This window comes from Mytilus galloprovincialis, chromosome 11 (genome assembly GCF_965363235.1).
Source record: "Mytilus galloprovincialis chromosome 11, xbMytGall1.hap1.1, whole genome shotgun sequence".
Taxonomy (NCBI): Eukaryota; Metazoa; Mollusca; class Bivalvia; order Mytilida; family Mytilidae; genus Mytilus; species Mytilus galloprovincialis.
Genome location: NC_134848.1, coordinates 56501401 through 56573489, shown reverse-complemented (window position 1 = coordinate 56573489; position 72089 = coordinate 56501401). Strand labels below are relative to the sequence as shown.

General features: G+C 31.2%; 4 protein-coding genes and 1 long non-coding RNA gene across 8 annotated transcripts; 3 read left to right on the top strand and 2 right to left on the bottom strand.

The window, feature by feature from the left end:
• Nucleotides 1-5832: 5832 nt before the first annotated feature.
• On the bottom strand, nt 5833-16262 carry LOC143052424 (S-adenosylmethionine-dependent methyltransferase Rv2258c-like). 4 transcript variants are annotated; one of them, XM_076225453.1, is made up of 6 exons: nt 15676-15719; nt 13443-13514; nt 12457-12633; nt 10879-11066; nt 7563-7676; nt 5833-6479 (listed from the first exon to the last, which is right to left on the bottom strand). In XM_076225453.1, the coding sequence occupies exons 3-6, from the start codon at nt 12621-12623 to the stop codon at nt 5932-5934; spliced, it is 1017 nt and encodes a 338-aa protein (XP_076081568.1). In that variant the 5' UTR covers nt 12624-12633; nt 13443-13514; nt 15676-15719; the 3' UTR covers nt 5833-5931. The 4 variants fall into 4 exon arrangements, with proteins under 4 accessions (XP_076081568.1, XP_076081569.1, XP_076081571.1 ...); XM_076225454.1 differs by lacking the exon at nt 15676-15719 and adding an exon at nt 15239-15448; XM_076225456.1 differs by lacking the exons at nt 13443-13514; nt 15676-15719 and adding an exon at nt 16160-16262.
• A 28018-nt stretch (nt 16263-44280) lies between these two features.
• Nucleotides 44281-49126, top strand: LOC143052417 (uncharacterized). The gene is made up of 6 exons (XM_076225447.1): nt 44281-44830; nt 45516-45593; nt 46036-46095; nt 46944-47009; nt 47824-47892; nt 48595-49126. Exons 1-6 carry the CDS (start codon nt 44637-44639, stop codon nt 48869-48871), a joined length of 744 nt encoding a protein of 247 aa, XP_076081562.1. The 5' UTR covers nt 44281-44636; the 3' UTR covers nt 48872-49126.
• A 6125-nt stretch (nt 49127-55251) lies between these two features.
• Nucleotides 55252-62167, top strand: LOC143052416 (uncharacterized). The gene is made up of 7 exons (XM_076225446.1): nt 55252-55516; nt 56340-56497; nt 57196-57335; nt 57675-57850; nt 58227-58467; nt 59226-59579; nt 60190-62167. The coding sequence occupies exons 1-7, from the start codon at nt 55268-55270 to the stop codon at nt 60498-60500; spliced, it is 1629 nt and encodes a 542-aa protein (XP_076081561.1). The 5' UTR covers nt 55252-55267; the 3' UTR covers nt 60501-62167.
• A 317-nt stretch (nt 62168-62484) lies between these two features.
• On the bottom strand, nt 62485-68554 carry LOC143050829 (uncharacterized). Its single transcript, XM_076223939.1, has 3 exons — nt 68133-68554; nt 66043-66198; nt 62485-64496 (listed from the first exon to the last, which is right to left on the bottom strand). The coding sequence occupies exons 1-3, from the start codon at nt 68412-68414 to the stop codon at nt 63552-63554; spliced, it is 1383 nt and encodes a 460-aa protein (XP_076080054.1). The 5' UTR covers nt 68415-68554; the 3' UTR covers nt 62485-63551.
• A 23-nt stretch (nt 68555-68577) lies between these two features.
• LOC143052415 (uncharacterized) lies at nt 68578-71883 on the top strand. Its single transcript, XR_012971115.1, has 3 exons — nt 68578-68913; nt 70725-70834; nt 71333-71883. It is a non-coding gene; the product is annotated as an uncharacterized LOC143052415 (long non-coding RNA).
• The last annotated feature ends 206 nt before the right edge of the window (nt 71884-72089 follow it).

The following is a 72089-nucleotide window of genomic DNA, read 5'->3' as shown; positions in this document are numbered from 1 at the left end:
AAGCTTAACGAATCCGCAATACGGACTTGACCACAAAATGAATCATTCAGCAATGAAATGAAGCAAATTCGGGGTCAGGTGAATCCTGTCTGACGGACATGTAGTTTATAGCATGCAATATGCAAAATGTGGGTATCCTATAACTCGTGATAAGTGAGTACTTCCCATGACAATAAAAAGCTTCATCTTACAATCATCCAACTATATTTTACATTTCATTTTCTGAAATTATTCATACTTTGAAATGCTTTAACCTATTGAGGATGTTGACCTATCTAGCTTTTCTCAATACCAATAACAAATATTAATTATGATATAATTGAAGAATAATTTGAACATCTTAGTAGCATCAGATCTTTCACGATCCTTTTCACGATCTTCAAAAATGCGGTACGTGATCTTTCACGATCCGAAAAATCAATTTCTGTGTAAATAATTCTTTATTTACCAAGTTTCAGATATGTTTATGCAAAATAACTATGTGAACAATTTGATTCATTCAAATAGAGTGTCCTTATTCGGATAAAAGTAGTTTTTCTAGTCAAATTTGTGAAAAAATCATGTTTGTTTACATTTTTATGTCATTGAAATGTCGAGAAGCAATCTGACTTTTGTTGTTTTGTAATACCTATGTACTTTTAAAACTGGATATTCTCACATACTGATTATAATGTTAAACCATTTTGACAGACAGTTTTATTTTGTCGTTAATTTGTCTGTGTAATTAATTAAATTCGAATATTTATTGACCTTTCATATGTCTTCTCGATTAAATGTCTTTCACGATCCGTTACTAGAACTTTCACGATCGTCTCTCAATACTTGACCGCCGTTAGATATTCTTTCACGATCATTTCTCTCTTTAAACCGAATGACACCCGTGTTACTACTTATTAACTACTTATTTGAAACTTAAAAATAGTGATTACTTTGTAGAGAAACAGCTACTCTGAATGTTAAAAGTATTTCAATGTCAAGAATTTAAGCTCTTTCCGTTACCATCTGCAAGATCTGATTTATGAACAAAACCAAAAATACGATAAACAAATATGATGAATTTAACATACATCAAGAACTGATTTACAATATTCTGTATTTGGCACGTGGAGACTGTGGCGGGGTAGAATACGTATATCAATTTTTACAGGGTTTTCTAGTAATAATTGATACAATTGATAACGTTTCGCGAATGTAATTTGAAAACATATTTATATAGGATTAATAATAGTATATTTTTATTTGTATTAAATAATCGTTTTTCAAGACAAAATTTAAGTTAAAAAAGAAATAGATTAAATTAAACACGATACATTTTTCTTTGCCACATTTTAATGGGAATGATTATTTGGGGAACTAATAAATTTTATACAGTTATCACCATGGTATGGTAGTCTGATGTCGCTAAGATCAATTAAGAAGATTTGAACGATTGGAAGGCTCCTCCCATAAAACATATTTAAGATTTATAGAAAAGATATGGGTATTTACAATTCAGTGAAACCATGACGCAATTACAATATATAATAAGTTATCAGACGTATTGAATACGATGCATATTTAAAAGATGCTTCTACATTTTACTTATTTATTTTCTATAATATTCTCTGAAAAACAACAACAACAAGCAACAGTAGTAATTCGCTGTTTGAAAGTCATATATCGATAGAGAGAACACAAATCCGGGTTATAAACTAAAACCGAGGGAAGCACATCAACTATAAAAGGAAAACTACGAATCAACAGAAACACTAAAGTGCAACAAAACAAACGACAATGCAACACATACAGAAACGAACTATTAGAAAACAACTGCCATTTTCCTGATTTGGTACTAAACTCTGTTTATATCATTGTTCCCGACAAAATTTCATACAGTAATATATCTTTATAAACACATTGATGAGCTTTAAGTTTATTAGTGAATTCTACTAAAACTTTGATTGCAACAACGATGATTTTTTTTCATTTGAAAGGCCGAAAAACTCTTTAATCTTCAACCCTACCTATGATAGTTCTGAAATGATATATGTTTCATAAATCAGATATGTTTAATTTGATTTCCTTACTTCAAGTTGAACAATATATAGAATTTGGACTAACAAACCTAGGATAAGATTTTATAAACAAAATGCATACTTACTAGAAAGGATTTCCTACCATTTGACTTCATGACATCCTATAGCTGACGACAATTAAGAAGATGCATCATGGTACAAAAGAACAACTACGATAACACACAAAAAGATAGAAATAGTTCAAAATACATGACTTACAATCTTATCATGGACCCTGAAACACAAAAACAAACGTATTTATATCTTTTTTCAATCAAATGACTCCAAATATTTAATTTCATTGTGCTTCTATATATTCTCTTATTTTCTTGTCCCCTTTTATTTCTATTTTGAGGGAGATAGGAGGTCTTATTACAATGCCTGTTCAGGGATAACTTACAGTATTTTAATTATTTAAACTTAAAATACTGCATACATATTAGATGGGACTCGAGCTTGTCTTTAGGCGACAGTAGCAATTAAAGCAGCCTGAGAACTAAAGGTGTGTTATTTGATTTAAGAATTATGGATGTTTAAGAAATAATTCATAGGAGAGGGGGCTTGGATTTATCGTGATTTTAACATTTGTTGGCCCTTATGCAAAATGTCTCACCACGACCGATAGATAGTTGAACTAAATATAACTGAATATATATTTCTGACACATACCAATTCATTTAATCCTAATCTAAAAGGGTCACTAGCTGTCACGTCATTTTGTTTACCGATTTGACCTAAATTCTCAAATCTGATTGATCAATTATTAAAACATTTTTCAAATTGCCATATCACGGAAACAATACATTGACCATGAACTATGAAAGAGGGGCGAAAGATACCAGAAAGACAGTCAAACTCATAGCTTGAAAAAAAACTGACAACGCCATGGCTAAAAAAAAAAGACAAACAGACAAATAATAGTACAGAAGACGCAGCATAGAACACTAAAGACTTAGGAACACGAAACCTACAACAATTTTGGGCTGATATCAGGTGCTCCGGAAGGGTAAGCAGATCCTACTACAGAGAAGGCTAGTTGAGTATTTACTTGTTTCTGTTCAATCACGTGTTGTTGTAACTGGGATACGTTTGTTTCAATGTCTGGATATCCTTGTGCATCTGCAGATTGTCGGAGTTGTCGGGATCAGTCAAAAGTATCCTCCTCTTCTCATGTTTAAGGGATTATACATCTTTTCAACTTAAAATATGAACAACTACCAGAACACATATAAATAATTCCCAAGGCATTGTATATGTTTAAAACATAGGACTTATTATCTTATCATTATTCTTCTTATAGCAAAACAAAGTCTTAAAACCTATCTGCCATGGCAAAATTGTTGCAAATTAATTTATATTATTCAAATTATAAAGTTGTGTGCTAGGTTTGTTTTCAATTTGCTTTAAAAAAAAATATTTTGCGTTTTTGTAAGATCATTCAACAATATCCAAAACACAAACACATTTTGAGAAGAAATAGGAAGATGTGGTATGAGTGTCAATGAGACAACTTTCCATTCAAGTCACAATTGATGTATTTATATTACAGGTCAAATTACGGTCCTCAACACGGAGCATTGGCTCACACCGAAACAGCAAGCTATAGGTTGCATTTCTGTAAATATTGGCAATGCAATTTCCCATAGGAACTCCTTTTACGGCTAAAACGGTACCACTTTTACTATGAAGTTTTGAAAAATAAATCTTATCCTAGAATTGACAGTTCATATGCACCCCAATTTGTTTCATTGGTCAAAATATAGGGCTGTGCGGCATATTTTCTACGTTTATATGCCCTGAACTTCTCATAGTTTAAACTAACACTAATTCTCTTAACTACCTCTACCTCGAATTAAAGGTTACATCAAATTTCAATGTAAACAATATGCACATGTATATTTATTGGTAACATTCCCAAGTTATGTGAGATGGAACACAGAGAGCATAACTGGGAACCAGTATGTAATCAAAGTTAATTTTCTATGAATATTCAAGATCTCTCAAAAGAGGCGTGTTTTGAGAAACAGCTGTATTTACTAAGTGCAACCTATAAAGGGCCCCAAAACAAATACTAGTGTAAAATATTTCAAGCGAAAAAACCAATGGCCTTATACATATGAAATACGAGAAACGAGAAACACTTATGAACCATAATTTTAAACCACAACTACTTAACATCAAATTGCTGACTTAAGACTGGTGTAATGCATTAGCATTGAGTTGAAACGTTTAAATTGTCTAAAATCTGAAACAATAGTGTAACATCACAACATGGAAAGACACACTATAAAGCAAAGTATTAATTTGAATGTTTAACCCCGCAACATTCTGTATATATGTGCCTGTCACAGGTCAGGCTCTATATAAAACTGAAATTTTGAATACCGTACATACAAAACTTGTTCTGCTAAGAATAGAAATTTATGTAGCCTTTTTCTCCCTCGGAAGGTTCGTAAATATAGAAGCTTCCTTTTTTTAAAGGTATAAAGGACATGTCGCTGTTGTTAGAAGTGCATAGCTAGGCCCATTGTTCATACGTATTTATTCCCATGTAAAATATATCATTTAGTTTGTTTCTTGTTATCTTCGCCTTTTTACAGGCATATAATCTAAATATGGAATGTTTGTTTTTTTACAAAGAGAATTGATCAATTACATTGCATTTACAGAGATGACCGATATCGTGATAGATAGCATTTTATTTGTATTATATCCACCAAGTAATGTGTATTGTCCTATAAAGAATTTTTGAGATTTTCAAATGTGCGTTACTAAATGTTTGGAGTATTATTTTCATTTTGGTACAATGTTCTTATGTAACTTTATATTTTAAATTGTAATTCATACCTACATTCATATTTATCAAGTTGAAAAAGCGAAGGAGAAGGTGCCAAAGAAACAACAACACCACAAAAGAGCAGAAATCAGTCTAAGGATACCAATAAGTCTTCAACTCAGCAATAAAACCCCGTTTGAGGAGGCTCACAAACAATATTGTAATGCTATTTTCATAGGTGAACACGTATGCCCCAGGGAAAATGAACGTCGCACCATATCAAATGAACCGTAAAAATAAAGAAAAATTACTAACAAGGAACAGATTACATCTAACTTGTGACAGGCGCCAAATGTGATAGGATAAACCTATTTTTAAAACCGCTATGGCTGCCTATAAAAATTTAAAAACAGAATACTAGTATGATAAAAAGGAAATTATAGTACTGTTATCTCAAAGGCACTACCATAGGGTGACTTTATAAGATCCAATAATCTTACGAACAACAGTTACTTCAAAACACCAAAATGATGAAATAACGGCCACAAACATTAAGATATGACATAAAGTAAGCACTGATGAGTTATCTGACTTGAGCAATGCACGACACCTTCAAAAGGGGGTATGGCACTTACACATGTTCATCCTATACATTCGATATAAAATGACAGTACTGACACCTCCTTCTACATTTTGTAAAACACAATGACTACATAATTCCATCTATGATAAGACGTTTCTTTGATTGCCTTACAGGTGATAAAACAGTCAATGCGCTGTACATTTTGCCGCGAAATTAGGAGGAAACTACATTAATGATTTCCTTAGATCTTGTCGTGTATAGAAATTAATAAGATTATGTTTTCCGCCAAATTACATCAACAGTAAGCTTGATTTTACCTCTATTATAGCCCTTACTCGGCCGAGTTCTAGAATGTCCTACGCAAGTCAAGAGTAGGTAATCTGTCGAAAACAATATTCTCCTGAATCAAAAGTCGGTAATACGCAGAACTCTATTTTATTTGTAAGTACTAACATATGGCAACCATACATACAATCTATTCAATTACGGATTGTGTAAATGTTTGTTTTAATATTTGTTCATGCCTTTCGAAAATGAATCAGCCCGTTATGTTCGTCACCTAAAATCTTTAAACCGTGCGATTTAATAAATTCCGTTCTATTCTGCATTCCCCATCCGATGCCATTTGCAGCAGCAGGTTCACGTGACATGCTACTAGGGAGACACATAAATGTACTTAAAACATACAGCGTTGCAGCGCTTTGGTTGCCTTGATTCTTTTTATGGTCCGAATGTACGCATGGATCTACCGCAGATACAATACCGTCATCCTTCAGAACCCTTTTGATGTCTGAAATACTGAAATTCGGATTTGGAAGGTCATGTAGTGTATCAACCAAAGTTATCCAATCGAATTTCTTCGTCCACGTTTCGTCTAAATGGTCGTTTTCAACTAAAACGAATTCGACATTTTGTACATTTTCCTTCGCTTTTTTCTCCTTAGCCTTTTCAATTGAATTTCGATCAATATCTACGCCGTAGATTTTGGCATTTGGTAAATGTTCAGCTAATTTAATGGTTAAACTGCCAGGTCCACATCCGAAATCCAAAACATTGGTTATTGTATCTTTGTGAAAAAAATAAAATAAAACAACATTAATTTAATAATTATTATACATCGGAACTAAATTCAGTACTTTTCAGCTTATAACTTTGAAAATTGTACTATTATACATGTAACTACGATTGCAAAACCGAACAGATTTTAAATTCTAGCGATTGGTAGTGTTGTGTTTCGGAGTACTTTTGTGTGTAACAGTAGTATTTTCATCCTTCAAACGATTTTTTTTTTAACGTATATCTGTTAAACGTTATTTTCGGTTTGAATTAAAAATTAAGTTTTATAAATTTCGTAATTAAAATTGAGAATGGGTATGAATGTGTCGAAGAGACAACAACCCAACCAAAGAGCAGAAAACAGCCGAAGCAAGCAACGGGTCTTCAATGCAGCGAGAAAATTCCGCACCAGGAGTTGGTCCTCAGCTGGCCGGCCTCTAAATAAAAGTGTGTACTAGTTTAGTGAAAATGGACTCTAAAACATATAAACGAACAAAATTTGTACATGCACACAATTCAATTTAATTTCACTGTTTACATTGCAATTAAGTATGACATGTTATAGTCACTTAAATGATAGCCAATGGCATAGCTTATTTAAGGAGATACTAATTAAGTCATAACATCCACCTGATCAAAGATAGAAAACAAACATGGCACCTAATCACGATGTAAGTTTTGACAATACCCAAATATAATAAATAATATTAATACCATTGTAGATTAGTGTTCTCGATGAAATTCATTACAATATTATTTTATATTTATAAAAGAAGACCTCGAATGATTACTAAATAACCGAGGTGAAATAAATATATTGTTTAATTTTCTTCATTCATCGGGTAACCAGTAAATTTTACATAATCCTAATTAAACCAGTAACATGCAGAGTTATCGAAGGTAATTATGACTGGAATAGTTGCATATGGTGAGATCCCCTTATACCTCTAGTCAATTTAGGATAAGAAACGCATATCAATATGTACAGTAAAATTCAGTTTGAAAGAATTTAAGAAATATATGTTGTGTAGTTGATTCAGCCTCATTCCATAAAAAGGAAGAAAAGCATGACTTTGGTCTTATCATTTCATACCTATTTCCTTGAATCCAACCGGAAATAAGTTTTCATTGATCCATTTACTGTCACATGACTTTTTGTTATGGTCCAACCACAGCAACGTATCCAACTGGTTACTGTAATCGTATCCTGAAATCATATTTTATGAGTTATGTGATAGCGTATTACACAAGCTGGGACATTATCAATTTGTTATACAGTGTGACGTTTACGGAGAGTTGTCTCATTGACACTCATACAACATCTTCTTATTTATATACATTTTGTACATTATATGCAGCTAAGTATACTACAATCGATTCGTTAAATCAAAGATTAGATAGATAGAGACTAATTACAAAATGTAGAATTAATGGTCTTACAATCAGAAGATTGGCGACAAAACGTAGTCAGAAAGCTACCAATCAAGAAGATACCAACCATTGATTGAAGATCAGTTATTTTACAGCACTGAAAGCCTCGTGTTTTCCAAATTAACAACAACCAATCTGCTGAATTGGAAGATTATTCCTACCAAATATTTTAACAATCTTGGTAAAAACTTTATTGTCTTCAACATGAATTTAGGTAATATTAAACTAATAGATGGACTTTGAAAAATACCCGATTTTTTATTTACAAGTAATTTCAAGTTGGGTTTAAACAGGAGGAGGTTTATCAACATTTTCTAATCACTTTTCTAATATTAAAAAACATATTATTTGGGGAAATAAATATATTAAATACCGCAACAAATGTTTGTTTTCCCGAATTGGGTTAAAAGTTGATTGGTGTATATTAACGACATATTGTGAATTGGATCGTGAAGGAAATTTATCCGAAAGTTTTATTTTAAAAAAGTTAATTAATAAAACAAACTGGATTGCAGAGTTTAAGATGTTAAAATCCTGCATCCCAAAAGAATGGATGCAAGTTTAAAAAAAAAAGAAAACTCCGTTAAGAGTATAATCAATATATGTAAGGTTAAATCAAGATGGCAAAATAAACAAATTGAAACAAAAGATAGCAACAATAAAATACTCTATAAAACTTTAGTAGATAAAAAATATGCAAAGCCAATCGGTATCAACATTTAGACAACATGTTCAAAATTAGAATGCATACCACCTATGTCATTTGTATACGATTTTATATTTAAATTTTTATGGAAAATAAGTAAAACATTTTTAGATGAAAACTGCTTCAGTGTATTATTCCTACAAAGCATCTTCTATTAAAGTGGAAAATATTATCTGAGAACGATAAATGCAAATTGTAAAACAAAAGAAGATTATTTGCATTTCTTTATTACACTTTTGAAAGATTTATGGGAGAAAGTAAATTATCTTATAGCAAAAACGAATTTTCAAAACAAGATATTAGCAAAACATATAGTAATTGGATACAAAATATCAGATCAAGGGTATAACGGTTTTAATTAATTCTTGACAATTAGGTTTTTTGTATTTACAAGTCGTACTATGTATCCGAGCAAAAAATGAAATTTTTCAATGTGTATGCTATGTTTACAAAGGAGCTACAAAGGTTTATGAATGAGAACGAAACAGTATCTCAAAATGTATTTTTCATAAAGTTAAAAAGATTGATATAATTGATGGAAAAAAAATATGTTTATATTTCATTATTTTCTGTGTATTTTCCTGGATACTCAAAAATATTTCACAGGGATACTTTATTGAAGCTTGGACAATGAAGTAAAGTTGTAACAAGCAAATTGAAAAATAAAGAATATGTATTTGTTGTAAAAAATTAAAAAAAAAAATCCGTTAGCTAGCGAGCAAAAAGGATCAATAAACTATCTATAAGAGAATCAGTTAGTTAACTATCAAGAAGTTAGCAACCAATTAGGATCAGTTAGCTTATTATCATCATCAGGTAGTTAGTGATCATAAGGGACCAATAAGCTAACGACCATAAAGTAAGCGACCAATGAGAACCAGTAAGCTAACGACCATAAAGTAAGCGACCAATTAGAATCAGATAGCTTATGATCATCATCAGGTAGTTAGCGATCATAAGGGACCAATGAGCTAACGACCATAAAGTAAGCGACCAATGAGAACCAGTAAGCTAACGATCAAGAAGTAAGCGACCAATTAGAATCAGATAGCTTATGATCATCATCAGGTAGTTAGCGATCATAAGGGACCAATGAGCTAACGACCATAAAGTAAGCGACCAATTAGAACCAGTAAGCTAACGATCAAGAAGTAAGCAACCAATTAGAATCAGATAGCTTATGATCAGCATCAGGTAGTTAGCGATCATAAGGGACCAATGAGCTAACGACCATAAAGTAAGCGACCAATGAGAACCAGTAAGCTAACGATCAAGAAGTAAGCAACCAATTAGAATCAGATAGCTTATGATCAGCATCCGGTAGTTAGCGATCATAAGGGACCAATGAGCTAACGACCATAAAACAAGCGACCAATGAGAACCAGTAAGCTAACGATCAAGAAGTAAGCAACCAATTAGAATCAGATAGCTTATGATCAGCATCAGGTAGTTAGCGATCATAAGGGACCAATGAGCTAACGATCATAAAGTAAGCGACCAATGAGAACCAGTTAGCTAACGATCAGGAAGTCAGCAACCAATTAGGATCAGTTAGCTTATGATCAGGTAGTTAGCTATCAATTAGAAACAGTTAGCTTATGATCAGGTAGTTATCGATCATAAGGGACCAGTAAGCTAACGATCATTAGCGATCATTAGGGACCAGTAAGCCAACGATCATTAAGTAAGTGACCAATGAGAATCAGCTGGCTAACGATTTGGAAGTTAGCAACCAATTAGGATCAGTTAGCTTATGATCAGGTAGTAAGCGATCATAAGGGACCAGTAAGCTAACGATCATAAAATAAGGGACCAGTAAGCTAACGATCATAAAATAAGGGACCAATAAGGACCAGTTAGCTTATGATCCGGTACTTTGCAATCATAAAGGATCAGTAAGCTAACGAGCATTATATAAGGGCAAATAAGGACCAGTTAGCTAACGATCTGGAAGTTAGCAACGAGTAAGGATCAGTAACCCATCGCCTGTTTTTGGATTTAATGGGCGTACGATTGTTACATAAGCAGTAAATGAAACTTGTTAATGTAAGCATCTGTAAACGCTATCTGTTAATAAAAATCAATTATTTTTCCTTGTCTATATTTCATTAAAGATATTGTTCATTAGAATTTTAGATTGAGAGATATAAGTAAAGATTAGGAACATTTACAAGTATAAAGTTCAGAGAGAGAGAGAGAAAAAAAAGGATATTAGCATACCTTAGTGAGATAGTATCGAATATTTTAATTAAAAATGGGAGATATAATTTACCTTTTGGTCCGTCCTCTTTAAAACATTCCAATAATGAGGCGGTATTCGCAGCTATAAGAGGTAACACACTGGCGAATCCACTCGATTGAGTATGGGGTTTGCATGCTTCCGGTATAAAGTATGTATCATCGGGTGTGATACTAACAAACCCAGCAGCTGACATACATCCTAACCATTCTCTGACATATCTAAGGGAAAAAAGAGAGAAAAATAACACATTTATGTAAACTATAACAAACCCAGCAGCTGACATACATCCTAACCATTCTCTGACATATCTAAGGGAAAAAGAGAAAGAACAAATCGGTTTATACTTTTAACCTTTTCCGGGGCCTTTATTCTACAAGTGCAATTAACTGTGTAAATATATCATTAAAATATTTATGTAAAGTATATCATACTTGTATTACGTGGTTGTCTAAGTGATTTATCTACTGTATTCATGTATACTATTAGTTTGTTCACAATGATGTTTCGAGTTCAAACTGCACATGTTACTGGGACGTTTGACTCCAATATCAATATATAAGATTGTCAGTTTCCCTACCGAAGGTATGAGTATCTCCCCACCAACTTCAAATAAATTCACCAATATAACTGACATCCACAAAAAAAACCACAACAGTGCTAATAAAGGCTTAACAAAAATATAAAATATCTGATAATCAACCAATCGTGATGTCATATTAAGTAGTGTAGATGCATAACATATAAAGCTAGTGTTTATATTGTCCTTTATATACATCCATGAAATATTTGCCACTGAGAATTAAGAAAACACGAATTTATGAAACACTATAAATCGGTAGAATGTTATGGTCTGAAACGGATGTGGCCGCATTTGTGTTCATTCCTTATATTTAAATGCAAGCTGTATTTGATGATAATACATAACATATATAAAGGTTGAGAATGAACACGGATGCGGCCACTTTCATTTTTGACAAAAACCATCTGAAAAGTGACATATTATGGCATATTTGATAGAATTTTCATATTTAAGCTTGAATTTGAACGTCTTTAATGACTAAATCAGTTCCAATCTTTCTCATACAGTTATTGAAGTAAAAGTGTTTAAAAAGTGTCCAAAATCTTTCAACAGATGAACCTGAATTTTGAGGCCAAAAACGGCCCTTACCGGACCTACTCCTTTTTAAAAGGGATGTACATGGGTTGGGGCCTATTTAAATGTTCATTTATTTGTACCTGTCTTAAGTCAGAAACCTGTTGTTCAGTGGTTGTAGTTTGTTGTATGCGATCATAAGTGTTTAATTCTCATTTTTTTATATAGATTCGACCATCGGTTTTCCTGTTGAACTTGTTTCCACTTGTTATTTTGGGTTTCTTTATAACTTGCTGTTCGGTGTGACCAAAGCCTCTGTTTTGAAGGCCGTACCGTTTTATTGATTAAGTTTTTACATATTGTGACTTGGATGGAGAGTTGTCTCATTGACACTCATACCACATCTTCTTATTTTTATGATTTAGGTATAAGAGCAGATATCGCTATCTTACTTAACCCCCCTATGATAAATTTGAGAGTGTTATCAGCACAATATATCTAAGTTATAGTCATACCTTTCTTTCAGTTTGCATGACACAGCGAGCTCTGTTGATGTAACCGGGGAAGTGAATTTCTTCAGAGAATCAAATAGTCCAAGTTTATGACCTATGGCTATTTCTAAAGCAATAAAACCATTCGTCACCGTTGAAGAAAATTTTTCAGCATATTCATCAAGTTCCATTATGACACTTCTACTTAATAGACAAAGACATTTAATTTAAAAAAATATTCAAGATGAACTCATACTGGTAGTATAACGACTTCTGAACATTGATATTTAAGGACGCCATCAAGAGTTGGTTACCCGTTACGATATAACTTTCCGACAGATGATCACGGAAATGATCTACTATAGTAAATACAACGAACCATTCAACTTTTATTCGATCCGACATCACCGAACGAGACTTCTATCCCCAAATTTGTACTTACACGAGAAACACGACGAGCTCGGCATATGATGTGGGATATGCTTTCTCATCCGTAGTTCCTGACTATTATTGATTGTGTCCGTGTTGCTTAGACTTATTTTCTAGGTATATGATGTTTTGTATACGGGTGTTTTTGCTTTTGTCTAGTGCAAGTGTTGTCTCTGTCTGGTTTAACTATTATATGTGTGTTTTTTTATTATTCCTCCTGCTGTTCCTTTTTTCATTTATTCTTACGGAAAGTATTCATGCATCTTTTAAGTTTGATGTTCGTGTCGAAATTAAGACAAACATATGTGATCAGTTCATTTCCAATAGAGTTCACTTGGATTTGAACCGAACAGTTACTTTAACATTTTAAAGGGCGAACTAATCTGTGTTTATTTCGCAAATAATAAATTTTTAATATTTCATTTATTGGCGACTGTTTTCTTTTTCGCTACATATATAAATATTTAAAATAATGCAGTTACATTGTATATGTCGTGTATATTTTATTATTTTGTACAGGTTATTACATGTACCAATTCAATACAAAATGTGAAACAATTTAAACGAAAAAACAAACTTACTGATTTAGGACTTAGCCAACCAAGAAAACAAAATATGACATACAGCAGCCAACTACAACCACAGTCTCCTAACTTGGGAAAGACATAAAAAAAAAAGAAACTCCAAATTTAATGTGACACTTTAGAAAGGATTCAACGCTCATACCCTCATTCCCCATCCTAGATTTCATAAATATTCAATAATTGATACATTCTCTTTTTAACCCCACAGTCCGGTGGGTGCAGTTTTTCATCTTGAATAACAAACCCACTCGAGGTAGAGGGAATTTACAAAATACGCTGATAACTATTGTAATGTTTTGATGAAATGAAAGTATGTTTCAAAATTATGAAGTTCATATGATGGAAGGGAAAATAAATTGGAATAATATCTAATGGTTATTGGAAACGCCATGGCTAAAAAAGAAAAAGACAAACAAACAATACTAGGGAAGCGTATTAGTGCTATGACCGTTTTTTTTTAATTTATATTTCTGTATTAATACACAAGACACAACATAGGAAACTAAAGACTGAGCAACACAAACCCCACCAAAAACATCACAAAATACCAATGAGACAGCAATCCTGCAGTAAAAACAAACCATTATACATATTATCTTTAATAGTAGATATGTGTCAAGCTCTAAACTACTTAAAGTCTATAATAGTTTTTTTAATAAATCGAACAGAAAATTCTGCGAATAAAAAAAATCAAGATATGATGTTCTCTTAGAAAAAACACTGACGAGAGTTCTGGGCTTTGGACCGTCGAATGCTTATGTAACAGTTCAATGCTAGGTTTGAGATCTCCCCCTTTTTAATATCGGCTAATAGACGAAAGAAAAAACATATATAGCACATCTATTCTACCAAAAAAGAAATAAGTTACAAAGAGTGTTAAATAATAAAAGATATAATGGAAACTATAATTTAGTACATAGGGAAGCATTATATTCTAAATATCGTTCAAATGTTGTTGTCCCGGAAAGTCTACCAATATTTGTATAAATGATCATGGAAAAATGCCAATTTACCTTATGTTGAAAAATATTTTGATCACGACTGTTATTTACGCGTTTGCTGTTATCTTTACACAACTTTTTTAATTAAATATTCCGTTAGCAGAGGATTTTAACAAAATTAAAAACTATGATCATACACACATTTTATACAGTTGGAGTTTTGATGATCTTCTGTTAATACTCAATGGCTATTAATTCGGTAAAAGGGTCACATATAATATCAAGAATACATACATAGAACAATACCGCACATACCAACCTAGCGGCTGAGTATTTTTAAAACAACGAGTGTGCTTGGAGAAATAACAAAACGACGATTTAACCTGTTAAGCTCCGCCATATTGGGATCACCGTAACTGCAATAACGATGATCAGTTAAACACCAGTGTACAGGTCGCTGTCCGACCTATTTATAACTTTAACACAATAAACAAATTTCAACCGTATTTGACGATACATCTTTGGTTGATTATTTTTTTGTAAATAAACATTATTTTTTTATTAATATTTTGAAAACGGATACGCCTTAACAATAACACCTTAATCACAATAGGATTGATTATGTTTAGAATCGCTATAAAATATAATATTGTAATGTCGGTGATTTCAGTTGACTTACACTGTTACACATGTAGGCCTACATCGAACACTGATTTATCGGATAGTATATTCAATGTAAATTATACATTTTCATCGGTAGTGTATGTAAAAAATAAAAAAAAAACGTTTCTGTATAATGTTATCACCAATTAAGTAAACAAAATCATCTTAAATTTAGGACTATATGATTACCTTAACAAGAAGCGTTACTCTATGTTCTAGTTTATAACCTCTTCAGTTAACGAATAGTACGTCCACGACTGGCACGTTAAAAACAAACCTATTTGATTGTTCCGTGACTTTCCTTTTTTAATAAGGAAATAAAAGATTTGCCACTATAAATACTATATTCATCGTGTTTATAGGTCGAGTTATCTCGCCTGCCACAATCTTAATAGTTCTGACAAAATCAAAAACTATGATAATACACACATTTTATACAGTTGCAATTATCTTTCAAGTTATTTGTCAACAAGTTACGACTATCTTCTTTCTATTATTTCGGTTACAAGGTCACATATGATATCAAGAACACATACATAGAACAATACCGCACATACCAACCTAGAGGCTGTGTATTTTTTAAAACAACGCGTGTACTTGGAGAAATAACAAAAATACGTTTTTACCTGTTAGGCTCCGCCATGTTGAGATCACCGTAATTACGATGATCAGTTTATCACCAGTGTACAGGTCACTGCCCGACCTATTTATGACTTTCTAACACAATGAGCATATTTAAATCGTATTTGACTTGTAATACATCTTAATTTGCTTGGTCAATTGTTGGGAAATGAACATTTTCTTATTTTGAATTTATTGATTAATATTTTGAAAACGGATGAACCTTAACACTATAAACACCTTAATAACAATAAGAATATATTCGTTATATAAAATAATACTGTAACGGTGATTTCAGTTGAGGTTGACTTACACATGCATGTACATCGAACACTGCTTTACCTGATAGTACTATATTCAATGTAAATTATACATTTTCATTGGTAGTGTATGTAAAAACTAATAAAAATATTTCTGTATAATATTGTTAAGTACGTTAAACATCAAATAAGCAAACAAAGTTATCTTTAAATTTTGGACTTTAATTACCTTAGCTTTAGCGTTCTAGTTTATAACTTCTTTAGTTAGAAAATTGGAACAGTGATCAACACTCTGATCAGGACAGTGAATGAATAGTGCGTCCACGACTGGCACGTTGTACAAAACATTATTTGATTGGTCCGTGACTAACTCTTTTCGATAAAGAAATTAGCGATAATTTGCTACTATAAATAATCTTTATAGGTCGAGTTATCTCGCCTACCACAATCTTAATAGTTCTCAGGTGGCAGAAACCAGTTATTTTACAATAAATCTTTAGAATTTCATGGATTTGTGATTTTATTTTCTTGAAAATTCATTCAAGCTTATATACAAATAAAATGTATGGTTTCAAGGAACTAAGATGTGTGAGTGCTAATGTAAATATATAGAAAACCTTTAAATTTGGGTGTCTGTCCAGCATGGAGATTTTAAAATTATAAATGCATTGCAAATAAGGCAAAACATGTGATGCTCTGATACCAATCTAATCCTCACCTGCAGAATCCTGCTCAAAGCCGACAAAAATTTTAGCTAAAATTCAAGACAGAAAGGATATTCAGTGAATTAGAGCCTTGTCCGAACCTATCCTTACCATCAAAATCTCAAGATATTTTTGTTTACATAAAACTGAATTTTCCCCCACTTTGATTGGATGCCGTCAAGTGAGGAGACCACAATTTTGACATCTGATTGGACCTATATGTGAAGGAAATCCCCAACCTGTGTATGCAACTACTTACTTGTTTAGTACAATAGCCTAGAATTTACATTCATTTATTTTTTCAGTCCACATGATACAATTATATACCTCAATACTTAACTATAACAAAATTTCTGCGTGGGACACATGTTCTGGTACACCAAAACTGGTACCTGCCACCTCAATTGTAATACTTCTGTCACTATATTTCAATGAGAGAAACAGTTGAGATCAGTTAGGATTTCTTTCATACAGGAAACAAACCCAGTAAAAGTACGCATAAGAAAAAGTGAACTCAGTAGGGGTTTGTAAGTATATGTGTATATGTAATTAGGAAAATTTTCAAATTATAAAGGTTTCCAATTTCCAAAATGCATCCTTTCCATGAAGTAATAGTTAAACATCGAGGGATAGGTGTGTTTGTGTAAGACATAATGGTGTCCTGGAAAATAGTGTCCACATGGACAGTTTTCATAGAATTCAAGTATTGAATAATGTCCATTGACATGGAATGTTGTCCCCTAAATAGACAGATTGTTACAGCAATAACTATGAAATAGTGTCCACTTGACTACAAAATGTTATGAAATATTGGACATTTTTTCATGGGGAACATTATTCAATCCTACTATTATAAATAAAATGTGTCCTCCAAGGGAAGTAATACAAAGGTCATTATAATGTTTTATTATGTTTGAATTTTAATAAAATGAGACAGCTTAATTTGAAATTGATTAATATAAACAAACACAAAATGGATGGAAAGAAATACAGAGACATTTATAACTATTAAAGTTATAATCAATATCCAGATAGTGCAAATGGAAATGAAAGAAGGACTTTTAGAAGGAAATGTGAAAAGTTTAAAATAGCTGACTATGCGGTATGGGCTTTGCTCATTGTTGAAGGCCGTACGGTTACCTATAGTTGTTAATGTCTGTGTCAGTTTGGTCTTTTGTGGATAGTTGTCTCATTGGCAATCATACCACATCTTCTTTTTTTTTTTATAGATATCGTATTATTCATATGTCATGATGAAAGTGGATGCTATCTTGGTATTAACAAGACAGTTACAAAAATTACTTCTAAATATTACTTTCCAAACATTATTGAACATGTAATGAAATATATACAGTCAGGGGCATTACTTAAACATGTAATTTTTTAAAGTTACTTATATAAGTAATTTTTGTTTTTGAAAATAAGAAAAATACTTAATAGAGTTATTTTAAATTTCAATAAAACATAGACTAAATGTAGTTTTGATGAGGTTTTACATAATTTCATATCATAGAGTTAAGAATTTATTATATTTGAGAGCATTATAGAGATGCAGGGTTACTTTAAAAATTATGACAAAAATATTACTCGAATAAGTTATTTGAAACATTTTTAATAAAATTAATATTGAAACTTATTTAAGGAACATGTGTACTTGGTTTGGGTTACAAATTATAAATAACTTCAAGTCTTAATCAATTCACAAGTATCTATCTATTTATATCAGTCTACCTTCAAGATTTTGGAGGAAAATGAGAATTTAATTGTCTCAAGGTACCAATCTTTGACCAAGAAGCGTCGGTATGAAAGATACGTGCGTCAGAAAGTTAATTAGTGTTTCAGAAGGATTAGATTTAATATGTCAGGGGAAAAATATCCAGATGACTGTGAAAAATTGTTAAACCTAGTAAAATCTGTATTATTGGACACCTATAAAAATAATATTCAGAAAAGTTACTTATATAAGTAATATTTAAAATAGCCTCGTTTTCAACATTACTTGAATAGGTAATTTTAATTGTTACTTGTTTAAGTAATGCCCCTGACTGATATAAAGACATGTGAAGAATGTCAAAAACAGAAAAAAAAGCCAAGACAGTACTTCCAGTTCTATGTCCAGTGCCTTGCGGAAGGAGAATATGGGGGAAAATAGGGATTGATTTAAATGGGCCGTTCATAAACAAGGAAAGACTACCAATATCAACAAATGGCTATAGGTTAGATTATTTATTGTTAAAAGCAATTTAAGAAAAATAAAGTACAATGTGTTAAATGTCCTGGTATAATGCAATTTTTAACATCATAAAACAATGCAGGTTTATAGTAATGAAATAATGTTTTTAACTGATAGGCAAGTACACTATAACAATTATTATTCTATCTGTAAAGTATAAATATTGTTATTTTTCTATGTAAAAAAAAATGAAACATAAAGAAACCATAGATAATTTTTTTAAACAAATTGTTAATTGACTGGCTAAAATGTAATTCAGATGTGCCATTTCATAATCATGACCTTGAACATTATTGTCTGTCCGTAAACTTGTTTAAAAACTGTGGAAAGATGTACTTTTATTATTTACCAGCTTACGTAATTGTATATATTTTGTAGTAAAACATACATTTCTTTTTTGCAGATATGTTATATTATCTATCTAAATGGCCAGAGGTATTTCCCCTGGTACAGACTTTTCCAACACATTGTCGGCATTCCTATGTGAACAAACTGTGCGCCTGTACAGAAAAGAGGTAAAGGAAGTTACTGAGAAATTGTCCGAGACAATAAATTGTTTCTTATCGACAGCATATTTGTTGAGTTTGGGGTAGACTTTTCCAACAAATTGTCGGCATTCCTATGGGAACAAACTGTGCGCCTCTTCTTGCCGACCTCTTCTTATTTTCATATGAATCGGAGTTCCTTCAGACACTCGTCAAAAACAAAAGGATCAAAGAAGCTAGATTATTTAATTTCACTTTCAGATATATTGACGATGTTCTTTCCAAAAACAATCCGAACTTTTCTGATTGGGTTCCATCAATATATCCCCCAGAACTAAAAATTAAAGAAACAACAGACACGGCTTTCTCTGCCTCATTTTTTTGACTTATATCTCGAATTTAGACTTACACAGTCATCTCAGTACCAGAATCTATGACAAACGAGACGATTTTAATTTTGAAATTATAAATTTCCCCCACCTTATTTAGTAGCAATATACCAACTTCACCTGAATATGGGATATATATTTTCAAACTTATTCGATATTCAAGAGCTTGCAGCTCCTACTCAGACTTTGTAAAACGTCATCAGTGTCGGAGTAGAAAGTTGATGAACCAGGGGTATGTCAAAGAACGTCTCGTCCTTTTTCTAAAAAAGTTTATCGGAAGGTACCAAGACCTTGTTTATAAATATTCCGTATCAACTTCACAAATAATACATGATGGTTTTGATGTATATATTCTGCGTACTGATGTTGTTTATCATCTTAACAACGTGTTATGTTGTTCTTTCATTTGTTTTTAATATATTATTTATATTACTTTTACTGTTGAATTGTTTTATGTGATATCCCTTTAACATGGCTCGTTACTTAAACATTGCGTCAATGTGTTTGTATTATCTTTCATTTTTGTCTGGTGTGTATTGTATATGTGACTTTATGTGTTTCTTTAGTTCTTTTAACGTGTCTCTGTACTTAAAAAGATCCCGTCAGTATGATAAAGTTCTATTATATGTCATTATGATATATTTCTATTATGAATTACAAAATACGTTGAACCACAAACGTCAAAATTATTCAATCGCGTAGTGGAATGAACTATTTGTGGATTATAAATTCTATTTAACTTGTGGACTATTTAAATTCCGGTATATTTCTGAAATTAATTCTTACATACTTTGATTTAACCTTGTATGCTAACATTGCCCATGTGAAATTTAAAAATTGTTTATATATACATTGAACGACAAATATATGTGACGTCAGACACGCGAATTAATGAATTAATGAATGTGTTTGTAGATAGATGTTTTTGTGGTGTATTAAATTTTTCCTTTTAAAATTGTTACACGAGGACGACTGCTGTACCCATATTTTGACTTTTTTCATTATTATTTACTAGTAGATATAGGAAGATGTGGTGTGAGTGCCAATGAGACAACTCTCCATCCATATAACAATTTATAAAATTAAACCATTATAGGTCAATATATGGTGTTTAGGTCACGCATCATTGTAAATATAACGGAATTTGATGAGACTGTCATCAAAGTGAGAGGGTTAGCACTATAAAAACCAGGTTTAATCTATCATGTTCTACATTTGAAAATGCATGTACCAAGTCAGGAATATGACAGTTCTTGTCCATTCGTTTTTGATGTGTTTTGTTATTTGATTTTGCCATGTGATTATGGAATTTCTGATAAGATTTACCTCTAAGTTCAGTATTTTTGTTATTTTACCTTTTTCGTTACGGAGCACCAGATGGAATAATTGCTGATTGCGGAGGAGAATTCAAATCGACAATTGTAACACAACACATGGTTATTTGGAACAGTAGTTTATTAAAGCCGGTCTGGACCAGTGTCCATAACGGACGGTCTACTCTATACGGTAAAATACACAAGTATATATACAGAATATAAACAGTGTCAAGGTTTCTATTAATTTGACCATTATAGTCTTAAATCAAAAGATACAGGGATGAATATCTATTAAGTTGACTTTAATTGACATGTTTTGACCAACCTGGAGATTAATGGTCAAAGAATACACATATTTCCCGTGTTTTAACTAATTGCTACATGTCACCACCTGGTCTTCATGTAAATATGCAATGTAGCGGTCAATTGATCAACCTTTTACAAGGTCATGTTTTTCTTAATAGATATTCCCCTGTATTTATTTTATTCAATTTAATAAACATTTTGAGAATATATAATCATAAATATAAATATATATAATATATATTTATATATATATATATTTTAAACCCATCATATTGTCACATTCCTCCCTTTCTTAAGAAATATAATTTTATATTTTAGTTAAAATCGGTGACAATATGAATGCTTGCAAATTTCCCTAAAAACAACAAAAATATTCATAAATAAAATCATTTTAGAAGTTCAACAACATCTAAATGTTCAGCAATGTATAGTTCATACAATTCTTGTGTGAATAACTAAGTTCGTAACATCAAATATCGGAAATTCCTATTTCTAGAAAAAAGCGCAACCATTAACTGCGGACCGTCTTCATAACTCCGACTCCAGTGAACTGCTCCTCTGATCGTCGTTGTCAACTCCAACAATCCATTTGTTTATCTGCAACGCCAATTCCCGTCATTTAGAAGTACTACAATTACTCCGACCTGCATGTGATCCACCATCCATCGTCGAAAATCCAACTTGCATGTGATCCACCATCCATCGTCGAAAATCCAACTTGCATGTGATCCACCATCCATCGTCGAAGACTCCAACCTGCATGTGATCTACCATTCATCGTCGAAAATCCAACCTGTATGTGATCCACCATCCATCGTCGAAGACTCCAACCTGCATGTGATCCACCATCCATCGTCGAAAATCTAACCTGTATGTGATCCACCATCTGTCGTTGATTTACTCCTAACTGACCTAGCTTACCTACTCTGTTAATTCAGAGTCCCTGACTAGGTTGCTCAGTTATCACCGGCTGAAACATTACAGGCAAATCTACCTGTGATGCTGTAGAACGATTCCCTCTACCAATATAAGTTATGTGATCGTATAGTTTAATGTACATCTAAACGTCTGCGTTGTGTCCAATGATCAAAGCCAATATCCAATTCTGGATAATGGTTCTTAGTGGCTGGTTCTAGTAATGGTGCAGAAGCTATTTTAACATCTCTGGGGGCAGTACCATCGCCCTCAACATTAGTTGACACCATTTGATAGCCACCAAGGTATCGTGTGACTATTTGAACCTCTCTATTACTAAATTCTCTTGGCTAAACACCTATTATTAAACTCAAGAATATATCAATAAAAAAATACCTATAAATATAGCAACAAAATGAATTAATGAATTTACTAAATTTGATAGTTCAAAGTCATACTCAATTCTAACGCTTTAAATTTAAAAAAAAAAAATTATCGATATGTTATCTATTTGAAATAAGAACAAAAAATAAGAATAAACTCAAATACAAAAACAATAAACTAATAAGATAAACTTTTCTCTAGTTAGGACTGAAAAATTATTTAAATAAGGTTTGACATTCAACCAATTAACACTTTCCTTCCTTTTTCATAAACAAAGCTGTGATTCAGAGATTACTGATATTTATAGGATTTCTAAACAATCAACAATTTTTCAGCGATCCATCTGAAGCGAGAATTAGAATGATTAAGCAAAACAAAATTATTTTATATACACATATATTAATTTAAAAACAATCATCACTTAGCCTACGTCTACGACATGTTAGTCGTCCATTTTATTAAGATAACAAGAAATGTTCGAGAGAAAACTTAAAATTAATTCGTCTTTCTTTTCAGACTTATGAATTTTCGTTTATATTTCTTTCGGTATTTTGATTTGATCAACAGGCATGTCTTGGCTACTTTCTAAATTATATCTATCAGAACTATTATCATTTGTCATATCACTTAAACTGGAAGTTATAGATGACCTTATGTTCTTGTTTTTCTCATTTTTTTCTTGGGTTGCTAATTTTCTTTTAATTCAATCAGGGTCACATTAACATATTTACGGAAGATGTATCGCGTTATTGTTTATAACGATTAATCATATGATACTTATTTCCATATTTTAAGTCCTACATTGTTTTATTATGAAAACATTTTCATTTTCAACCCTTAGTATAAATTTATGTTCTCTATAAATAATCCTATATTTCATCTATCGCTAAAAATTTATAAAACCCTAACTTTTCCTAAGAGTGGACTTAAACAATTGTATCAATTTTTATCATTTAGGCGCTATTTTCCGTAGATAGGTCCGCCATTCTTTAAAAATACCACAATAACTGTGCGAAAATAAAGGTTTGGATTCTAATTAACATAGAATATTTTGTTTCTCTAAACAAATGTGCTTAAGCACTTATCCAACTGCGTCAACCATATTTAAACAACCATATGATTATAACATCGCAGAAATACCATTACCTTCGTCGCCAAAAGGTTTTTATGAAACTTTCTTATACCAATGTATATAGGCGCGTATATTCTAGAATTACAGATTGTCTCTTCAGAAAACAGCTCAAAATATGCATCAAAAATGAAATTATTATATTCGAAATCAAGATATATTAAATGTTTTAATATTATCATTATTCACGCAGGTAAATACTTTAAAATATAACCAACATCTTTAAAATATTTTTACCTATTGTTATTTAATTCTTAAATATTAATATTCAAGTGTTGTTTTTTTCTTATTTAAATATCTATTCTGTCTTTTAAAAAACAGCATATAAAAACTTCTCATTATATCATTACAATATGTACGCAAATCTTATATATTGACTTATACTATCAAATAAATACCTGACACAGTTGCCAGTCTTTTATATTGACTAAAACAATCAAATACCTATTATAAGTACCTTCACCCTTATGATAATGATTACATAAAAAAAATATCAATTAAAAAATTCAACCTTCACCATTGATTCATAAAAAAAATAAATATCTACATTTTCGCTTAAAAAAAAACAAACTTTATTTAATAAAATTTTTTTTTAATGAATTAATCTACGTCATTATCTTGAACATGAAAAATTGTGCTCACATCTGATGCACCTAATCCTAATTTTTTTCTGATATTGAACCATCAAAGCTTCCAATCGAATTAATGCCTTTTTTAAACACCCTTTGAGTAAGACTTTGAACTTCTGTTATTAAATTTTGAAAAACAGACCCTACATTGAAATCTTGTCTAGCCATTTTGAGAAATTAAATAAAGAGTATCAAATAAAAAGTCACTTTACCTTAATATCCTTTGGTCACGGTTAACCAAAAATAACCACATGTAACACAACACATGGTTATTTGGAACAGTAGTTTATTAAAGCCGGTCTGGACCAGTGTCCATAACGGACGGTCTCCTCTATACGGTAAAATACACAAGTATATATACAGAATATAAACAGTGTCAAGGTTTCTATTAATTTGACCATTATAGTCTTAAATCAAAAGATACAGGGATGAATATCTATTAAGTTGACTTTAATTGACATGTTTTGACCAACCTGGAGATTAATGGTCAAAGAATACACATATTTCCCGTGTTTTAACTAATTGCTACATGTCACCACCTGGTCTTCATGTAAATATGCAATGTAGCGGTCAATTGATCAACCTTTTACAAGGTCATGTTTTTCTTAATAGATATTCCCCTGTATTTATTTTATTTAATTTAATAAACATTTTGAGAATATATAATCATAAATATAAATATAAATATATATAATATATATTTATATATATATATATTTTAAACCCATCATATTGTCACACAATTACTGCAGAATTGACGAAGAATTATGGGATAAGGCATATAACTACATCTTCCTACCACCACAAGCCAACGGGTTATTTGAAAATTTCAACCAGACTATAAAATCAATGATTAATAAAGTTGTGGTAGATAATGGATCAGATTGGAATATGAAATTAGAAAAAAGTGTTGTTCGCATATAGGACATTTATGCACAAAAGTTCTAAATATACTCCGTTTGAAGCCATGTTTATACGCAAGCCAATATTTCCCAATGAAGCTGATATAGGTCCTGGTTCAGCAGCACCAGAAGAGGATTTGTCAGTAGAAATTGCAGAGATCTTTCTAGAAGAAGAAACGAGATAGAAACATGAAACATGAAAACTTAATTAAACGCCTATTTCTACATATACAATATGTATCCAATGGCGTTGTACATAAATGCCATATAAAATACAAAAATACTATACAAAAATACAATATGTATGTACTATACCAAAAATTGAAAATATACACTGGGATACACAAGAAAAAAGTCAGAAAAGTTCAAAATAATTTTCGAAATACAATGTTTTCAACCGACATTTAAAAGTATCCAAAGATACAGAGTTTCTTACATTTGTACCTAGTTCATTCCACAATTTTGGCCCAATAGCACTAAAGCTTCTATCTGAAAAAAGTTTTCTTTTTGTTATATGGGACTGCATAACAACCAATAGATGACTCTGACGACCTTAATGAACGTTTCGACACTTGAGGATTTAACAAATTGATCAAATATGACGGTGCATTACCTACATGACAGTTGTACATATATGTTAAAATTTTGAATGTAATTCTGGCTTTGATCGGAAGCCAGTGTAAGTCAAACAAAGCCTGCTTGGCACTAGCATACTTAGAACGGTTTAACACAAGTTTGGCACACATATTCTGTATACGTTGCAATTTATATAAATCAGTTTGTGAAATTCCAAAAAGTATAACATTGCAATAATCTAAATGTGATATAACCAAAGATAAGACCAAAGTTTCAGTTGCTTCTTTCGATAGATAGGATCTTATGCACTTTATTGTGTAGTAGTTCATCATTGCTGTTTTACATTTTTTAGTAATATGGTCTTTGAAGTTTAGAGTCTCATCCAGAAAAGCTCCTAAGTACCGTATACATGTTTTTGATTTTATAACATCTCCACAAATGATTATTTCGTTTGTCTGACATTTAGAGAGTTGGTGTCGACTGCCAAGGAGAATAAACTCTGTTTTCGCATTGTTCATTTTTAGTTTGTTACTGTTCATCAAGGTGTTTATATGAACAGCGCAGTCCTGTAAGTCACGAATTGCATACATCTCATTCGTTAATGTTGGCACGAAACGTTTATTAGCAGTATGGTCGTCGGCAAATCCATACACAGTAATAGATGGTGGAATAATGTCGAATAGAGTTCCGGCGTAGACTAAATAAAGCCAGGGACCTAAGCAACTTCCCTGTGGTACGCTACACTCAAGTTGTTGCTCTGATGATGTTGTAGAGCTGACATTTACACGACAGCTTCGAGGTCTCAAATAGGAATCGATCCATTTAAGTGCGGTTCCATTTACACTGTACTGATATTCGAGTACTTTTATCAAAATACTATGATCTACAGTATCGAATGTTGCACTTAAATCAACGGCGATCATAGCGGTGACTTCTTTATGCTCCATCCCATCGAGTAAGTCATTAACGAGTCGTAGAAGGGCCGATTCGCACGAATGGAATTGACGATACGCAGATTGGTTTGTAGGAAGGAGATCATGATCTTTCACGTGTTTATTCAGTCTATATAGCGCACATTTTTCAATTAATTTAGACAGGAAAGACAAGTTGCTTACTGGTCTATAATTTGAGTAAATTAGTTCAAGACCAGCCTTTTTCAGCAGAGGCCTGACTACCGCTTGCTTCCATCTTAATGGGAAGACGCCTTGACTAAGAGACGAGTTAACTAACTTTGTGATAACAGGCAACAATTCACTAAGGAACGATTTAAGTACTTTCGTAGGCAAAATGTCAAGTTCGCATGATTTACATTACAATTTATTTATGATGGTCTTAACTTCGTCTTCTGAAAGATTTTTAAATGATGTAAATAACGGAACGTCTTTGAACAATGGTTTGTAATCGTCAAAGTCTCTCAGAGAATCACGAATTGTTTTTATTTTGTTCATGAAGAAGTCCGCAAATTTATCGGGAAGTTCGTTTTCGTTTTCAATCGGATTTTCCGCCTTACTGCCTGTTAAGTCTTTTACGAATTTATATAGCTTTTTAGAATCACCTTTAAAAGAAAGTACTTTTTGACTAAGAATGGAATGTTTCTCATTTCTAAGTTCATGGTGGTATTTGTTCATGGATGATTTATAAATTTCGTAATCACACGGTTTTCGGTGTTTACGCCAGAGTCTTTCCGATTTCCGCATGAGTCGTTTCATGGACATGATCGTTTCGTTAAACCAGGGCTTGGATAGAGATAGAAGATGACATGACCACAAACATAGCTAATGCTCAACAACAACAAAAGGAGTATTATGATAAACGACATAACGTAGATAACAATTCATATAAGGTCAATGACAAGATACTTTTGAAGAACTTTCGTCGTGAACATGGTAATGGAACAGTAGAACAACTGAGATACAAAGAGCCATATATAATAAACAAATGTTGTGAAAAATGAAACTATTTACTCACGACTTAGATACCAGAAAGGAATTGGGTCCATACAATCAGAAATCGTTAAAAGTTTGGAATGAACCACATTGTAACAATGCTAATACATGTAATACACTTGATGGCAATGCTGAAGTAGATGAAAATAATAATAATGAAAGCTTGCCATAAGATAAAGAGGACTCTTATAGTAGCATTGCAAATGGAAGCAATGGAAGTGGCACAAAAAGAATATCTGTTGATGCCTTCATTCTTATTGAAAATATTCAAAATTCTGATGATGAATATCCTACATCAGCTCAGTAATTCGACTTGCTTGATGTATCACTACGTGAAATGTTTCTTCCCAATGTTAATCATGAACCAAATGATGACATTGAGGTGTTAGAGAAAGATATTCAAATTTCGGCTCCCAAAAAGTGTAAAAAAGAAAACCAAATGATGACATTGAGGTGTTAGAGAAAGATATTCAAATTTCGGCTCCCAAAAAGTGTAAAAAAGAAAACCAAATGGAGACAAAACAGCATATACATGTATGAATATTAATAATGATAATGTTTGTAATTTAAGTATTGTTTGACATGAAATTTAGAAAAGGATTTTTTTTTTTGTTAACTGCATCTGTTACTTATTTCATGTTAAATAATTTTATATATGTTATAATAATCTTTTAAGAAGATCAGGATGATATGAATGCCAATGAGATAACTTAAGTATTTCCTGTCAAAGTAAGGCCGTGTTCACATTGACCTAAACTCGGTGTTGTGTTAGTGTAACTCACACATAAACTAAACATAATTACGTTTCCATTGATAAAACTCAATGTTTACATGTAGTTTAAATCATGTTTTTTTCTACATGCAGTCGATAGTCGATGTAGGCCTTGTGTAGGTTAAGTGTACACAAAACTAGGCATTCAGAACTTTAATTTTCCCATGTATATTTAAAAAAGAAACGATTTTTATATACAATTGATACTTATAACACTTATTAATAAAGTTCTTTACAGAAATATTTGTCTAATCTTTATACATTTATTTGTTAAAAAAACACTTTACGTAGCCTTAATAAACCCTTATCAAGACTCATCCATAATCATTGCCGAACACATAATTCATTTGAAATGGTCTTTATGAATCGATTGGACGTATACACTTACAAAAACATTTGCTAGCATATTAATCTATTGCAATAAAAAATCATAATATCTAATAAAATTTGTAGATTTAGCTAACAGAGTCCTTATAAATGTATAAAGTAACATTTTTTTATAGTGGAAAATTGTTTTAACGTTGAATAAGCTTATACATATTTTATTCTGAAGAACCTATGTTTATACAATGGTATACAGAAATACATAGACATACATAATAATACTATGAAACATGGTGAGGTTACAGCAAATAGAGAAGAAAAGAATGCATAGGTTTGGAGGATTCCATTTTATCAGAGAGAATCCATTTTTGTATTAATGATTCTAATGAGCTTACACAGCTTTTTAAGTTTTGATTGTTTTGAAAAATTCATAACTGCTTTAAACTTGAGAGTATTAATGTTGGTACAGAATTTTTCATCCATACATTCTTTCCTTTCTTCGGAAAAATATGTACATTCTAAAATATAGTGAAATTCATCTCCAATTTCATGACTTTTACATAAGTTACAAGTTCGATTTTCTCTGGGTATGTTTTTCCATCTACCAGATTCTATTGGGAGCTTGTGATTTACGGTTCTAAATCTACAAAGAGTGAAAACGTCTTTATCGTCTAGCTTGTTGATATAGTTCTCGAAAGCAAAACATTCTTTATAAATGCAATAGTAATCCGTTTTATGACTGTTATTAATATTTGAACTCCAAGTTTGAATAAATTGGTCTTGAAGACTAGTTCTAATTGTATGTTTTAGCCAATCATAATTGTAAAAATGTTGATAACTCCATATGTAGGAGAGTTGGCAATATAATTTAGCCATGAAAATCTTAAAGTGGAATCATTTTCTTATTTCAGCAGTAATTTAAACACAATGAAGCATAGTTTTTCTTGTTTGCCTTTTAATATTCTTATCCAATATGATATCATTCTGATTTTTATATCAATATTAAGAGGGTATCGACCGAGTTCCTCATATATAACATAGTTAGGTGTAGTAGGTTTTAAATGGAGAAGGAGTTTACAAAATTTTAAAGGAACTTTTTCCAGGATGTCAATATTTTCATATCCCCATATTTCACAGCCATATAAAAGAATTGGTTTAACAAGTTTGTCAAAAAGATCAAGTTGACAGCTAATAGAAAGATTATGTTTTCTTACTTTTCGTAATACATCGTACATTGCGTTAGTAGCCTTTTCTGCCAAATGAAGTTTGCCCGTTTTAAAACTCCCAGTTCTTGAAAAATATACCCCTAAATAATTAAAGTCTTTAACAATATCCTTATTTGAGTTGTTGTATTTAAACATTAAATTCTTTGTAATCTTTCCTTGGTAAAAACTACTATCTTTGTTTCCCCATATGTTACAATACGTATTAAATTTATCTAAGGAGGCCTGGAGATCAGTCGCCGTTTCGGCAAGTATGATCGTGTCATCAGCATAAAGTATAGCAAATACATTTAAATAAATATCTAACTTTGATTCAATGTCTTTGCTTACTGTTTGTAGACCAATCACATTTTCTTGGCATAGAAATTCTTCTAAGTCATTTAAAAAAAGTGAAAATAAAAAGGGTGATAGAATTTCACCCTGTCGAACACCATTTTTGCATGGGAAAAAAAATCAGATTTTTTACCATTATATATTAAACATGATTTGATATAACGACTGTATTATTGAGTGCTGCAAAAGACACTTTTTGGGTATTTACTAAAACTTCAAAAAACATTGGTCGGGAAGGGAATTTTTCAAACAAAGATTGGTTTAATAAAGACTGTAAAAAAGTTAGACAAGAATTTCGAAAAAGCAGAAGACTTTATAAACACTATGGCTCTAATTTATTTAAAGAAAGACTTCGACAGTCAGAAAAAAACATTACAAAAAAGTCATGACGAGAATATTAAACTATATAACGAAAACTTGCGCACTAAGATGAGAAATGTGCGATTCAAAAACCCCAGGGAATTTTAGAAAATTTGGAATAAAGTTAAACATAAAAACAATTGTAATATCACCACTGAGTCATTGTTTAATTTTTTTAAAGATATAAACAAAAATAAGTATGAAGGAAATACTTATGATATTGACAATGATGTTAGCCAAGAATCTTCAAATTCTATGTTTAATGAAAGTATTACAGCTGAAGAAATATTAAAAGCTATAAAACAAATAAAAAATAACAAATCGTCGGGTGACGATATGATTGTAAATAAATACACTTCCTCGTCTATTGATTGTATGATTGATATTTATGTGTATATATTTAATATTATTTTTGATTCTGGTATTTTACCCGAGGCATGGATTATAGGTAATGTCATACCAGTCTTTAAGAACAAAGGTAACTCTGCCGAACCACAGAATTACCGTCCTATCACTCTTTTGTCATGTCTAGGTGAGATTTTTACTTCTATTTTAAACACTAGATTATGTGATTATCTTGATGAGTACTCTATTTTACTAGAAAATCAAGCCGGTTTCAAACATGGATATTCAACTACTGATCATTTATTTTCAGTATATGCACTATTCGAGTTGCTAAGATTAAAGAAAAAGAAACTTTACTGTGCCTTTGTCGACTTTGAAAAGGCCTTTGATTTTATACAAAGACATTTTTTATTATTTAAACTTTTAGAGAATAATATAAATGGCAATTTTTTTCGTATTATACAAAATATGTACGAAAATGTAAAATTACGCATTATATTTAATGGTGAGAAATCAGAGTTATTTACTTGTGAAAGGGTGTAAGACAGGGAGAAAATCTTTCCCCTGCTCTGTTTGCAATATTTTTAAATGATTTACAGCATTTTGTTGAAGGCAAAGATGTACTTGGTGTAAATTCTATTAGTGATGACCTCGAACACGAGTTAACAGTATTTTTTAAAAATATTTATGTTATTATATGCGGATGACACTGTGATGTTTTCCGAGAGTAGTGAAGATTTACAAAATATGTTAAATGAATTTGATGATTATTGTGAAAAATGGCAACTTAAAATAAATGTTAACAAGACAAAAGTTCTTTTATTCTCCAAAGGGAGACAACCCAAAAATATTAGATTTGTTATACAGAATAGAGAATTAGAAATTGTAACTGAGTATAAATACCTCGGTATATTTTTTGCTAGAAGTGGTTCTTTTTTAAAGACCCGAAAATATATTTGTGAACGAGCTACAAAAGCAATGTATGGTATTTTAAAAAAGTGTAGACAAAACAGTTTTACTATAGAATTTCAGTTAGACATGTTCGATAAAATAGTTTTACCTATTCTTCTTTATGGTTCGGAAATTTGGGGATTTGAAAATTTTGATTTGATAGAACGTGTATATTTAAAATTTTGTAAGCTTGTTCTACATTTAAAACAGAGTACACCTAGCTGTATTGTTTATGCGGAATTAGGTAGATATACTGTAATTGTTAATGCCAAAGTTCGTATGGTTAGTTTCTTATATAGATTACTATGTGGTAAAGAAAGTAAAATTTCATGTCTTTTATATAAACTATTGTATATTAATTTTCATAACTATGGTCTTAACTGTAAATGGATATCATTTGTAAAAAATGTTTTTGGTACCTGTGGAATGTCAAATATCTGGTTGAACCAAATGTTAGACAAATGGGTAATTAAAAGTATTGAGTTGAAACTTAAAGACCAGTTTTTGCAGAACTGCCTAAGCGAAATTAACACTACTCTTAAATGCTTATGTTATAGAATTTTTAAAACTGATATTAAATTAGAATGCTATTTTTCCAAATTGTCAATATATAATCAATTTATGTTGTGTAAGTTTAGATGTGGAAGTCACAGATTACCTATCGAGACGGGAAGATGGAATAACATATCAAGAAATGATAGGTTGTGACATCTTTGCGAATCAAGAGAAGTAGGTGATGAATATCATTATGTTATGTCATGTAATGCTCTAAATCAAGAATGAAAGAGGTTGTTACCATACTATTGTACTATTCGTCCAAATATTTATAAATATCAACAATTGATGAGCTCTAATAATTATATTGTTTTTGAAAAGCTTTGTAGATTTATAAAAATTATAAATGTGAGGGTCACTCCTCCTGGTTAGTTTGTAATTTAATGTTTATGTTTGTATTGTTCACATGTGCTTCAATATTTAATGTAATTGTTTATATATTCTCTGTAACTATGTAATTTGAAGTTTATGAGAAATAAAATTCATTCATTCATGATATTTTGATACATATTAAAGATAATGTTGTACATTTTGCCACTTATATTACTTAAATGGGTTCGCGGGTCTAAATCATTTATATAGGATTTCTCTATATTTTTCTATAAATGAACTTTATCTTATAGTTAATAGAAAAATAGAATAAAAAAGTGGGGTCACCATTCATTTGCGCTCACAATCTGCCTTCGAAAGAAGCATACATTTTGGTAAAGGTGTTTTTTTCTCTGTTGAAGTAATAGGAGAAATAAAGGTAATATCGAAATAAAATAAAGAAATTTATTACAGAAATCGCTAACATTTTACAATAATTTAGATTAAGTACAGCATATATGGAAATTATATTAAAAAAGATAGGTCACCGATGATTTGAAAAAGATATTTCAATTTTAGAGCCAAAAAATGGCATGTTTCCACCAAATGGAGATAATTTGGAACTTTTTCAATGATGTATACATTTTAAAAGTCATCAGGGGACAACACGAATTGATTGTTTTGAATGATTTTTGTACCATATGATAAAGTAACAACTACAAAAGGAAATAAATAAAATTTGTAATGAAAAACAAATGTTTGATTTTTTCCTGAAATTTTTATACCCTCGAGCCTCCTTAAAAGCATTTTATACCACAGAGCGTCCTGTCGAACAGTGTCAAATGCTTTCTCAAAATCAACAAATGCACAAAAGGGCTTCTTTTTCTTATTTCTTAGAATTTCAAAAAATGAATGCAAAACGAACATGCAATCAGTTGTCGAATAACCTTCACGAAAACCAAATTGATTTTCCTTAATCAACAATGTTTCTTCCGAAAAATTTTATTAGTCTTGCATTTAAGATTGAAGTAAATAGTTTTCCGAAACAGCTAACACTTGTAATCGGGCGATAATTTTTAGGGTTGTATTTATCACCTTTATTTTTGTAAAATGGTTTAATGGTCCCAATTACCCATGATTCAGGAATTGTCCCCGATTCAAAGATAAGATTGAACAATTTGACATAAAGTTCTATATACTGACCAAGCGAAGATTTAATGTATTTGTTGATAATTTTATCATCTGAACAGACTTTGTTGTTTTTCAGCTTTTTTACGCACTTTAAAATTTCATCTTCAGTTATCGGCACATTAAGGCTTTCATTGATGTTATTATCGAAATCGCAATGAGCTTGAGAAGTGTCTTTTATATCGTTTATATTGTCTTTGGCTGTATTTAGTTCTTTAGAAAATGTAAGCAAATTTTCAAAATCTACATTTGGTTGTACTGTGCCATCACGGTTATTCAAAATTTTCCAGTATTCTTTCGTATCTTTATTTTTCAGTGAATTCATTTTATTTCTGAATTCTTTCCTGTATTTCTTTTGCGCCTTATTCATTACTTTTTTATATTGCTTTTCGCTTGCTTTTGCGAGGTGGCAGTAATGTGTAGACAGATTTTTTCTGCGTTTAAATTTCCGAAATTGCCTTTGAGCAATCTAAATCAAACCAAGGTTTTTTGTTGCGTGCCTCGTTGAGATTTTGTTATAATAGTAGCTTTAGAAACGTTTTTTTTAGTGCCAAAAGTTTTTTTCGTCTAATTCACACACCATGTTTACAGTCACACCCTCATCATAAGTACATATATCATTTTCATTAACATAAATAAAATCTCTGTCTTCTGCTGTTCGCGCGTTAAAGTCACCGATAAAAAGTACTTTTTTCAAAGATCCAGGGCCATTTTTAAGTAATAGGAGAAATAAAGGTAATATCGAAATAAAATAAAGAAATTTATTACAGAAATCGCTAAAATTTTACAATAATTTAGATTAAGTACAGCATATATGGAAATTATATTAAAAAAGATAGGTCACCGATGATAGTGGGATTTTTTCATTTGATTAATAAGGCAAATCAACTTTTAAATAGCCCGATAGATACTAATTATAGTACATGAAAATACATTTCATCATCTATTTTCATACCTGAAACAGGTATTCCTACAATTAACAAGGCCAAGACTATCGATTGTTTTGGTTTATCAAATCCTATATTGATTTTGTTTGTTTACGCCCCTGAGGAGCATTAAAATATGATTTATCAAATAACGGATATAAAAAAAATATATATCCTTAGTTAGCGTGTTAATGTTGTAATGTGATTTGTAGCTTACATGATTTTTGAGGTTTGTTTAACTAAAAACTAACAAAACAATAAAAAGCCATGGTTAAATATTAATACCAAACACATTTAATGATCTTATTATATGCTATAAAACAGCTAATCTGATTCAAGATCGGTCTCTGTTTCAATGTCTACACTGGGATCTTTGAATGCATTGGAATATCTGTTTGTCTTTGTTTTATAATCTGTATGTCTGGCATGTCCCATGTACCACAATATCGTAGCTACATGGGCACAACAGCCCACAGTTCGGGCACCCGCCTTACACTCACAAAACCAACCATTAACTGGATAAGTATCATTATCTTCATTGAATTCAAGCCAAAAACAGTATTGTTTACAGCTAGTGTGTCTAGATTGTATTTTGGCTTGAACTATATACGACGACACGGTATGCAAAAAGATATCGATATCACCGTCATTGTCAAGATGCTGGTCGGCATAGTTAGGAGCCTGGTATAATTGGTAAACGCCAAATGTAAGAGATCGTAAATAATCTACTGTCAGTTTGGGGAAGTTGTCATAATGTTTACAATCGTGTAACGGAACCCACTCTCGTGATCGTTTACCCAGTGCCTTGTCTTTCAGAACTCTTTCTTGTAATAGATTTGGTTGTTTAGACTTTTCTAACATACTTCTAGCTATGTCACAGTGTTCTTCAACGGATGTGATTAAAGGTGGTTTGAATTTATTGCATATAGCGCCTACTATTCTCAAGTATTCTTTAAGGTTCAAGATATCAATATTTGGGACAACTTTATCGAAATACTTCCATGTTTTAATGCGCGCGTTGACTGATTCAACCGTCCATCTTATTTTAGTAACAAGTCTTGACAAGTTAGCATCTTCTGTCGAAAACTGCTTAGCAGATTTAGCAAGAAACGCAGGCGATTCGGTTTGAAACCCACATGCATGTAAAAACTCTAATGCATCTCTAAATCCTCTATCTAGAATCAGAATATCATCTTTCTTAAACCATTTCATCATATTTTCATCATTTGAACGCATCATATGCTGCACAATGCTACCATCATTGTTTTGCCATCAGCTAAGTACGGCCCCAATATACTTAATATATATCCATCTGTGGACGTAACAACCATCGGTTTAAGTAAAGGTCTATGCTTATGCATAGAAAAGCATCGACGCTGGAATTTGAATTTATTGCTTTTCTGTATATAAATATATGTCCCATCCATAATTGTGATGACAGAGTCTGATAAAAAGTTACCAAAAAGTTGAGTAGCGAAATTAGTAGTATGGTTTTCGATAATTTCGTCTCTGCTGATGTGATGAAAACCAATTTACGAAGGAACGAAATCTTCAGACAGTGCAGATTTTGCTTGTTGTACTATTTTCGAAACTTTACGTTTGCTTCCAATTCCAAAAAGAGTTGCCAGATATATGAAAAATATGCACTCTGTTTTATGGACGTATTTCATAATATTTATAAGAAATATAATATTAAGTTGGTTTAACTGTAGTTACGTGTACGGAGTGTTTAAAATGAAACAAATGCGCAAGTGCGCTGGCGTATAAGATATTATGTCTGAAAACATCTATGAACATTAATTATAGAGTGCTTGAATGTGGTCGGTAACAAAAAAAGTATAAACCGTACATGATCGTTTACATGAACTCAAAAAAAAAAGAAGATGTGGTATGATTGCCAATGAGACAACTATCCACAAAAGACCAAAATGACACAAACATTAAGAACTATAGGTCACCGTACGGCCTTCAACAATGAGCAAAGCCAATACCGCATAGTCAGCTATTAAAGGCCCCGATAAGACAATGTCAAACAATTCAAACGAGAAAACTTAGGCCATACCTGCATCTTAGTGTTTAAAATGAAACAAAAAAGATATTATACATTGCAACTTGGAAGGATAGTTGTCTCACTTCTTGTTTATATTTACTTCCGACATTATAGCCTTTTGCTTTTATCTGAAAAAAACTGTTTACTTACTATTACACAAGCCCAACAACAAGTGCGGGCTTATGAACCCTTCATAAGAAAAAAACGACAATAGAAAAAAACTCACGTGTGAGAAAGTCAAGTTTTTAACTTGACTAACAGTATTGCTATTGCTGTTCTCGGAGATCTGTTTGCAGACTTTTTCAATTTAGAAACACTGGAAACCAAAAATTCAAATTGCTCCTTGGTGATTCCGGTCAGGCTCACAATATCTTCATCCGTAAGAGAATTTGGATCATCAAAGTCTAATATCTTTTTCTTAGCATAAGATACCATACCGCGTAATCTGTCAAGCAACCAAATAATATCGGACGCATTTAACTCAGATGTTGTTTTTCTCAGTCTGGATACATCTATCTCTGTCCCTGTTTTTAGGGTTTTACCGTCTAGATGACCTGGACAACATCTTACACCAGTTGGTACTAGAATACCTTGTGTTACAAACACATGTAATCTGGTCTTTTCTGGCATTGCCACAAATGGACCCTTTGTTGTAACACAGACACAACATTTTCTTGAAGTTTTGCCTACTGTAACGATCGGAAGTGTTATTGATTCGTTCTGTGGTGTTAGTGTGTTTTCTGTTGACTGAGGTACCGGTGCAGGGACGGTAGTGTCAATGTCAGTATGTGTATCTTCACATTGGGCGAAATGCCGATAAAATTGCTGTCTGCATTTGTTACAAGTGATAGCATTTTCAATAACGTTCTTGTTTAAGTTTTCGAAATATTGTTTTTGTTGTTGTGAAATTTTTCTGCTATGGCCTTTTTTCGTTATGTGTATATTACACACACAACATTTAGGCTTCATTGGTATGCAATCAATTCTCTGATTTATGTACGGTAGCACCTACTTCAGTTTAACGAAAATTGCTCCTTGTATAGTCATAATAAATGTAAACACAGGAATAGGAAGTAAGTCAAGAGTATATATAGTAATAGGAACGCACACAATAAGCAACACATTATATTTTTTTTCTTTAATAAAATGATTTATAGTCTAAATTAACCAGAATGACTCTTTAAATTATACAAACATCTGAAAAATATATGAAAGAACATCACAATTTAATATTTCAACACAAAAAAGACAAACAATCTGCGTGAGATTTGAACCCTTGTTGAAAAAAAAATATTCTTGACAGCGCGACACTCTACCGATGGAGCCACGGAGACTACACGTTTTGTAATTGTTATTAAGCACTTATATAGGTACAAATTCATGATGTTCCACTTTTTTTTATTAAAAAGTTGTTTTTTAGGTATTAAGGACATACCAAACCAATTTCAATTTCGAGGGGAAAAATTCTGTAAATAACAACGATAACTAAAAACATCACTTTGTTTTGGTTTGAAGTGTCCTTATCGGGGGATTCCCTGTTTTTCCCACCTAAAAACACCAGAAATTTCGCATATTGGACTTTCATCCTTTTTGAGGGTTAAATTAACTATTGATCACACATATCATAATATATGTAAATCGAGATATTGATCAAAAAGCATTTTATTTTTGGGTTTTTATAGTAAATTTTATTCTATCGGCACTTTTTGAAATTGGCCCTGCTGTGAAAAAAAATCAGGACAAATTGGCCCTACCTCTTTCCTTGAGAGATCTAAATATTCGTTTTCAATTTCATCGAAAGCACTTGACGAAGAGTATGATGTGTATTCCGGTGGTATATAGATAATACCTAGTATAACATCTTGGTTAGAACATATAATTTTTGATATTTTACACCACAAAACAAATTTGCAATAAGTTTTTATAACCTCAATATTTTCATGAAGGTTCTCTTTAAAACACAGAGCTATACCCCCGGACTTTATTCTACTTACTTTTTTCCTATTTTTCAAAATAAATTTATACCCTTTAAGCCGAATGTCATCCAAATCATCAGTTTTAGGTTCTACAAAGCAAGCAATGTCATTTTTGTAAATTAGATCACTAAATTCGGGATAATTGATTCTTGATTTTAGACCACAACAGTTAATACACAGTATATTTAAAATGTTCTGCTCATTTTCTATATGGACTTCTTCATTCAAGCTACAATTAAAAATTGCTTGCTAGTCCCTCTCTGTGATTACCATTAAATAACTTTGGTTCATTTCCCAATCAATCTATCATCAAGGAAAGATAAATAATTCGATTTCATTCATATTCTTTTTCAAAAATGATGAACGGTTCTTTATATTGGTATGTAATCATTTTAAACGTTTCAAATTTATTAAATTATATTCGTACATCAATGTTTTGATACACCAATAACAAAAACTGAAATATATTGAATTGATACATTTTGTAATTATTCAAAATTATATCAGAAACCTAAATTTAAATATAAAAATATGAACCTGTTAAGGGGATACAATACTCGCATATTTTTTTCGAATTAGCACATAATACAACGAAATGTCACTCTTGCATACAAATGACACATCAATATAATTAATTATCTGTGCAATCGTGCTCCACCTTCAATGATGATTCTAAATTATAAATATAACCAAAAGTTGTTAATTTATAGATAGTGAAGACTAATGAAAGCTAACCCACTGTAAAAATATTTCTTTGCAATTTTTTAAAACTTCCTCAGAAAAATGCTCGAACCACTTGACTTTCATAGCTCAAAATTAACGTTTTTACACAATATTTGAATAAAGTAGTAAAAGATTATTCGCTTCTCAAAGTGTAAGACGCAATAAAAATCGTATGCTTGCACCATCTTACCGAAATACGGATTTAATTAAGTCCTAAACATTTCGACATTTCTTCGTTTATTTTTATCAAAACCGGTTTTAAACAAATCACAAATACGTGTTAAGATCAGACTAAATACCTATGTCCAGATATGGTCAGGTAAATTCAGGGACTAAACTTAACTGTTTTTGTCTAGGGGCCAGCTGGGCCCCTAAGATATTTTTTTCAGGGGCCCAGTTGAAATTTTAGGAGCCCAACCAATCATTATACAAAAAGACTAAATGAAAATAAAACTGAAAATAACTTGTTATATACTTACTAACAGTGTTCCAGCTTGAATCTCAGGGCAGAAGGGTGCTAGTGCTCCTAAGTAAGGAGTTTTATAAATAAAACAGGTGAAAGCAGAGAGGATTATATTATTTTGATGCAACAATACATTGCATATATTGCAGAAGCTTAGAACTGTTACTTTTTTCTCCATAATTGTTCAAATTGAAAGCATTTTATAAGTGCCCCCATGTAAGGAGGATCATAAATACAAGAAGTAAAACAGGAAGTACAGTCTTGTTTATGTTCAAATACAAATTTCTTTGATTCTTCTTTAAATGTATGTTCATGGTATGAAACAAAACAGTCTTTTTAATAAAGCTTATAATATTTAAATTATTGCCACCAGAAATGTATTATAAGATTTGACAATATTTATTTTAGGTTATTTCCTGCCAAAATTGTCTCCCTTCAATTTTTTTCAACTTCCTGTTGACCTGACAATATGGTTGTTTTTATTTTTAATAAATACTATCTCAATCCAAGCCATCCTCTAATAGTGTTTATCAAAATATATTTTGCAATAAGTTTAAATTGAAGATTGGATATCAAACTTTGCGTTTCGTTTTTACATTAAGTATTTTTTTGTAAATATCGATTCAGGGACAAGTTACCGTCTAACACAGGCTTGTAATGACTCCGAGGACAATTAGAAAACATCCCTTTCGCGATGCTTATTGAACAGTTTAGAAGAAAACACTATTCAATAATGAAATAATCGTAGGAAATTTAGCAGAGTTAAGAAAACATGCTGATTGAAGGAGGTATATGACATATCGTCACTAAGGATTGAAAACATAGCTGTTCGACTGGGTTTAGGTTATTAGAAAGAACCTACTGGTTTTTGGAAATATTCTATATTACTATATCGCTTTGAAAAGACAAAACAGGTTTCCTTTTGGGAACAGTCTTCGTTAATATCGCGGGGGAAAGGGTACAAATGGGATTTACTTCAATTTTTTTACAGTCGCCAGCTGGGCGATCAGGATGACTAAATATATTCGCCCAGCCGAAAATCTGGTCGCCATGGGCGACTGGGCGAGCGTTAAGTTTAGTCCCTGTAAATTTGCTACATTTGCCACTGGTCTTTACTCAAACACCGATTCACTCGTCAATGCATTACTGAAAAAGGGTGAGGTTTATTGTTTTTTTGTGTAGTATCACAGACCCGTTAAAAATAAAATTACAAATAAGCCAGATGCTCCGCAGAGGTTGAACCCTGAACAGGTGGGGCAAGTATGGACACAACATTCAAGCTGGATTCAGCTCTAAATTTGAATTGTGATTAAATAGTTGACACAGCATAGGTTTCTGACACAGAATGAATGTGGTCTAATGAACTTAAATTTTGTTTTTACCTTTGAGCAATTCACTATGCTGTTGAATATTAATCCTCTCAAAAAAATGTTTGAAGAAATTTTCTTTTTATTTATGAATCTTAAATGAGAAAAATTGCACCCCCCCCCCCCCCCCAATTTTTTTTCTCACATCCCCCTTTTTCTTATTCCAAAACTGATCTCAATTCAAATTTCTAATGGAGTTTGCAACAATAACTACTCATTTAAATACATCATAAAATATTAAAATGTTAAAAAAAAAGTGCTTGTAATCACTGAATGGTAAAGATTTTTTTAATTTATTAATTTTGGACCCTATTGACCCCTAATTCGTTGGGACCAAAACTTCCAAAATCAATCCAAACCTTCCTTTTGTGGTCATAAACCTTGTGTTAAAATTTCATAGATTTCTTTAAACTAATACTAAAGTTATTGTGCAAAAACCAAGATAAATGCTTATTTAGGACCTGTTTTTTGCCCCTAATTCCTAAACTGTTAGGTCTGAAACTCCCAAAATCAATCCCAACCTTCCTTTTGTGGTCATAGACCTTATGTTAAAATTTCATAGATTTCTATTTACTTATACTAAAGTAATTGTGCGAAAACCAAGAAAAATGCTTATTTGGGCCCTGTGTGGCCCCTAATTCCTAAACTGTTGGGACCAAAACATTCAAAATCAATCCCAACCTTTCTTATATGGTCATAAACCTTGTGTTTAAATTTCATAGATTTCTATTTACTTTTACTAAAGTAAGAGTGCGAAAACCAAATGTCTTCAGACGACGACGACGACGGACGACGACGACGACGCCAACGTGATACCAATATACGACCAACAAATTTTCAATTTTTGCGGTCGTAAAAAACACATTTCCCCCTCCCTTTTCCAAATACTCTATGGGGGGAAAATCCCATTTGAAACAAACAGAAAAGGTAGAAATGTAGTGATCCTTAACATTGCAATTCTTTTTATTCGTCTGCAAGCACGCTGATGCAGCCTACGTTTTTAATACGTAATCGAGACATCTTTACTCTACTGCAAATCATCCAAAATGACTTTCCTAAAAAAGACAACTTAACTACCAAAAAAAGGGGGGGGGGGGGGGTTTCTGAGTCAGAATTTTTTCTCGCGCGAAAGTTCACATTTAGTTGTTTTTTTTCGATGGTACCAATTCAATATGTAACACTATAATGTATAAGGGAAACTTTGGATTCAGAATATTTGTTCATTCTAACCGTCTGTATGACTTGATTTTTTTTTATCAATCCATCCCCCTTAACAAGTTTTTTTTAAGGTAAAGTGGTCGTTCCCTACCTGCTAGAAAAGTTGTTTGAAATTCGGTTCTACGTAATGAACATTAAAGTGATATATACTACACTGTATGTAGTTTACAAGTGTGAACAAATCTTATGTACTGGTAGCTAAACAAGGTGTATAGATCATTAGATATGAACAAATTTAATGTGAAACTAGTGTACATTACATTAAACCAAATGTAAACCTGTTTACTGTACACGGCGTTTGGTGTGAACACGGCCTAACACAATTAATGTATTAAAAGTTAGCAAGTATAATAGATTAAAATACATTCAGTAATATAACTTAGCAATGGATGTTATTTAATACTTTAATCATACCAAAAAATGTCCTGTGAAAAAAATTCCAGGTGGACATCTTATCACAGAAGTATAATATTTAATTATGTCCACGTTGGTAGACACTTTTTCATACTTAAGGACATTTTGTCATAGAAAAATGTGTCCAGGACATATTTAAATAAGTAAATATTGTCCACGGATCGTATTTACTAGGACATAATGTCCGGTGGACACTGTTTTATTGGGGACATTATTAAATCCTACATCTGGATAAGTAATCCCGGGGGCCGGAGGGGTTTCTTATCCGACACGCCGTATTCCGAGGTGTATAGCTAACTTACACCTCATTCTAAACCCTATATTTGTTAAGAGGCAATGCCAGAGAAAACCAGGCAGAACTTGGAAATTTTGTTCAACAACCTTTTTGAGATAAATGTGTTTTTGTATTGTATCCACCTTGTTTTGTTGGGAAATGACATTTTTAAAAGTCATATTGGGTTATTATGTATAAAAAAATGAATTTGATTTTTCAGTAAATTTGACTGCTTATATAGGGAAATATGGGTATTCATTTCTCAACAAAAACAGCCTACAATATAACAATTGATATATATTCTAAAAGGTGACCATGAATACAGCAGAAAATTATTATAACATCTCTGGTATCTGTTGATATGTAAATGTTCTAATGCAGTAAACTGTCAGGAAACAGCAGTTTGTTTTCGACTTTTTGGTGTTTAGACATACCAAAAGTGATGCTCTTCAATTTAAAAACCGATAAAGGTTGTAATCAGCTGTTTGGTGAAATGAACTTCTGCTGCATATTTTTATACATAATTGACCATTTTGATACGATTTAACAAATGTATATAACTTTGTGGTGTTGGGAAACTTATTTCCCTCATCAAGAGATTGTTGCATACATGTACGGATGATCTATTCCTACAATCTCCGGCGCAGAGATCACATATCCGTTCCGTTCAATACTACGTAACACTACACTCAATATGACCTCTGCCATACCTTTTTTTGCGTACTTTTTCTTCTCAATCTCTAAACAAAAATTAAATGCCTATGATGACTTTTTTTTATCAAAATTTATCAATCAATCTTCAATTTTAAAAGAATAACAAAAGTTTTAATGAAATTTATTTAAAAAATTTATATTTATCAAATAAAAGCTGATTGTCGCACTTCTGTTATAGATTGTATTTCCTGTCAAATTATGTAAACAAAGTAGTCTGCAAAGGGATTATTTTTATTTCTGTATCGATGTTTTTTTATACATATTTCACTTTTTTTATGGATTTCTTCTTCAATTTAAATAATTTGATATGTCTTGCAATGCTTGTTATACCACAAATTCGTGGAGATTTCATTCCTTGAAATCTGACCTTTTTTCTTTTTTCGACAAATTTACAAAGAATTTTGTATCAGTTTACATTCCAACTACCAAAAAACAAACATTGTGTAACTCCTGCTATTGTACGTTAAAGAAATTGAAAGAGTGGAGTGAGAACATATACAGGTAACTCAAGTGCTTAAATTGTCTACATAATGAACATTTCCGTATACATGTACACTAGATATATTATACATAAATGTCTTTCATGAATTTGTAATCCATGACCATGTCTTATTAAATAATAATGATCTGGACCTCTGAAGTTAAAAGAAGTCCATATGAATAGCCCCCAAAATTAGTTTTTAATTTTTATCAAAAAAGCAAAATAAAAGGTGTAAAAAATATATATACATGTATAGTGCATGCAGTGGACCATGTTTGACCAAGGAACTAGCCACTAAAGTTTAAGACTGTTATTTATCAGTAGCTATGATATCTCTATTTAATATTGAACACAACATAGCTTGAGATAATTATTAATTATTCTTCAACTTGGTGTAACTGATATTCTTATAATCACATTCTTTGTAACATTGCAATTTTGCATGTTTGACAAACAGAACTTCTTATTTTCCTGACCAAAATTGAGTGGAGGTTTAAGTAAATTATATAGGTTAGCGATTTAGGCATTCCTAGCTATTTAAACAAGAATACAATTTTTTTTTAAAGATTTCATTGTTTCTTCACTTCTCTATGAAAAGATTGTGTAACTTATTGATGTTAATTTCTCCTTCCAGTTAAAATTGAAAGATACAAAAAATATTTATCATATGAATTACATGTACTTTATCTGTTGATTTTCTTGTAGAACTGAGAGAATTGATACATTTAGTGATCATGCTGTGTTTCAGGAACAACATGTCAATCAATTGGTTACTGAAACAGGGTATGTGTAGATAGTTGATGAATACACATGAAATGTGGGGAAGGGTTCATGTCAACAATTCAGCTACCACTACACAAAAAAAAAACTTGAAAATACTAAAATAAATATTATGAATATTAACAAACATTTATTGCACTTTTTGTACTTTTGACCTTTGTTTGATATTAGATAATTGGTCTCCATTGCCAATGATACACTAAGTGACATGATTGAAATCTTTTTGATTATTTAGCTGCTATTTAATATAAGACATAAAATAAGACCTTTATTGATCTCAGTAGAATATTAAAGATAATATTATGTTGGGTAGCACTCAATGTAACAATATATACAGTTGGACTATATAATTATTCAATTGTAAACTGGTAAATATTGGTATATACTTATGTGCTTTCATCATGTTCATGTCATATAAATTGCATAGTTCTAATTCTGATTTTAGAATTTCACCTGATCCACAGATAATTGATTGTTTAAGGAATGGTCACTTTGGTTCCATTGAGTAAGTAACTTACCTTTATTATATATTTATACTGTGTGATTCATTAAATGCTAATTATTCATTTTTATAAACATAGTACAGGTATAAGAGATTTTTTATTTAAATTTTTCAAAATTTTAAAAGTTAAAACATTATAGGATATTTATTTAATTAAACCTTTTGGAATAATGAATGCACCTTTGCATTTTTTGTCATGTTTAATTCTAAGGCATATATAATGAAAGCTGTATAATGTATATATAATTACATATGCTATGGTTAAGATGGCTCTACTTACAAAAATCTACTTAGGCCAAATGAAAAAGTATGTGTGGTTCCAGTTACATCTGAAAAAAAGTTAGGGTAGGTACAAAAAATGTAGTTAGGGATTTTTTTTTTATTTTATGGTTTTTTTTTTACATTGAGTCTATGGCATGTATGTGAGCAACATTCTGACTTTAACAGTGCTTAATGAAAAATGACAATAAAATCTTTAGGGTAGGCTATTTTCAAGCCAAAAAAGTAGGGACGGTAGGGTTACCGGAACCACACATATATTTTTCTTTGGCCTTATAACAGGCTATAGTTTAAACTTGGAATAATTTTTAATAATGGCATTTGCATAATACAATGTACATTTGATTAATTTGGCTGTACAAATATATGTATCTAGTCAAGTGCTTGAAAATTTTGATAAATTCCATATTTATTTTGTACTATGATGTGATAGAGTAGTTTTCAATAGAATGTACTGTGCCGCTCACAACAATATCTATACAAAATACAATGTATGGGAAGGGTTATGGACTGCTCAAAACAAATAAACAGAGAATTTGTTCAAAAAGTAATACAAATATATTTGTTTGAAGTCTAGAACCTGGTCTATCACATACAGTTGGTCCAGCAGGGGATGCTGGCAGTATAGACAAATCAGAGTAAGTAATTATCTGTAGGAACTTTAGAATAAGTGATGTCAACACATTTCATATTATATTAAAAGAAGATGTGGTATTATTGCCAATATGACATGTATGAGACAACTTTCCACAAGAGACAGATTGACACAAAAGAAATCACAGCTATAGGTCACTGTCAAGTCTTTAACAATGATAAAAACTGTTATGGCTTAGTCAGCTAAAAAAAGACAAAGTAATCACAAATGTAAACAATTCAATTGACAAAACTTATGGCCTAATCAAAGTGCAAAAAATAGATGAAAAACAATTATGGAGCACAGCAACAAACAGCCTTATTTAAATTACAGGATCTTGGCTTGGGACAGGAAAATTCAAACAGAATGTGGTTGGGTTGAAAATGTAACCAGGGACAGAGGTGTTACAGTACACAGTACATTATGCACATGACAAAAAAATATGGTCTACATGTCAATGAGATAGCTTCCCCCAATTAAAAAAATCATTTAGAAGCAATAGATCCATATCCTGTGACATACATAAATAACAAAGTTATTGAAACACCAATGTATATATGAATATGAACATGAATATACCGGTAATAATTATAGTTGATTGTTTAAAATGTAGTCTGAAAAGCAACCAACTTGCAAAAAAGTCCCAGGCACAAAGAATAATTGTAGGAAAAATGGAATATTTATCATTTATGGGAATCTGAAGAAAAAAAATATCACCTATCATTTTGTACTTTTTTACATAATGTGAAATTACAATGAATTATGAGTATGCACATGTGGTTACATTCATATCAACAGTTTTATATAACTTTTTTCAGTATAAATGACACATTTATTCCAGAGGAGGATTGCATACTATCATCAGGAGTAAAAAGATCTTTTACAGAGTATATATCATCTATATGTTTAAGTCACACTATAGCTCAGGTTGATTTTGCTTTGTCCACTCTTCCACAGTGGGAATTGGCACTGGGTGGGCAAAATTCCAGCTTGTCCAGTCTGACCACCAATAGGAGTGGGCATGTAATTTCTATTGTTTAATCAAAAGACAATTTTTGCAAGTACAATCAATTGAAAAAAGCAGATAAGCATTTGTAAATAAGGAATAACGATACTGTTATTAAAGAGTTGTCACCGTTAATTGTAGATTTGACGGTCACAAATGCAGTTTTATTGGCGACCAATATTTGCTGCCGTCAAATCAAAATTGACAGTGTCAACTCTTCAACTACAGTACTGTTATTCTGGTTCTAATACATTTAAAAAATAAGATAAGTTACAAGTTGAAAAAATGTATAAATTTGACATACAAAAAAAAGTCAGCGAAACTTTATGAATATTTTTGGCCTATAAATGTCATTGCTAAACGTGACGTCAAAGACTGTACATAACCTTAAACTAGATCATTTATGAGTTTGAATAAAGTTTATGCTTTCATAACTTGTAAATGCTTAGTATCTTGAAAATTTGATATGCAATAGTACTTCTATTTTTCAACATATATATCCTCAACTCTCATACAAATCTTGAAGACTTAAGTCAATGTCTATGAAATATCTTTTACTACCATTAAATGTTTATTTTTACAGTGACCATTCATATATCAACCACAAAGGGCACAATGCAAGTGATTCAAATGACCATGAATATTCCTGTAACTTGCACACAGAAGAGGATGAAGAAGATGATGAAGACGTCAATATTTTATGTCAGGATAGAACAAAACAAATATTAAAACTACTCAATTTAAAGAGTAATGCTGCATATGACTACCCAAGCATGTTAAGGACTTGTAGTCAGACAGATCTTAGCGAAAAAGACATCTTCATGAGCATTATTGAAGAAATGAAAACACGGTATTATTAACATCATCATCATGATGATCATCATAATTTTCTGCAAGCATTTTTAGGTCAGATTTTCTCAAAATGATTTCTGATATGAAATATGGAGATTTTGCATGATTTTCAATGAGACTTCTATATTGGTAGAGATAATTTGACTAAGATACAAACTACCTTCAACAATAAGCATAATCTTTACCTTTTAGCAAATGAAATAAAAATTTTAAATAAAATACCAACAGTCTAATACATACAACATCAATGATTCAAAATCACATGTGGCAGAAAAACAAAACAAATTTCAATTGATTTATTCAGACAGATAGTTATAGAATTTTTAACATAAATATCTGCAAGAATAAATACTTCTTTGTAAGACATTATCCATTTAAATGTTATTTTTTTAAATAATAATTTCAAAAATTATTGTTCTTTTATCATGTTTATCTCTGAATATTGAGGATGAAGATTGAATCATTATCTTTCTAGACCTGAAATCTATTTTGTGTACATACATTACCATTTAGAATACTACTTATTTAATTATTGAAATTCTTTGAACTTATATTTATTAATACATTTGTACTTAAATATTTAATATGAATTCACTTGTTTATTTGAATACCAATAGATGTCCACAACTGCTTGAAATACTGTTATCAGTATGTGTGAAAGATACGACAAAAGTTAATTTAAGGCAAATTAACAGTGTTGCTGTTGCATATTCATCTCTAATGTTTGCTAGAAACAACAAAAACTCTGGTATACAAAGATGTATTACCCTGTTAGCTGTTAAAGGAGATGCAAATGATGAGGTACGAAATAATCATGGTAATGTAATACAACATAGTTTGTATAAATGTCATATAAGATACATTTTCTTCAGCAGGAGACCCAGTGATGATTATTTAATGATAGGGGCTGATGTTATTGATGGAGTTTGGTTATTAAAGGTGGCACTTTGAAAATACAGCTGTTTCTCAAACCACACTTCTTTTGGGGAGATCTAAAATATTCATAAAAAAATAATTGTGTTTACATACTGGTTCCCAGTTCTGATCTGTATGTTGCATCTAACAGAGACATATCTTGGGAATGTTACCAGTAAATATACATGTGCATATTGTTTATATTGAAATCTGTGGTAACCCTTCATTTGAGATACGGGGTAGCTAAGAAAATTAGTGTTAGTTTAAAATTTGAGAAGTTCAAGGCATATAAACGTTGAAAATATGCCGCATACCGCTGTATTTCGACCTTTGAGATTAATTGAAGTGCATATGAACTTTAAATTCTTCGATTAGATTTTTTTCAAAACTTCATAGTAAAAGTGTTACAGCTTTAGCCGTAAAAGGAGTTCCAACGGAAATTGCATTCTCAATATTTACAAAAATGCAACCTAAATCTCAGTAAATTGAACAGCTTATGACTGGAATTGTACTCTATACCTAGATATTCTTAGGTTTTTATGATTTTTTACTGTTATGCCACTTGTTTTGCTCCTTCAATGCTAATTCATCTGTAACTATTTAGACAATATACGTATAGTGTCTTGAAATATGAAACTTATTTGTATGAGGCTTAGAAACGGGAAAATGCGAGGTTCTACCGAGCATTTTCCCGTTTCGGGCCGAATACAAATAAATTTCATATTTCAAGACACTATACGTATATTGTTTTTATACTGAAATCGATAAAAAAATTAAAAAAAAAAAAAAAATATGAAACAAATATTATTAAAAAAAAGTGTTTGGAATTTCCCCCTTGGGGTACTATTTTGGGGTATTTCCCTATGAGTGTAGTCTAGGCGGTAAGCATTGACAATTTAAGGAATTTAGAAAGGGAAAATGAATTTAATTAATAACATTTGATAAACATGGTATATAAATTACCAATTTGAAGAAATAACAGGTTTAAATTCATAAAAGTTTGACCATTGTTACTACACGTTGTCATGGTTGTGACGTGACGTTGTAAGTAGGCGGGGCTTATAAGTGAGTTGAGGTCATTGACGTATAAAGCTAACGTTTATACGTATAGCTTTATCTGTATAGTAAAATAGCTGATTGCAGTATAATACTGCTTATTGCCTAATCTTTCCCTTTTTGCTGTGTCTCAAAATATAAAAACTGCAGAGGCGTAGCACCCAAATTTATATTGGTACGGCAGAAAATTTTATGAGTCGCAAAGCGAGTCATCCCGCCTCGTAGAGGCGGTTACTCGGCAGGGGTTCGGGGCCGCTCAAGGCCCCGAGAATTTTTTGGATAATTGGTGCAAAATCCTGCATTCTGACCCTTTTCTGACACTGAAATTTCGCTCCTGAAAATTCCATTTTTTAAGTTATAAACTTCAAAATATTAAAAAAAAATAATAATAATTCAACCGTGCATGATATATGTGTAAAAAAAAAGGTTCACAATCCAACTTGATAGGAAAAACGGAATATCTTAGCTAAAACTAATACTTTCAATTTGTGTTGGACACCTGGCTAGGGCAGAAGGGGTCTTGGCATGCTGCTTTGAAATTATAAAAATGTACAAATAACATAGAATTGAGTCTCGTGATGTCCTCCTCTAAACATAGAACAAACGACGGTAGAACATTTTCGTTCATCATTGTTTCTAAAGACAGTGATTATAGGGTTAAAAAATACATTCACATAAAGTTCAGCTGCACTGAGACTACTATGTGTTATAGTAGTCTCAGAGCTGCACAAACATATTGTAAATCGCAGGCTAATGTTTCATTATCATTTTTTTTTATTAGATATAAAACCCGATTTCAGGGGGGAAAGTTGGTTTTGGGAAAGAAATGCAAAGAGTTGGATGTGTTTTGAGAATATACTAGTAATGTAATAACATGTTCCTTTATTAAATGTTAATAAACGGGATTGTAACTGGCATAAGAAACACCATGTCTTCAGCGATCATTCTTTTTTTTTCTTTATTTATATGCCAATCCTAGAGGCATTATGTTTTTGGTCTGTGTGTCCGTTCGTCTGGTCGTCTGTCCCGCTTCAGGTTAAAGTTTTCGTCAATTAAGGTAGTTTTTAATGAAGTTGAAATCAAATCAACTTGAAACTGCACATATGTTTCTTTTGATATGATATTTTTAATCATCATGCCGAATTAGAGATTTAATCCCAATTTTACGGTCCACTGAATGAAAAAATGATAGTGGCCGCTTCAGGTTAAGTATTTGGTCAGGGTAGTTTTTGATAAAGTTGATGAAGTTGAATTCCAACCACCTTGAAACTTTGTTCACATGCTCCCAAAGGTAATAGTTTTCTTATCTATATATTTTGAAATCAAAGTTTTAATCCCAATTAATGGTCAACTGAACATAGAAAATGATAGTGCGAGTTGGGCATCCGAGTACTATGAACACATTCTTGTTGTATATTTTTTTCTGTCAGTGACAGTGATCATGACTAAAAAAAATAAATTAAAAAAATGAGTTAATGATGTCTATCATTTAATGTACCATTCTAAGGACAAGGCCGACGACTACATGTAAATGTGACTGCTGGACTTATATCCAGGGTGTATACTCGTAACGCATGGTTACAGGTTTTAGCGCCATGGAATGCTTACTTTCAGCATTTTTTTCAATATCACACAGTAGATTGTAAATTTGTAGATGTGAAACTCCGAGATTACGGAAATATTATTTAATCTTTTGCTTCACTGAACTTTTGCCTCTTTGGTATTTAAAAAAAAAAAATCTGCCTCCAGTTTCACACCTTTTGTTTAATGACGTAAAATCCGTATATTTTCAATAAAAAAAGAGTTATATTACAAGGAAAGAGTTAAATTACAAGAGAAATTTAACTCGCTTTTTGTTTTTCGTATGTTTTGCTCGATAACTTTCTCTGCAGAAACTCTTTCAACAGCGAAGTTGGGAAGCCGAGTACTTAATCACTTTAGTTCTTCCATGCCACTGAGGCATAGTATTCATACAAAAAAGTCATGCAAGTGTTATTATGAAATGTTTACGCCAGGATATAGGTAGAAAAGAGGGGGCGAAAGTTTCCAGAGGGACATTCAAACTCGTAGATCGAAAATTAAATGACAACGCTGGCATGGCCGAAAAAAAAAGACAACCAATAGTACACAAGACACATATAAAACTAAAGACGAAACAACACAACCCCTCAAAAAAACTGGATGTAAACTTAGGTGCTCCGGAAGGGTAAGCAGATCATATGCTCAGTCCCAATATGGCACCCGTCGTGTTGATCATGTTTTACGAACCCGGTAAATAGCCTAATTCGGTAGGTCACAATCGTGAAAAGGGAACTGGATTGTAGTTAAGAAATAAGTAACATATCCAATTTCATATGTGAAACGGAAAGTCCGTTACGTTCAACCAACTCGTGATAGCATCCGTAAAATTTACGAAGGGATGATTTTAACTTTACCATTTGGAACTCTTGGTTTTGTTGCTTCCTTTTAAGCAGCAACCCTCTATCAAGGAAATCATTATAGGAAATACAACCCCGGGAATATCGTATCGATTGGGAGATATATACTCCGTATGCAGGCGATGCTGTAATATTGCTACAAAGAAATGGAAAGTTCACAATTTGGAAGCTGACATTTTCTCTTTTGTCGTTTGTCTTTTTGAATTGTTTAACTTTAGTCAGTTATAATGGGGTTCTGTATTGCATTTCTGTTCGATGTGGTAGAGCTAAGGCTCCGTATTGAAGACCGTAATTTTACCTATCATTGTTTTCTTTTTAACACATTGTGACTTGGATTGAGAGTTGTCTCATTGACGCTCAAACTGAAACTAAAAAAAATGTTGGTTCGGGGTCTAGTGGTTAAGACCGATGGCTACAGTACTGAAGGTCCTGAGTACGATTTTCACCCTCCCACACACATCTCTGGTATCCATACCGGAGTTTAAAACTAGATTGGATTCTTCGGGGCCTCGGTAGGTCAAAGTTGTTCCCAGGTTAACCTGGAGATCAATCTTCTCAAATCTCTTCGGGTTGTTTGTTCCCGTCGAGAAGTCCGGTGGTTCATTCCGAGTACTTCGGCTTCCTCCACCATAATAACAGACTTCCCGGTGTCCTACACAATCCCTTGGGCGGTGTTGGGTGAGGATTGTTCTGGTGATGGGATAATATTGTAAAGGACACATTTCCATTAATCCTTAGGGAGTGTACATGGATCCGCTGTACCCTTGCAATCAAGGTGTGCGTCTCAACTGGCGGAATCTCGAAGTACATACATACTCCATCTTCTTATTTCTATTGTACCGGTATTAATGAATGTATATGGTAAATTACTTATGACTCATAAATGGATTTTCTATCTTTTTTATTTCCTTTAATACCTTGTTTTCTTTATTTCCATGCAAAAAAAACAACTTTTTATGCAAATTATTGGTACGGCATGCCGTGCCAACAAAAATTATTGGTACGGCGGCTGCCGTACCTGCCGTACCGGCTGCTACGCCCCTGAACTGTTTCTATATTCTATCACTTATGAAAGCAATGAATACAAATAGATTTTATGTTTTCCTTTAGGGCTGTTCCAAAAATAAATGTATGAGGGCACTTTTTATTTGACCGCACAATGCATGAATTTTTAATTGAAAATTTCCTTTAAATGGTAAAGTAATTAAACACTACCCATCAAATTGTATTTAAAGTGCCTTATGACCCCCATACAATTAATTCTGGAACAACCCTTATTGTATACTGTAAATTCAGACATTGAACTGACTTATCCCATGAAAAACAAATATGTGTCTAATTAGATCAATTATTGGAATTTCTATACAAGTTGATAATTATAGATATATGTACAGGATATAAGAAAACTAGTTATTTTTCTTTGATATATGGTTACCAAGTTGCATAAATCATAATCATTTCTGAATTTACAGTATACTTTTGCTTCCCATTTAGGTTACAGCTTTACTTTTCTTTCACATTAACAAAATACATTATATGAAAGTCTGTATAAAATGGTAAATACACCTGCTGTATGTTGGTTCGAATCCAACTGCAGACAAACCAATGTATCTTAGTCTAGCTAGCTATTAACACTTAAACTGTGAAATCATTCTTATGAGCATTTTGGTACTTGTAATATGAAAAATGTTATTCAATATAACATTTTCAAAATTCTTTTCCTATGATTCCATTTTAAAAAAATGAATTCAATGAAAAATTACCTTTTATTATAAATTTACAATATTTCTGATTTTCTGATTTTCAACTATTACAAATAAGGACAAATACATTTATTATTGATAAGAATGACTTCACAGTGCTTACTGCTATTTTTGGTGAAGGTGCATTATTAACTAGTTACAAATACATTAGTAATAATTGATAATGACAGCACTATTTCATACATGTTTTATTTTTAATTCTATTTCATAGTTTATCAGAAGATTGAACAGGATGTCGTTAAGCCTTTCCTGTTCTGGAAAATTAAGAATTCTTGATAAGGCTGTACTTGCGTCACATAATATGCTGGTTGAAGCAATTCGTACAAACCCTTTAATGAAAATTACTGGGGATAACTTGGATATGTATATCAGAACAAACCACCAAAGGACAGACAATAGCAACCAGGATATACACTGGTTTGCCTCTAATGCATTTTTCACCAGACTTAATTACCAAAATCTTCCTGAAAACACACCAGAAGTTAGTCCAGTTTCTGTTGCCAATTTTTTTAGCATGGTTTACTTGTTCTTAAATTAAGAATATCTTTTTGAATTTGTTGAAGACTGGAAGTATTATTTCTCATGGATTGTTATCTGATTATTGCTTTACTTAGGCAGTAACTGTTTTAGTGTCCTTATCCAGCAATTAATTAAAAAAGAAAAATTTTATCCAAATCAATAATTAAATTTTTATGTAATCATGACTTAAATATAATTGGATACTGTGCTTTACAATATTATTCCTTTATTATAATCTATTGATTGATTAACAATTTGCAAACAGTTAATAAATGTAATTTTTTTATTCTTACAAATTATCAGTCTGGAAATTAGGAAAATTAGTTGTAAGGTAGCATGCATTTATATATGTTTTACATTTTTTTACAACTTTAACTCATAATTAATATTTTACACAACATGTTATTGAAGCCATTTTTGATGAGTTCTGTTTTTCACACTGATGTTTTCTTACAGGTGACATGTTCCAATTACTTTTTGAGTCTTGTGATCATTGTGTTCTTTTTTCTATTTAACTGGTTTTCATATTTAAAAATTCGATAATTAAATTGTACTATTAAAGTGCAATTGAAAATATATTTCAAGGTTATAGTATATGGTGTAAGTGTAGTCCAGTTGATCTTGTCAATTTCAAGATGAATTTTTTACATTTTGGCTGTTCATGAATTATGGTACTAGAAGATTGGAAAATTGAATTCATTTGAAATTTTTATATGTTTCTTTCCCAGACTACCTTCAAACATTGTGCAAGTATAAATATACATAAATTATGACTTTTTTTATAGGTTAGACTGAAAGACATAGCTGCAGAAATGTTTGTATTGACTGGAGGGGAAACAATGAAGCTGAATGATGTAAAGAAGGTTTTGATAGGTCGTCTTCTATGTGACAGGGATGACTTTCAGTGGCTTAAAAATAAACTACCACAACATATACCACATCGGTACAACTTTAAATCTTAATATATGGGAAAATAAAATTACAACTGTCCTCAATGGAATGGGTCTGAGTAGTGCAAATGTGATTACATTTTATGTCGTGAATTTATTTTGAACATATTTTTCAGCAAATCAAATGATTTTTGTTGTCAAGATAAATTTGGGATATAAAGAAAATAAAATAAAGGATATGGTTAACTGACTTTACAGTATAAACTTTGCTCATGGTTGAAGGCTGACAGTGACCTTCATCTGAATATCTGTGTCATTTAATCTTTGGTGGACAGTTATCTCATTGGCCATCATACCACTTCTTCTTCAATTTTATAAAAATAAGTTCTCATCACTTTGTGAGCGACTTATATAAAAACGAGAATCAAGTGATGAGAACTTACTTTGATCAGATTGCATCTTCTTTCATATATTGACACAAAACTGGTGTATAACAAAACACAAAATGCAGTAGAATAAGGTTTTAATTGCTATTCTTCATTTCAAAATTAGTGATGACTTCAACATGAAGCAAATACTATCACCTAACTACATCTATAATATCATATGGCTCCTAGCACTAGTTTGATTGGCTTAAACTATAAACATATTACATAAAAAAATTAAAGAAGTAACAGAAATATCGTATCAATATAGTACCTTATATTATATCGTATTACATGTATTTCATTTGGCATTTTTTAATTTTAAGATACAGTGACAGCATGTCAAAGAAACAGCATGTCTATACATTGAAAATAATGTTCAAGAATGAATCTAAAAATGAAGACTGTCTGGATATAATGGGCGAATACGAAGATCAAATAATTGATTTGCACACAAAGGCATATGGTAATAAAGGCATTACAATGAAACCTGGCTAAACCAAATCCTACATAAAACCAAAGACCTGTATAAACCAAAATTGTTCTAAAGCACGGTCATATCAAATTGTATGCTTTCTTAATTCCTGTGGAGGTTCCTTTTTAAATAGGTTTCATTGTAGTTTACCTTGCACACTGTTTATTACATTTTTTCATATCTGATTTGGATTTCAGTATCCTTTCTATTATCATTTGCACTTTCACTTTCTTTCTTATATAAAAAAAATTGTTGCATTTGTTCATGATAGCCATCAAAATTCAATTAAAAATTTAAAATGTTGTAATATTTTTAATATTCCTATTACAGGAAATACAGACAATTTAGATAAATATGGAGTAGTTTTAGGAGGAGATATGTTGACCAGGGAAAGATTACAAAATGCTAAAAACATCACATATTTAGCTCCAACACCAAGGGGTAGATTTGAACATTTAGCCCCAGTCACTTGTGAACTTTGGCATGTGAAGCAAGATCTTCTATCTGTATGTTTTATTGTATTCATACCTAGTCCCTTAAGCAATTTTGTTATCACCAAGCATTCTGAGTGCAAGGACCATAACTCTCAACAAATTTGTAACTTTATCTGTTACTTGTCATCATAAATCAAGATACCAAATTTCAAATCAATATCTTCAAGCTGTAAGAAAAATTGTGGAAAAACTTATTTGACCAAATGCAAAACTAAAGTCCATTCAAACTTTATGCTCATTTTGTTTCTTAAATTATGCACTGTACTGGCATAAATTGTCAAGTCTATTTTTTTTTATTTCACCTAAGTGCATACCTAATATTGTATAAAAGGATTTTAAAAAACGGAATTGAAGTTATTTTAACATTGTCTTTATGTCAATTTTTTAGAAAGCATATAAAGCCTTATTTAAAAGCGATTCATTGGGAGAGTGTGGAACTTTGTTTCACATGAAGACAGCATTAAGGAGGAATGATGTGAATGGAAATGTAAAATCCAACTACAAAGCCCATGAGGAACTATTTCTGCTGATTGTGAAAGCATTAATTCACGTAGCCTCAGATGAGATCAGGGATTGCAGAGAACAGAACAGAGACATTGTCCTTAGTAATGTTTTTTCAAAAATTTATGGTTTGTATAAAATAATGATTTTCATATAATTATTTCATTGGTACGATAGCAAAAGTTATTACTTTACATTTATGTTCATTGAATGTAAAGATTTCAAATTCTACCTGGATGCTTGCTGACTGTGACAGAACCATGAAATCAAGTATTACACATTCCCGGAAAATTGGTTTCCAAGAAAAAAAGTTGAGTCTACACTATTTAGAATAACAAATTTAAAAATAAAAGACTGGAGGCTTTCCTATATAGATATAGGAAGATGTGGTGTGAGTGCCAATGAGACAACTCTCCATCCAAATAACAATTTTAAAAGTAAACCATTATCGGTTAAAGTACGGCCTTCAACACGGAGCCTTGGCTCACACCGAACAACAAGCTATAAAGGGCCCCAAAATTACTAGTGTAAAACCATTTAAACGGGAAAACCAACGGTCTAATCTATATAAACAAAACGAGAAACGAGAAACACGTATATATTACATAAACAAACGACAACTACTGTACATCAGATTCCTGACTTAGGACAGGTGCAAAATGTACACCTAATGACCAAGCTAAATAAATTGTAGGAATGACCTGGCAGATATACATAATATATGAAACCTATTGGTGACCTTCTGCTGTTGTCTGTTCTATGGTAGGGTTGATGTCTCTTTGACACATTCCCAATTTTCATTCTCAATTTTATATGAAGAAGATGAATGGTTACAAATTATAAAACTGTTTGTGGATGCAAATGAATATAAACAGTTATTTTTTAGGTCTAGGATACAGCACAGATGATTACATTTACAACTACTTCACAAATTTAATAACCTGGGGTATGCAAATAATGAACATGAACGACACAGCAAAGGAAGGGGACATGGAGAGACTTATAATGAATATGAAGGAAAATGCAGCCTTTTTTTACAGCCACTCAGTAATGAGCAAATATTTTTCGGAGTGCATTAACACCATCTTACAAGTACAGCACCTTTCATCCCCTCATATGAAAATGAGACAGCTAGAAGGGGCATTCATTAATACCAAAGGAGGTTCTGGTAAAAACAAAGAAGCAGACCTGGTGCAGGAGCATGCCATTAGAAATCAGAAGGACTTAATAAGAGGTTTAGGTAAGAAACATAGACTTGGCCTCAATTCACCTAAGTATTGTTACTGTAATTGTACTTCTGTATAAAAGTTTCCTGTTGGAATTATCTCCCTTATACCATTGACCTAACTTAAAAAAGGAGTTGCTTCATATTCTTAATTAATTTATTATTTTTAAACAGTTTCAAATTTAATATCTAAATATATGGGATCGATATTGTCTTAATGATTGAATTTGTATATAACTATTTGTAACAACACACAATCAGGATAAATTTGTAAGGTGGGGTGATGTGAACCTGATAATTTTTCGCTACATTGAAGACCTGTTGGTGACCTTCTGCTGTTGTTTTTTTATTTGGTTGGGTTGTTGTCTCTTTGACACATTCCCCATTTCCATTCTCAATTTGATCATATTATACAATTGCACACTATGAATCTAATATTGCTTATGGCCAATTAAATCTATTAAAAAGGGCTAATATATTACTTTCATTACTGTACTAAACAGTAAGATATTGGGAGTAATACATACAGACAAAAGCTTAAACAGTTTCATAATATAAAGAAAACATCAGTCACATCTGTATTACTTATTGATCTTAAAGTTGAATATAATTTTTATTAATGTAGGAGCAAATAAAACTGAAAATGGTTCCAGGAGAGCCAGCAGCTCAGCAGACATCATACATCGAATTGGAGACAACGTAGACCATCTTCTTGGTATACCTAAATTCACATCAAGCCATGCCAAGAAAACGTCATCTAAAGATCTGGAAATTGCTATAAACATTTTAAGTAAAGTTCAGCCATTTAAATATGTTAAGGGTAGGAAATTTGAAAGTTTTAAAACAATACAAAAAAATCCAAAATTAATTGTTCAAAGGAAAGATCTAATACATGCCATCCATAAAAAAATTCAGAGGTTATTTTTAAATTCATAATTTTTTCTATAGTGTGTTTATAGTTTCATAGAAAATCAGGTGCCTATATCTACTGAACTTTGTGTTTCTATTAAAAAAAAAATAGAATAACTTATTTACTGAATGTCAATAGCATATATTAAAGTCATAACCATTAATTTTTCAATGCATGTAAATTTCTCTCCACTAATACTGAAAATGGAATGAAGGTAAAAGCAATTTTTAGTTAATTTTACTTACCCATTACAATAATTTAATGTTATTTTTGAAACTAGATATATGCCGAAACAGTGGTCTAAAAGATTACTTATTTCTGTGCCAATAAACATTATGTAAATGTTACTGATGATTATACTGATGCTATTTTTGCCTTAAAATCAATCATTACTATAAAATATTGGGGATTGAAGAAACAACTTCATTGTTGTTTTATAGATTTTAAAAGTGTTTTTGACAACTTGAATACATTTTTTTTATATCATAAACTTGCTAAATGTGGTATTAGTGTAAGTTTTTTTCCATTATTAAATCTTTATATGATATTTCAATGACCTGTGGAAAATTTAAAGGTGAATTTTCTAATATATTTTCTGTAGAAAAAAGAGTTTTACAAGGGGAATCATTATCAACCATACTATTTTCATTTTTTTTATGATTTTGAAAATTAGTTTATTTTATAGCTTATTTCTGTTTACCAGTAGACACGAAATAGCTGTCATTGTTTATATTGATATTTTACGTTGTCTCCAATTCGATGTATGATATTTATATTGTTTGCAGATGCAAATCAGTTAGAATTTTGTAAAAATATTTATACTGTTAAGAAATCCACTGCTACAGCAATGGTTTATTCTGAGTTGGAAAGATTTCCTTTACTTATATGTTAATAAGTAAAAATATCCAAATATTGGATTTGTTTATTACGAGTCTGAATCAGGAAATATGTCATCATGGGTTACTAATGTTAAACCTATGTTGCTTAGCTAAGGTTTTGGGCATGTATGGTATGCACAGAATTTTGAATGCGAAGAAGCATTTTTTATTCAAACTAAGGTTAATTGGCCAAAAGAGAAATATGCTTTTCGATTCATCATCAGATGAACGATCTATAAATATGAAGTGGATGACTATTTAACTGCCATTTTTTTCACAAATAAGTTAAGTCCACAATGTATCAGATTTTTAACTAAATATAGTCATTTCCTAAGGGGAGGTAAATTAGTTCCCAATGTTTTGTATCAATTAGAATTGACATTCTAAAAAAGTTTAGTGTAAATTCTTTTTCAATGGATCAGGAATGACTAATATCTGCTTTGTTAATAAAAATTATAGTGAGCTATGTTAATAATTTATTATTATTATTTAATGTGTCTCTCCATGTCCCTTTCTTGTGTAGTTTTAATCTGTACGGTGTGAACCATATTCTTTCATTGAGGCTTTTTTTGTAAAAGAAATACCTAATTTTGATCCCTGCATGTAATATAGTTCAAAAATATATAAAATTGTTATTTACTATACATCTACCTACAGTTTATTATTTTAATGCTATTATGTGTTTATGCATTTGTTGTTCAAGATTCATTGATTGTAATAACAAATGAAATTTTAAAATTTATTCAAATGTTGGTCTGCTATATTTATCAGTCTATTATTATTCTATTATATACACTTTGAGAAAAGCGCAAAAAGAATTGGAAGGCAAGAAGATGAAAAAAAAGATGAATTGATAGAAAAAGATTTTTTTTTTAGAAAAAAAATATGTAATATATTTATTTAAATATTTTAACAGTGACTTACGTTGAATCGCATTTAGACTAAACAAAATATTGTGATTGCCTTCATTTAATGGTTTAAAGCAACTACATCTCATATAAAAAAAAAATTGGAATGGAAAAATACATTCTTGATAATTGTTATATGTTAATATATAATTCTTTCAGTGAAAGAAAAGATTTACATTGACTGTGATATTTTTATTCATTATTGATTTTGAAATAAACTGTGATATAAACTGTGATATTGACTTGTAATTTATGTTTAATGAAGAAAAAAAGAAATCCTACCAGAATATTTTTAGTCATCAAATCTGGGTTTCTTTTTATTTGTAATTATATGAATTATATAAGTGAAAATTGTTGATTAAATCTGCTTTGGTAACTATGTAACCTTAACTTTCCAAAATATTTTATAAGACCATCAAATAAAAAAAGAATGATGCTTTCAGACACCCAACATACATGTTTATGACTCAGAAAAATTTAAGTGCATTGAAATGCAGGGTTAATTTTCTACAACTGTCAAATTCAAGGGAATATTTTTTTAGACCTACTTTCGGATGTGGCGTATTATGATTTGGTGGTATTACACCTGTATAGTCTTAAAAATGAATTTGAATGACTTCTTCTGAAAAGGGATCATATTAGAAGTTAAAATGAAGGTATAAGTATGTTATTACAAGTTGAAGCAAACTGTAATCTTTTTTTTTAATCAGAAGTTTGAGAAACATTAGTTTGTGCTAAGGATTATTAAATTGATTTTTGCTATGATTTATTGTTCATTACTATTTTTAAAAAGATGCATGAAATTATTTCTTTGGGTGCAGATGAACTGTTATGAAATTTTTTTTTAGGGTAGCAAAAGGATTTTAAGATTAAAATTACTTAAACTAAAACAATAAACAATGATAAAGTTATATTAATGTATTGAAATGAAAACCAAAATGTTATCATTGGATTTTTATTTCACTCAAACTAGTATGTCTTGTATACATAAATAGATTATTTATAACCTATTAAACCTGTGCACTGAATGGTTAAAGCATAACTATCTCCAAGAAATGAACTTTTATCTTTATTTATTTGATATTTAAAAAAAATAATAAAATTTGAAATCAATTGTAGGTTTTTAATACATTGTCTCCTAATATTATGATTAAATGCTGTACTTATATGCTTTTTGTATTACTTGAAAATAGAATAAAATTTGTATATGAAAAAAGATTTTTTATTTCTATTCCAAAGTTTTGAAATTAGGATTGGGATGGGGGTTGAAGTTTGAAGGGTTATTGCCTATTTACAATTCTATTCTCAACATCTCACATTCAATACAGGAACATATTGGTTTACAGTTGTTACAGCAGATATGACCCTTTACATCTGTTTTTTCAAAGCCATACTGCTGTAGTAGGTATTCTCGAATGCAACCCTTTTCCCTACAAAAACCAATAATATCAGGCTTGATATCAACTACATTAGCAGCAATATCCCTATTGCTGTAATAAAGAACAGCATTGGCTGCAATCCCTGAACGACCAGCACGCCCAATCTCTTGGACATAATCAGACAGTGATCTTGGTGGACGTGCATGGATGACTCTCATAATTGATTGAGAATTAAACCCCATACCCACAACTGAGGTGCAAAACACAAGTTTTATCCTTGGGTTTACACAAGCCAACTCTTTAATTATATAATTTTTTACACTGTCATCCTGACCACTGCAGAGAACACCGTATACAGATGTTTCAAGGGTAGGTTTCTTGAATATATGTTTGCAGTAGGCAGCTGCATTGCCTATATACTGTAATGGCATAAATAACAAAGTAACTGGAAAAGTTTCCCTATTTTCAAACAAACTGTCACAAAGTGGCCTATATATATTTTCATAGGACTCATAAATATCTAGGGATGCCTCTTTAAGTTTGATTTCCAGGAAAATGTTTTCCCTATCAGGACTTTCCTTAATTACTTTCGGATTTTTCATCCCTAAAGAACTGGTAACCGCCTTCTCTTCTTGTTTCGTGACAGTGGCACTAAGTCCCAATCTTGGTACTCCTGGAAAAAATCCTGGAAGCTCTTTCAGGTGTTCAAAAGCTTTCCTGAAGGATTTCCCCCTATTCATAAAAAAAGAAGTAATGATCATGCATTTTGATAATAACCATTTAATAAATAAAGTTAAATACACCACCACCAAATAAAAGGGATATAAGCAATATGAAATCATTTTTTCCAATAAAAACTCTGATTTTATTAAATATGGTGTTAAAATTTGTGTTCTGTATTTGTTATAATTTTAGTTATCTACATGAAATAAATTTGAAAGAAAACCACTGAATCTAATAATCCAAGAATGAATAATATATTTCAAAAACAATACAGGTCACAGATAATTGGAAAAAATGCATTCACAGTGGAATGTTAAAAGCTGAAATAATATACATTGTTTGTCCGCAGTTGGAATTGAACCAACATACAGCAAAAGTGTATTACCCTATAGATACAGACTTCTTTATAATGTATGTTGTTAGTAAGGGTGAGATAAAATGTAAATAAAAAATTAAGATAAAAGCATTAATTACTAAATGTTAACAAAAAGCTTTAAAAAAAAACACATTAAAAGCTTATACTAGCTACATTATAGAAGTTGACAGTGGATGAAAACAGGAAATTAAACCAGAAGCTAAAACATGTAAAATGCAGATATGCACTGAAAATAAATTAATAAAAAATTGGTCACCTAAGATCAATTTTACTTATTGTTAAGTTCAAAAAATGTCTTGCTACATGTTGCAGATAAATTCCATTAGGCCAACTGTAAGGAGTTTTGCTAGAAGTAATAAATATACAAAAAACATATACATTACTGGTAAGTCTTAACATTAGAAATGGAAATACATACCTTGCTTTCTCTTTTATACTTACATTATCTGTTTAAAACATTTCAAACAGTATCAGTAAAATCTGATAGAAATTCATGTCAAAATGTGAACTTTAAATCAATGGTAATATAAAAAAACAAAACAACAAAATATTATTGAGGTTATATAAGTAATATTGATTTTTAAAATTGGAAAAAAAACTTTACTTTCAAAGAAATGGCCAATGCTTGATAAAATATATAAACTATGTTAATTATTGACCAATATACGGGGTAACACACAACCAGGACAAAAGCTTAAAGAATTACGTTTAAATTGTTTTATAAAGTGTAATAGATGTCCATTAAGGTCAACTAAAAAGTATGGAATGTTACTAGTATTTATTCATATATTCAATACATTTTGCTATTGTCCAACAGAAAAAAGTTGTCAAACTGAATCTGAAATTAAAATACAACTAGAGCTGAAACGTACCAATCTGCAACTTTATGACATTCGTCAATAAAAATTGCCTTCACTGAAGATTTGAAACTACAAGAAATATAAAGTAAGAAAAACATGGAATTTTACTATTGACTGTTTTGGCCACTTGGATGTATTTTAAATGCACACATAACGTTGTTCTAAATTCATATTAAGATCAGAATTCTCAGTAACATTATCATTATTTGTTAGCAAAATTTAACAATGTAAGTGGTTTTCAGAAAAAAAATGTGAAAAAATAAACTCTAAGGGACTGCTTAATTTTAACCAGACTGCAACACCAACATTCCATTTTTATTGCATTATTGCTTTAAAGAACAATTTAACATGGGAAAGAAGTGATGCATTAGTCAAAAATCTTTTTTTTTTAATTTCTTGATTATTTTTTCTATATATAATTAATACATGCATATAAATAGTTTAATACCTAGAGGAATCCAAAAGATCATTTCCTTCTGCAGTACAGAAGAAGGCTTCTGGATGAGCAAATATTAAGTTACAATTGGATATATCTGAAGTATCTATATCACACTTAAGATCTTGGATATTTTCTTCATTCCCTGCAGTCAACAGTCTTCCCTGTGGAATAAAGGAGCACAGTTAAACTACCTACCAAGAATTATTAGATACTGAAACAGAAGAAATTAAATACATGTGTAGCCAACAATCAAGAATAATGATTTATGAATCTAGATTTTATCAAATTCATGCACCATTCAATGAATCAGAAACTACTTCTTGACGAGTTATTCTGTATTGGCCTAGTTTACACATTATATTGCATAGGCAGTTTTCATCATATTAAGTCCAATAACAGTGTAGTTAATTAATAAATATATATATATATACATGTATATGTATAACCTGCAGTTGACAACTTGAAATATTAAGTACAGTATTTGAGTAAAAAAAATAATTAACAGGTGAGCCATGCATAAGCATGTAACTGGTACCAGATTGACATGAATATCTCAAAGTCTTCAAATATCAGTTAACTTTAATTTGGTATGTTAGTAAAACTGTTTCGTCCCGGCCAAGGGTACTCATCAGGTGGCTTAAGGCTACCACTACAGTCATCTGTTACATATACATTTTTTTTAACTAATTATAATAACAAATGGTAAATCACATATTGGATTAGTTAGTGATCATCTCTTCGCACTCATATTCTGAAATATTTCACTTAAGTCAAGAGATCTTTTAGACCTTAAAAAAAATTGCTGATTTTGACATGCATGTGTAAAGAGGGGGAATCGGAGGGGTCCTGATCCTAAAATACCGAGCTATAAATTATAAAATCCTCTATCCCAAATCCTGGGCTTAAAAATATGAAATCCTCAATCCAGAAAATTAAAACCTTACCTGGATTTTGATGTCCAGTTTTTTCCAGTCTGCAGAAGATAGCAAAATAAACAAACACATGAGTTTCGTTTCATAGGTCAAATCATTTACACAGTTTAAATCACCTGTTGTCTGCAGATGTCAATTGTCCATCTATTGTCCATTTAAATCAATATTACTCACAACATGTATTATATAAGGGGATGTTCTCAAACCTCTTTCCGACTTAGTTTATTTTGGCACCTTCTGCCTGAACGAAAAAAACTGGAAACCAAAATCTAGTAAAGTTTATAATTTTCTGAAACGTTTACTTTATATAACTATTATATCTATCTGTCATGCCTTAAAACTTTCCTAGATGTACCAGTTTCTCTGTACTCATATAGTAGATTTTTAGGGGTAAACATAGTCCAAATAATTATGACGTCTTGAAAGGCTATTATAATTTTTTTCTTTGACGCCTTACATCGACGAGAAAAAATTATAATAGCCTTTCAAGGCGTCATAATTATTTGGACTAGGCAGGGGCGGGTCCAGGTAAGGGCGTAATGGGCGTATGCCCCGCCCCCCCTTTAAAAAAAAAAAAAAATATCGTTATAATCTGCTAGTTATACTAGAAATATGTATATTTCCACATTAAAGCAATACTCAGAACGAAAGAACTTTATTCTTCAGTGTTTATTTGTCTTGTATCATGTGTGTCGTTCAATGAAACCCGAACTTAATCAAAAATAGAGGGATTACTTCATAATTTGATGCTAAATTGTTGAAATTCAGGAGCTTCTGATCTTCCCCATGGACCCTCAACCGTAATCACGCCTCTCGTTCATAAAATCTTGGTTACTCCTTATACCCTTGAGTTTGGAATTTCTCGTTATTGGTCTACTGCTGTTAAGATCCATCCAATCATTTTAATATACCATAGACAATTAATGGAGAGAACTTGGCATAAAAAATGTCACACCCTGACACTTTAACTATAAAATATACATGCTCCAAGTCAGGAACCGTTACATTAGTGCAATTCTCTATTATTTTATGTTTTTAAGCCCAAAAAAGGTTTATTCTACGCCCCCCCTTTAAAATATCCTGGACACGCCCCTGCTAGGGTAAACACGGCCATATTTTTAAATTCCTTATGATGAACCTTAAGAATAAGAGTAGATTTTTACCCTGGTATTTAATATACAACATTTCAGTGCTTCTGAGTTCTTCAACTGTTTTACTTGCTCTTCTTGGATGACACTGAGAGGTGAAAAAACAATCACAGTGCCGTCCAAGATTAGCGGAGCCAGTTGGTATATGAGGCTCTTTCCATAACCAGTTGGTAAAATCGCTACTGTTTCAAGTGTTCCTTTTCTGATTTCGTCCAACACTTCAATTTGTTTAGGTTTGAGTAGTATGTTAGGATGACCAAGTCCAAGACGTCTAAGCTGGATTTCGTAATCCGCCATTTTTTACAAATAGCCTTTTCACAACCTTAGATACTTCCGCTTGTCCGCCATGAGGAAATTTCCTCATGGAGTCAGCCAATCGTATGGCAGAGGTCATATTAAGTGTAGTATTGCGGAGCACGTAAGGAACGGATATGATCTCTGCGCCGGAGATTGCTATTCCTAGACACATTGGTTTAATAAAGGCAGTTACAAATTCTGTACGGGAATGAGGATTATTTATAAGACTGAAATTATTGTACTATTTGCTGGAAATGTGGAATATGAGGAATTTAAAGCCATCCGTGAGTAGTTTTGATGATTCAGCTGGAAATGATACAGTTTGCTCCCACCTTAAAACAGTACATGATATATCATGGACAGGACACCAAAGACAACGAAAGATCTAAATGCCATTATTTTTGGCATCTTGAAAACTGGAAAGACGGATCTCTTTGAAGCAGATGATAGATATAATGTATAAAAGAATTCTTTGCGACAGTTATACCAGTTGGAACAGGTAATTAATAGTTTAAATTCTGGAAGTTTGAAATTAATTCTGGGATAAATTGATACAAAAAGGCATCAATCAAAGCTGGGACTATTAAACTAGTATAAATAAGTCCCAGATCAAAGCATTCAGAAGATTAAATAAATTTTACTAAACATACTTTTTAAATGTCTTTTCTAAATTGAATTAAAATAAAATTATTGTTTGAATTTTCTAGACACATTCATTTGTTTGATGCTGCTTTATTTTGAAAACTAGAAGTCATTTACCAATTACAATGTTTTCCCAACTGACAATCATGAGGCCTGTTTAATAATCTCAATAAATCCCCACTTTCCCCCATATTTTTAGTTAAAATGTGAAATTATTATCTGCAAATTTATGATCTGTGCTGAATGCAATTTTATACAATTTTATTCATCATGTTCAAACATTATTTGAACATGTTGAATAGGATAATAATATAAAATAAAAAAAAAAAAAACTATCAGACTCAAAAGTTACAAAAGAAGAAGATTTTGTATGATCATGATGATTGCCAATGAGAAAATCACATGTACAACTACATGTATCCTCCATATACACAACACACCATGTCATCTTATTCATTATGTTTATCATGTTTATCATTAATATGTACATGTACATCCTGTACATGTAAGCAACTACAAATGAATACATTTGTATATACATGTAGAATAGATACATGTATAAAAAGATGTGGTATGAGTGTCAATGATACAAATCTCCATCCAAGTCACAATTTATAAAAGACAATCCTACAGTTATTAGGATAGTCATATATGTTTATGTCAGATATACATGTAAACAGTAAGCTTAATTTTTTTTAAAACAGGAGCAAATTGTTGCTTTTTAAATTATGAGAGTCAAATTTTGCTAGTTTGTAATTTTGATTGCTACATTTGTACATATACAATGTACCTATATTTTACATGACCTTATGACATACATGTACGAAAGACACATATATTTTAAAGTGGTTATTGCATATATTTATTTGAAAAAATAAAACTTGTATATCAAATCTTAGATAATTGTATTGTTAATCCACTATTTAGATGGGTTCTTTTGGGACGGCAATACCTTTGTTTCATAAATTTGTTGTTTTTTGTCCTTCATCATGTTCATGTCCTTAGAAACAAAATCTAGACATGATATACACAATGGCGGATCCAGAAATTTTCATAAGTGGGGGCCCACTGACTGACCTATGAGGGGGCCTGCTCCAGTCATGCTTCAATGATTCCCTATATAAGCAACCAAATGTTTTCCCAAAAAGCCCCCTCCCCCCTAAATCCGCCTCTGATACATGATACAAGGATTTCAAACTTTTAACATTTAGTACAAAACTGAAAAAAAGAATTAGCTTATTTTGAGATCTTGTCATTAGTACATGTATTTATAGATACATCATTGTACATTTGTACATGTACATGTATGATCATGGTGAGCATATACATGTACATGTAAGGTTAGTTTGACTCAAATATATATCAAGTAAACTTGTAAAGTAATAAGTAAATCACAATTTACCTTTTTGTTATAAATTGTTCATTTAGATCATTTTGTACATTAACCTGTCCATTTGAAAATAGAATTAATCATACAAAAAAGTCTTGTAACTTTGAAAGGTTGAATAAGTTTTCTATGTTTTAATATGGTAAGATGTTAAGAGATCATTATATATTTTCCACAGATTCTTAGGATAATAAAATAACTAATTTGATATTAAATACAATTTTCCAAATTCAATTCAAAGAATAATTGATCACCTGATAAGCTGTTATTTCTTTAAACAGATAAAAGATACATCAGCTGACAGACTTACATGTAGAGGAGCCTTTAATTAGAGAAATGGATCAACTTGATTTTGAAGTTAACCTACTGCATTTATATGAAAAATTCAGAAGTGAGTACCCAGGTACCAGTATCTCTTAAAGTACATTTTTTACATGTTTATCTTCATTTAGATATAGTACCATATAAGATAAGTATGTGGAATCTTAAATCCAGTATATATACTAGACATTATACATCAGTACATACATGTACATAATGCAAATCATAATAAGAAGGCTTAACAATTGAACTGTTAAACAATTATTAGATGACCCGTGTCACCTTAATTTAAGAAAAAATTAAAACACAGAGAACACACAGACAAAAATTAATGAGACAATGTACTCCAGATATACAAGAAGGGTTTTAATCTCCCACTACAAATGAATATGAAGTCCTGAATGTGAAATCCTCTAAAAAATTATATTAAACTTCAAATATGTGTACTTGAATACATGTATATATAATATTCAAATTCATCTTATTTAATATAATTAATTTAAAACATTTTCAAGCAAAAAACTGATGTATAAGTGTATAGCTTAACTGTTCCTTTATTTTTTTTCAGGTGACTGAGCTAAAAGAAAAACACACATGAAAATGTAACCAGTTTGGCACCATCAAAGTGACCAACATAACATTTGAATACCTTTTAAGTTTTTTATGTATATGTTTGACTTTTGGTAATATTTCGGCAGTTTGTTCAGTAAATGAGACACATCAATGTTGAAAATGACAATTTTGATAGAGGACAATTATAAGACTACCAACTTTATTGTTTATGGATCTTTATCTTTTAAAATACTACTGGATGTCTAAAAAAATATTTCAATTTCTTCTGAAACTATTTAGATATTTATTATGTTTCATGTGTTTATAGGCAAATATTTATATATGTCATTTATGTTAAGCAAGGGTTAATATCATGTATATGAATTAAAAAAAAATGTGTATGTGTTGAACTTGATTTAAAAAATTCCAAATTATAACAGAGTAACAGAAAATGGGATCAATGTATATTAAAACAAATCTGTTAAAAGGAAAAAAAAAGTCAAAAGTTGTATTTTTCAAAATAATTGTGTTAATATTTCTGTGCTATTTAGAAATATGTGCACCAAATTTTTTTTTTTTATATAAGTATCATTGTGGTATGCCCTTGTTTATTTTTTGTTTTGTACAGTACATGCATTTGAATCTTGTTCAAAATCCTGGCATCGATTGAATAAACATGATAAACTAATTGTTATGTTAATACTGTAGCTAAGTATATGTCACATTTAATCAGGCCAAGTTATCCATCTTATAAAAAAAGGGGGATTTGATAC

Excerpts from the sequence above, each read along its gene's own strand:
- LOC143052424 (XM_076225456.1), bottom strand. The coding sequence starts at position 12,623 with ATGGAACTTGATGAATATGCTGAAAAATTTTCTTCAACGGTGACGAAT. Across the intron at positions 11,067-12,456 it reads TCATGCAAACTGAAAGAAAG|ATATGTCAGAGAATGGTTAG; the intron begins GTATGACTATAA and ends TTTTTCCCTTAG. Across the intron at positions 7,677-10,878 it reads TAAAGAGGACGGACCAAAAG|GATACGATTACAGTAACCAG; the intron begins GTAAATTATATC and ends ATATGATTTCAG.
- LOC143052417 (XM_076225447.1), top strand. The coding sequence starts at position 44,637 with ATGTCTTGCAATGCTTGTTATACCACAAATTCGTGGAGATTTCATTCC. Across the intron at positions 46,096-46,943 it reads GGTCACTTTGGTTCCATTGA|TCTAGAACCTGGTCTATCAC; the intron begins GTAAGTAACTTA and ends ATTTGTTTGAAG. Across the intron at positions 47,010-47,823 it reads GGCAGTATAGACAAATCAGA|TATAAATGACACATTTATTC; the intron begins GTAAGTAATTAT and ends AACTTTTTTCAG.
- LOC143052416 (XM_076225446.1), top strand. The coding sequence starts at position 55,268 with ATGTCGTTAAGCCTTTCCTGTTCTGGAAAATTAAGAATTCTTGATAAG. Across the intron at positions 56,498-57,195 it reads CCACAACATATACCACATCG|ATACAGTGACAGCATGTCAA; the intron begins GTACAACTTTAA and ends TTTAATTTTAAG. Across the intron at positions 57,851-58,226 it reads TGAAGCAAGATCTTCTATCT|AAAGCATATAAAGCCTTATT; the intron begins GTATGTTTTATT and ends TCAATTTTTTAG.
- LOC143050829 (XM_076223939.1), bottom strand. The coding sequence starts at position 68,414 with ATGGCGGATTACGAAATCCAGCTTAGACGTCTTGGACTTGGTCATCCT. Across the intron at positions 66,199-68,132 it reads GTTGTATATTAAATACCAGG|GGAAGACTGTTGACTGCAGG; the intron begins GTAAAAATCTAC and ends TTTATTCCACAG. Across the intron at positions 64,497-66,042 it reads TTTTGGATTCCTCTAGGTAT|TTTTTATTGGAAAAAATGAT; the intron begins TAAACTATTTAT and ends ATAAAATCAGAG.